We start from the raw sequence: 67,550 nt of genomic DNA, 5'->3' as shown, positions 1-67,550 counted from the left end.
ATTCATATTTGTATATATGCATGTTTTTTTAATAAGGAGGCTGAAATGTACTGATTTTTTTTGCTATCTGGCACAAACAAATTTAAGTATTAAAGGTGATTGAGCTATTTTGCAGTTTGACAGTACACCCACACAATTACAATACGCAAGACAGGTGTTTGTTGCATCAGGAATTGGTGGGGTTTTTTTTGCTTTATTTCATTCTTTCTCAGAAACAATTTTGCTAAAATGATTACCTAAAATGATACACTGAAAAATAGAATGCCTGCTTGGTTTATTTTGTGTTATGCACAAACATTGCTTCTTATTAAATGTCCTGAGAGGTATTTTAATGTAAGTTGTGGCGTGTATATGTTTATCAACATGTACATGTTATATTCACAAAAATGACATGGAAACCAGCATGTTTTGTCCTCTCTATACTTCTTAGGTTTATGTTTGCTTGTTTGTTTCTTTGTTTTTAAAATTAAAGCTCCGATAATTAATTATTTGCTCTCATTGGCTACCAGTGATCTGACGTGGATTCATTCATTGTGACATTTGTTAGAATAATTAAACACCAGCGAAGGTAAAATTAACCCAAAGCTCTTGTCAAGGAGAAATAAGCTCCTACTTTTGAAAAGATTCTATCAGGGCACATTAGTTCCAACACATAATGCAAGTTTCTTTCAGAGAGTGAAGCCACATAAAGTATGTCCATATAACATTATGATTATTTGCCATGGAGATCATGACATTTAAAAAAAAGGTTTATGTCACTGAATGATAAAAAGAAGTGAGAAGAACTGAACTTATTAGCAATAAGTAGTACTTTTTATGCAAGCAGTACTAAAATCATAATGACAAGAAACTATAGGTTATTATAATATATATTATTATCTATATCCTCTCTAGGTCATACATATGCTATCAGCAATCCTTTAAATTCTACGTGCACTTCATAATGGATGCTCAAAGAGCTTTGTAAAATGAGAACTGAAAGATTGGGATAATTTTGGATTTTTTTTAAAGTACTGATGTGCTGTAAAAGGAGATGCACAGTCTTCAAGATTTCTGACAGTGGAAAAGAATCATTTATCATCATGCTTGCAATGATCCAAAATGCTAGTAAAGTATACAGTGATGCATATCTGTCTCTGGAAAATGTATTTGGCTGATACCACATAATCACTGCAAGTATTAATGTTAAAAAAAATACATAAATATTGATGAATTTGAAAGCTTTTTCACTCTACTTCTATACATGTAGAAGAGTAGAAAATCAGTCAAAAATGTCAGCTAGTTTCTAATCATTCTAATAATTAAATAATAGCGTTGTCCCAGCTCTCTGATGCACCATCATAAGTGCATCATAAGTGCACAACATACTTCTGTTGAGAGAGATGATAGATCTGATAACTCATTTACATTTTAAAAGTATTTCCCAAGGGACAAAGCTCCTGGCAGAGACAGAGAAATGAGAATTTAGTACTTCAGATGAAAAAGTGGTAGAACAGGTAGAAGAAAAACAAATTTTTGAAACAACCTTTTGCAAATACCATGGTTAGATGGCATTTACACTTGCCTATAATGAAGAAAATGTGAAAGTTAATGCCAAGGAATAATCTGAAGTTATATAGACTAAACATCCAAGTTTTACATTTGAGGATTGCGTTGAACAGTACCATGAGGATAATCTGAGGACACACTGCCCTCAATCTGACATGAACATGAGTAGGAAGAAGTTCCATGACTGGTTTTATATCAACACAGGCCCCCATTCCTACAATAAGTCCACACAAAAAGATTCCCTGCATAGACAGCCTTAAATAATTTTCCAGTTCTTAGATAATTTTTCAGCTCTATGCTGACATCTTCTTGTGTACAGATCACTGCAGAACCAGGACTTATACATTTAAAAAATAACCAATCCACTAAAACAAAACAGAAAAACAGCTACAAAAAAAAAAAAAAAAACAGGAAAAAAACAGTTTGATCATATATTGTTGGCAATAGATACTCCTTTGCTCAAAACTGAGGTGGCAGCACTGTGAATGAGATAATGTTGTGCAGAGGCAATAATAATAACTGAATATCTGATTTTCTTTTCCAGTTACAGGGACTTCACCAATACTGGTCATTAGAAATCAGACAGGAAAAGTTGATTTTTTGTCTTTCTCCTGTAATTTTTTAGAGGGCTACACTTACATAAGACTTTCTGTCATGGCTTTTGACTACACCAAACACCACTCACAACATTCCCAGATTACAGTGAGAGAGACTTCTTCAAAAGCTAAATAGGAAATCTAGATTTTGATTACCGTCAAAAAAAATGCTGGAAGCTAGCATTTTTAATATTGTTTGAGCGAATAATTTTTCAGACTATAATAATGACTCTGTTTCTTAAAAGAGGTATAAGATACCCAGGAAATAAATCTACTTATTAAATGAAACAATATTCCACTTTTCCATGGTTTCATCATGTGCCTGCTTTGGGCGTGTGTTTGAACCAACAGTTTTCCCTGAGTTGGATTATTTCTTTGACTTTATGGTCACCTGCAAACTATTCTGAAACTAATTTCCTGATGTTGTTAACAAGCATTGTATAGGCAAGAAAAACATTTCAATTCACAGTGAACAATCTGTAAAATGAAACAACATGGCAAGCAGATCCCTGAGATAGGAGTATCCAGTTACACTCAGTTTACAGCTAGTGAAGTGTGATGTTCATGAATCCAGTATCCAAGTTAGTAAGCCTTAATTAACCTCCAAATAAGACAGACAATCCTGTATTCTCTTCAGAACGGGTCACCCAATGTCCCTACTTTCAGGTTGGGTAACACTGGATAGAGCTTGGATCTTCATAACCATAGATAACACTAATCTCTAAGTGATCATTGTTCCGTCCATCTAAGACTGCCCCAAATGGTCGTATTTCCCTTTACACCAAAAAGTACAGGAATTTTACTGTTTTCATAGCCATTGCCAAGTTAGTGCTTATTAATTAGATAACTGGCATATACAATGCCAGTTAGTATAAAGAATCACATTATAAGTTTAGAGATGATCTTTACAGACCAGATTTCAGGCATGTTGTCTGGGAAATGTGGGAAAGCCTGTATAGCTGCATTTTATACCATTGCTATCTTAAATAAGCAAGGCAGTCAGCAGAACTCCATTTGCAAGATATAATGCCTTCTGTTTCTCAGATACTTGGTCAAACACACTCCTGCTATAAGTATAATGAATTCCAACCAGCTTTAATAAAAACTATGCTTACTTGTTAATGTGAGTTTGATGGCTTGAGAAGTGGTCACAAAGGCTAGCATCAGGCTTGCCTCCCCACATCCACATCAACAGTGAAAGGGGAGATTTCACCAGAGTTCAAACCTATGCTCAACTGCTCACTGAAGGAATCTTCTCTTTGTTGACTGTAGAGAGAAACAAAGAAAATAAATTAAGCATGTCTAAAATATGAACAGACTAGCTTCTATCTTTCCTCAACCAGGCACATTTCTTAAAGGAGAACACTGCTTGTATCATCTGAAACTCCATTAAGTAGTTTTATTAAAGCATCCTTCATAGTTTAAGTTGGTTAATAAAAGATGTAGCAGTAGCCAGTAAATTCTAAGGAAGAGTACACTATTTTCATGATTAATTGCATGCACATCCCTAAATTAGTTCATCACCAGAATGGCAGTTCACACTTAATAAGCAAGGCATCTGTTAAAACCACGATTTACCTCTGAAAAATCCTTCTAAGTGCAACTGAAACTGATAAATTTGAAAAGGCAAAGCCAGGGTCACCATATTTAATCCAATGTCATATCTGGGGTTAAGTGCTATTAGCATAAAATGTGAGGTATTTGCAGATGTTGGTTTCTCATTTAGATGAATGGTTTTGAGGCCTGCATGGACATTTTCCTCTCTCAAATTACCCAGTGAGATCTTACTAACTTAATTCCAAACTTAATTTAACATGCATAGTTCCAATTATAGTTAAATGCCAATATCTATTATATAGAGGCTCTTTTAGTGCCTAGTCAGTGTTTGTGAACAAGGAAGTATCTTTATTAAAAGATTTGACTAACATGAATAAATTAAAATGTGCTATAATTTGCTAATGAAAAATGTATCTCTTGAAAGTATATTAATTATTTTCAAAAACATCAACAATCATAGTGTCAAAAAATATAACTGTAAATATATTTATACTGCACAGCAGAAAAAGGGTGCAACAGAAATCCAAGAAATAGCATAATTAATAAAGATGAGTCACATAAACATATTGACTTAAGGTGAATAAAATGCTCAACTCCAATCTGTTCTATGATTGATGTGCCAGCCTCTGAACAGTTCTGCTGCAGTAAAGTTCCTGAGGTATTATGAAACAGTCATAAGCCAGAGTGATATCAGTGATTCAGGGATCACACTGAAGAATGACTCTATAGCTTTTGAAATAAGCTATACTCAAAAATAGAGACAGTTAAAAGGGAGAACCCTCTCTCAAGGTAAAACTAACAAAAAAATCAAAGAAAAATCTGTTACCATGATTTTTGAATGAAAATGTACATAGAAAAAGAATTGCTTTCAGCTTGTTTGGTTGCTTTTATTTTCTTTCTTTATTTTCCCTTTTTCCCCATAACTTTTTAAGCTGAAAAAAAATACAGAATAAAATGTGTTTCTAAGTTTCAGTTAAAACTGTATTTTTTTTTTTTTTAATGAAAGGATCTGGATATTTTCAAACAGCTTCTAGCCATCTCTCTCCTATCATTGGGTATTCTGAGCAAAAATCATTCTGCATTTAAAATAAATAAGTGAGCAAAACTCAACAGTAAGCTCCTAGGTTTGAACTCTGTGATTTTCACGCAAATAACAATTATCCTACTTTGAATGAAACCAAATTTAAGTCTATTGCTTTGTCTGTTAAAAAGTAAACAAACAAACAAAATAAATAAAAACTTATCACAGTTCTCCATCTACACTATATACACACTGAAAACTGACTGTACTTTCTAAATATCCTACTGCCTATACTGTTTTTTTACTGAGTCTATATCTCCTGCGGAGTAATAGGAGAAAATGAACAGGGGACTTCATGAGGATTAATATCTTTTATGTCTGCTCATTGCTATTCTGGCCTCCATTCACATGTAATACATTTCCTTGAGGATGCAATGTAATCAAATACGACAAAATGAAAGACTTCACTGAATAGCTGACTTATTTGAAAGATGTCCATCATGCTATGTACATTTGTAATGAGTTCTGTGCGAACTCTTATTCAGTGCCATGCTAGCATTGTATCCTCAGGTACATCAAAGTGGTAACAAGAGAGAAAATAAGCAGAGGATTTTACTATGGAAACATGATAGCATTTGGAATTACGGGTTCTACCAGTGTTTTTGTAGTATTTTGCATTTGCTTATTTTTAAAAACAAATGACAATATGTTTAATGCAAAGTTTTAATCCAAGTTATTAGATTGTTTCCTCTAGGCTCTGTGATGGTCAAGTGGAAAACTGTTAGGAGAGGGGCAGAGAATAGGGAGCCTTTAGCAAAAGTCAATGCATTATAATCCCTTATCCTTTTTTAGGTCAAGACAAAACAGACCAACATTCAGAAGGGAACAGAGAACAAATTTAAACAAAACAGAGGACATTACCTCTTGAGATTTCCTTTCACTGGAACAAAGCAGAATGAACCAAGTTGAGAAATGTTAGTCAGAAACACCAGTAAGATCAGAACTGTAAAAACATTTAAAGATTCCTTTTGCAGTTAGAATTATTTGAATTTTGGTACCTCTTGTAACACTGGCTTGTCTAAATTTGAAATGAGCAAACCAGTACATCAGTGGCAGAAGAGTTAATATAAAGCAATAAATGGTAATAAAGATCATAGAAGGAAAATTATTTGTAAGGAGGAGCATGAAACAACTGCCGTGATTTTTCTTTCACTTGAGGGTCTTGAATATTTGATCTAATTCTTCTAGTATCCTCCAGATTCTGTTAAGAAGTTGTCATCTGTCCCAGTATTCTGTCCACATCTATTTATGTCCACATCTAAGTATGCCTGAGAGGCATTTGATATATGCTCATCCATACAGTTTTACCTGTGCCATTTACCCATAAACCATTTCAATGCCTTTGAGAAGGTCCTCTTATTATCACTGTAGCTCCTGTGATTTGTCTGCATTATGCACCCAGGGACTGGCAACTACAGTCCAAACTGGGGTGCTCCATACTGCCATTTCACATAGACTGTCTACAAGTATGTCCTGAAACTCAAAGATTTGTGCAGCCCTGGACCTTCATCCACACCGCAGAAATCAAGCCACACTTAAAATGCTCCAGACGTGATCCAAAGCTAAGGCACTACCAAAAAATTACAGAAATTTACCATTGGGGTTTTACAGGGTTACACCTGCATTAGTGTAAATTTAATCACTGAGGCACAAAAGACTATTTTTAAATCACATTACTTCCTCTCTGTAGAATACTACCGGATATTCTATACTTAATTTTCAGTATCCAACATACCCAGTAGATAGGTTGCTTATCACCTCCTTGCTGGAAGGATCAAAGTTTCAGACATCACATGCAAAGATAGACATTACTTCCATCAGTAGACGGACATGTCACACAAGACTAAAATCTTCTTTGGGAAGGAAAATAAATGGAGGAAAGATTAGAACTGCTGAATGAGTCACAGTCAAAGGTATTCTGCATAGGCAAGTGCGCCCAGAATCCCTTCAGAGTTCAATGTGAGTCAGAAAGGTGCCTTTAAAAGAAAAAAAAAGAAGCATCCTAAGAGATCTCATGTATTTTTTGAGAGTGTGTGGTGGAAAGAATGCACAGAATCTCTGAGCTGTGCTTATCACCAGCCTCAAGAGATACAACTGAAAGGTTTTCTTGAGGATATCAGTCTGATCACATGCCAGTGTACCAATCCAACCCCAGTAAGATTAAGTTACAATCTCAAAGTTTTAAATCCACGCACTGGCATTCCTGATAAATATGTTAAAAAATACACTAGCTTGAGAAGGCTAGAACTGCTATCATGAATAACTTGATAAATAAGACTACAGGAGTTGTTTTCCTCAGTGAGACAGCACACATTTTCTTTAGTACCTTGAGAAGAGCAACTATAAATACTAAAAAATATATTGTTTTGATCAAATCTGTTAAGCCTGAGCACACATTCCTAGGGGGTTATTGATTATCTCTTAGCCTATCTTTCAAAGCTAGTCATTACATTTGTTACTCTGGAAATCTAACCCACTTAACATGTTGGACTGATTCAGGTTTTTGAGCACCCTGTAGTCATTCAATTAGAACTGCTTAACATGAATTGGCTTTTAAGGAAAAAAGAAACCAAAAAAGAAAAAAAATTACGTGGTTCAAAATCTAATCCTATTGTTGAAGCTTCCTCATAGGAAAGATCTATTCTTACCATCTTAGCAAAATGCTATTGATAAAACTTTTTTTTTTTAAATAAAAGACATAAAAATAAATTGCTTTGCTGGCTCACTGAGGCTTAAAGTCTGAGGAATCAATATTCCTATATTTTATGTTCATTATAACCCAATAGTTGTTTTTCCTTTATGCTGCTGAAATCCATTTTGAGAGCTTTTTGAATTATTAACCCTGAGAAACAGGGTTTTGGCTTCTGATACCAGCCAAGGAACCTGGTTTCCTCCAGGTTTAATATAATATTTATTTACAAGACATTACAAAACAGACTCCAATTTAAAAAGTCATAAAATTTTCTAATATTCTACCTAGAATAACTTGTAAACTCATAATTAGAAAATGTCTTAAATGGAGTTTTATAAACAGTCAGATGAATTTGTCTTGGACTGAAAAAAACAGATGAGAGCATTTTGTTTCCATTTAGACAGCTTTGAAGCAACTTGTCATGACTGTGGCATCTACATAGGAACAGTGGCTCAGTTCCACATAAAATTCATTTTAAGTGTATGAATATGTCCCAGTGTTTTTTTACACTGTCCATACAAGAATCTTTCTCCCGTAAACCTCCAGTATGCTCAATTAGATCCTTAATTTTCTCATCTGCTGAGGTCTCCATCCAAGAATATTTTGCTAAGTCCGAGGCCATTGACTTCAATAACAGTATATATACAGAAACACAATATTCAAAAATCTACACAATATGCTGGCTGTAGCCTAAAAAAGTAGCAATGGAGAACTGTTAGTCACACCTGTTAGTGCATATTAGTTACCAGCCTTCATTACTGATCATATTAGGTATAAAAAATGCTTTTAAATCACAGAAAAAAATATATATATATTATTTAAAAACACAGTCCCTTGATTGAAAATCACTTTATTTCATTATCCAATCAGAAAGATTCTCATGAATTGCACAATATGTTTTTTATCCAACAAAGCTTATCCTCAGATGAGAAAGAACTGGGCACTTTTCAGTTCTAGAGTTTTCAGAGAGCCTGTTATCCCGGCATGAGATCTGTAGAGCACATAGAAAATAAAAGAATAAGAGCTTTTCAAAATTATACATTTCTACTTTGGAAAAATAGCAACATTGCAATTCTAGTCTTGAGTTCCATTTATCCAAAGGTTATATAAAGCACCAACTCATGGAGACTACACAAGCTTTAGATCTAGGCTTTATTATAACTTGTCTATAGGATTTGTCTGAACTTTTTTTTACTTACACAGCATGAGAAATTTTCAGGTTTGTTCAAAGGGGTTTTTCTTCTTCTTGGACACCACTGCAAGATAACAGAATCATAGAATGGGTTGGGTTGGAAAGGACCTTAAACATAATCTATTTCCAACATCCTTCCATGGGCAGAGTTACCATGCACTAGATCAGGTTGCCCAAGGCCCCATCCATTCCAGCCTTGAATACTTCCACTTCACATTTAAAAGTGAGTGTTTAATCTATCTATCAGAAACACCATAGTTTTAATTGTGAGACCTAGCCTAACACAACACTCAAAGAGTTACCTTGAGTTTTTATGTTGGCAGATTGTACCAGTTGAGCAGATATGGTATCATGATCACTGTTAAAATATCAGGCTTTATCTAGATAAGTCATTACACTTTCACTAAGGGAGATAACTGATCCCATAGCACATCTAGCTAGGAGGCAAGCTGGGTCACCTGGGCTCTCTCAACTCCTGAGACACAACTAGTAGCCTGCTTTCCTACATCACACTGGCCTGTCTCAACAAGACTTCCCCCATAACACTGCTCAGGCACAGCTGGGATACCATATGCTAAAGGCAGCCCCCAGAAATCACTATATAAAGGAAGGACCAAATTTGGGCTTCTCTCTGCAATAATCTTCTAACAATATTCCAGTAGGATTTAATACCTTAAACATTTCCATACGCCTGCATGCCACACCCCATGGCATATTTCACGCATTCTGAGTTTCACACAGTTCTCATGTTACTTCATGCTACTGACACTTTAAAATGACTCCCTCCACCCAAATGCACACATAATAATAATTTTGTCTTGGGCTGAGGCCAGGGAGAAATACAAGGAATATGTAACAGGGAATGATCTGTCTCTGTGTTATTAGAAGTACAAAAACAGGGCAGGATACAGGTATTAGGTAATTATTTGCTTAATTACAATATACAAAGTATAACTACAGAGTTATAATAACAGAATGATATGTGTAGATCAGCCAGACCATCTTTTGTATATATATGCACTTGGGATGTCAATCAGGGGTTAGAAAAGGGAATATACTAAATGGCTTTTGGAACAATTTTAAGAATTATTGAAAAATCTTTTCACGACTATTTAAAGAATAGTCCTCTGCCCCCTCTTTGATTTTTTTTTTTTTTTTTTGGCTGGCATAGATTAAACTTTATTATTAGAGACAGAAAATGATCTCTAAATATTGTTTTAAATCATTTTGTTGTGAAGTACAACATGTAGAGCATGGTATTCAGGAATGCCTTTGCCCTGACGGGATAGCACAGATGTAGGACTATGTACAGCTGTATGCTCTTTATGTTAAGGAATTTAAAACAGCTCAGCAAACTCTTGCTTCAGAATACACATAGTGGTATGCTGCAGAAAAACCGAGGCCTCACATACAGTTGTGGAAAAGAGATAAAATCCAAAGTATGGTGTTTGTATTGGTAAGCATCCCAGAACTGAATTATATTACAACATATGGCTTTCACTCAACAGCATGACAGCAGTAACATGTCATGACACCCTCCCTGTAAAGGTTTGGCCAGTGATAATGAACATATTCTATATCAGCTAACATTGTTTAAAGGACTATAACTCATTTAGCTACTAGACAAAAAACTCTGCTGACACCATATTTGACACCAATTCTTATAGTTGTTACAGATTTTAACTACGAAAGGCACATAATGAGTGAAGGCCCCAGCTGTGTATGCAAGCTGACAGACAGAATCTCTCTTTTCATGAGATTTGTTTGGAATATCTACTGGTTTTCACAGTGGTGCTTATATCATTTTTGTCAAGTAGAAATTCCTGGGGAAAACCAGAGAACAAGTGAGACCTGACTCTACAGTAACAGTTTGATTTGTCACTCTGACAAAGATGACAAATCTCAGCTTCTCATATACTAGGTCAGTACTTCATATTTTATACCCTTTCACAGTGTTCTCTCGATGCTTTCTCAAACCTCCTGTGATGATCTCTCTGTAAGCTTTGTTTGTAGCTACTATATAATTCTGTATGTAACATCAGGAGACGTTGTCTTCAGTTGGCGAAGCCCTAACAACTGAACTATACAGTCACTTTCTCTGTTCTTTCCTCTCAAAAAAATAAATTAAAAAAAAAAAAAAAAGACCAAGAACATCTCTGAAAGCTCACACATGTTTATGGAGTGGAAGCACTGTCACTTATGAAATCCACTTCTCATTTTTGGAGCCCGGGGCAGACCCTGTCACTTCCAGGAGGTTTAACTCAAAACCTCTGTCCTTCTACTCATGCTCATGTTCACAAAGCTCAGCTGTGGCATACCATGGATTTACACTGATTTTATTTGGAGTTCAGAATGTGGAGAAGCAGAACATTTGACACTTCGTAGTCCTGAGCATTTAGACAAATTATGGCATAGTAATACTTTGATAAAAACAAACAAACAAACTACAAACATCAAATCATCCTTCCTGAAGCAAACATTTTGAAACTGCAGCTTTCTCAGCCCAAACATCCTAAAAGCTATGCTATGAACAGGGAATATATATTTTGTGTTCTGTCCCTGGGTCTGTAGCATCCAAACACAAAGTGCTAAAGGAAGGGATAAGGGAAGTCTCAGATAAAATTAGTACACAATTTGGGGCATTCATTACCTTTTTTTTTCTTTTAGAGAGAGAAAAAAAAAAGCTTAAAAAAATCTACTGTTATTATTATTTATATGTAATTTATAATTTTAAAGAAAGATAAAACAGTTATCATTTTCTAGGCTGAACTAGATATTGCAAGAGAATTTTTATATCAAACTAGTAACATTCAATTAATTTAACTTGCATTTAAGAGAAAGACATTCAAATAGTTGAATGGATAAAGAACTAAGCAATCTGCCATCCACATTCCACTGAAGTTAATAAACTCAACTACGCCATTGATAAAAACCTGTACTTTTTACAATCCTTATCACACAGTACCAAATTTCCAACAGACTAAAACCAAGCCAAAATAAACATTATTTTCAGAGCAACTGACTGTTAAATTCAAGTGTACCATATCAAGCAAAAATAAATTTCATAAGCTAATGTTGTCTTTAAATTTGACAATGTTTCTTAAATACAAAATAAACCAATTGATACCATTTGTTTGTTCATTTTTTTAATAATGAAACAATTAGAATAGAAATTTAAACCCTGAGCAAGTTTTGAATGGCTCTCTACCTGGTAAAAAAATGTAATTAATTAATATACAGTGATATTACCTGACCCTATTGCAAGGATAGCTGAATAATCCATTTCACAAGCCAAGGTGACTTTGCTAACAGCTTCTCTATGGAGACAGGTGGTACCTATTTGCTCCCAAGGCCTGCCTCTCTCCTCAGCATTTTGTGTCCGCAAGCTTTTTGGACTCCTCTCTAACTCCAGTTTTTATGCTAACAAGATTACACTAAAAACTCTCTGCTACTTTCACACACATCACATTTTTTAATGATGTCCCCAGCACTCTGTCGATGAGTGATACTGGAATCTCTCAAAGCACTTATCCAGGGGCTGACTGGGGTGAACGTGCGTGCCTAGCCTATACAATCTATATATTATTGAATCACATTATCTGGAGTACTGAGATGCTCCTGTAGCCACATTATCACAAGATTAGCTACAACAGTATGATTAGAAGTATATCAGAAGTAATTTGTCATGTTTTAACCTGTCATGAGACCACTTAGCAGGAAACTGAATAGCCCACAAATCTTAGTGCCCTTTCATACAAGTCAGCTGCTCGTGGCCACAGCAATATATCCTTTTGTCTGAGACAGTACCTTCTAGGCACTCCTCCTGCTCACCCTTTAATATGGTTTCAAATTCACTTTGATATATTTTCTACGCATGCCATATGCCCCAAGCCATAAAAGGACATGAACGTTATTTTCTAAAATGAAAATGGAAAAAAGTTTTGCAATTGCTTTAATTTACTTTGTTTGAGATCAAACAGTTGGACATGCAAAACAAAAAATGCAAGTGGTGGAAATGTCATCATGTCTTCCTATCTACAAGCACTAAAAATTCATCATTAAATAAAGAAGAAAGTTTATCAGCAATCAGTTTTTTTGTTCTCACTCTCTGACTGGATGAATATGAACCTAGCTACAATGAAAGAATTGTGTTGTTCTGCTGTTTCTTTGCATTCTTAATTACAAGTAGTGCTTCTCTGAAGTGTTCAAGATCTTTGCAGACTGACAGCTTCCATTTAAACCTAGGAAAATTGCATTTTCTTTCCTCAGCTTTTCTGTTAGGGCTGTCAGTGAAAAATCCAGTGTACTTTCTTATTACAAACACTTTGAGTAACCCAGTCACTTCATGTAGAATGTTCCTGTGCTATCTTTAAAACATTGCAATCAGAAAACAGGAAAAGATTAGTAGCTTCCTCCCAGGTAAAACTTGCAAAATACTGATGATATTGAACCTCAGAAAAAAATGACAGGACTAAAGCTTGTCGAACAGAAGTTAGATTGTAGTGGTAAATTGAATACAACCAGGGTATGTGCTCAGATGCTGAAAGGTCATTGCTTACATGATTGGATTTTTGGAAAAGCCTTTGGCATGTTTATAACTCACAACTGTAGTCTCCCAAACAATTCCCAGGTGGCATTTTTCAGATAACGTTTCAAAAAAGCAATAGAGATGAAACCATACAATTTTGACAGACATCTTCTGGCACAGTCCATGGGCATTATGCCAACAAGGTCACACCTGCACACTCATGTCTATGCTCACACAGTGTAGGAGGCATGGCACTGTGATATCTAAAAACATCTTCTTTCTGAGATCACTTATTTTTCAACACAGCTGCACTCAGAGAATGAGAACCAAGATGTCTTACACAGGAAAGAGGTGTGTTCAGTACCACCAAAATGATCTAGGCAAGATGAGAGAAGGATCTGACTGACTGAATCATCCTACTGAGAAGTGTGAGAATCCCTGCTGGTAGTGAAGACTGAGGCAAAGAACTCATTGACTACCTCAGCCGCCTTCTTATCTGTTGTAGCCAGTTCTCCTTTCTCATTTATAAGAGGAGGTACTTAGCTGAGCAGATATGTGATTGATCACTGGCCCACTCTTGCCAGGTACAGTTAGCGGGGTAAGAGGATACATACTTGGTCCATATCCTTAATTTTAAATGTATATGCATATTTATACATTTTTAATTTTTTCATATTTTATATAACTTTTATATAAACAAAGCTTGCAAAAGTCACTAAAACTATTGACCAGAGAGAATTGTTTAAAGGTCTGTGTCAGAATGGCAACTATAAGAAATGCAGATGTGCAAAGCTTTGGTTTTACGCATTTGTGTGTCTGGCAATTATTTTGTAAAATTGGATCTCACTAGAGACTGGAGGGAGAAAATGGAGACATGTCACTGAGAAGCATAATAGAGTACATAAAAAAGAGACAAAAAAAGAGTTGTGGCAGACTGCTAAAAGTCAGTGAGAGTTTAAAGTTCTGGAGGGAAGAGAAGGGGCCGTAGATATCTGCTAGAAGCAGATTAGCTGTGTGCAACACAGACAGGGAAATTAGAGACAGACAACCCATGAAGCTCTTAGGCAGACTGATTTTCAAATCGGTCACTGTGAAAGTGACAATGGCTGAAGAGAATCAGGTTCTATTTTGTGGCAATTCCTAGCCCATGAGTCATCACTTCTGTAAATGAAGACTACTCGTTACTGTACTGTCTGCTTATTGCCCTCAGAGATGTCCCAACGTAATTCTACTTTCTGTAAACTTGTCAGCTCCAGACCTGTTGCCTACTCAGCTGTAACAGTCCACAAAAGCAAGGTTACAGAGGTGGAAATCATCTTCTCTGTGGTGATGGCCTTGTAGAATATGATACTTTGGTGTTGGGTGTCTGGTGCCTGCTCATGTGGAAAGAGACTTTGAGCTCCGTGAAGAGGTTTCACAATGACTGTATATCACATTACAACCTCTCTCTCAAGCTTCTTACCAGGACCAATATTTATTATCTGCATCCTGCCAATGACTTGAGCTGAAAAGTCTGCAGGCCACCAAGACTTTCTCTATATAGCTCACTACCAGAACCAGGTATGTGACCTACAGTATGACCTGATCTACATATGAAGACTAACAGCTCTTCTAGCTTCAGTCTGAAAGAAAATTGTCCCCACCATGGTCCTGAGAAGATATCAAAATTCCCAGATATGAGAAGCAGGGTTTCAGGTGCTTAGGCATCCTGAAGTTCATTGGTAGCTGCTGCAAACACTATATAAAGACAATTTCTTATACAGAGACTGTCAATCTAAGAGCACTGGGAAGAGGGTTTTTTCATATATTCCTAAAGGCACAGCAGTACTTTATTCTTTAAGCAGACAATTCTGCCTCAAGAAGAGAAGGCTCCGGAGAGACCTGATAATGTCCTTTCAATACCTAAAGTGGGGCTATAAGAAAGAAAGGGACACACTCTTTAGCAGGGTCTGCTGTGACAAGACAAGGGGAAATGGCTTCACACTAAAAGAGAGTAGTTTTAGATCGTCTGTAAGGAAGAGGTCTTTTAAGATAAGGAGGCCCTAGAACAGGTTGCCTGGAGAGATGGTGAATGTCCCATTCCTGGAGACATTCGAGGCCAGACTAGAAGGGGCTCTGAGCAACCTGATCTAGCTGAGAATGTCCTTGTTCACTGCAGGGGAGTGGAACTAGATGACCTTAAGGGATCCCTTCCAATTCAAATGATTCTATGATTCTATAAAAGATAAAAGGCATGTATGACAGCCAAAAGTATAGATGAGTAGGCACAAAAACATACTCCCTTCCATGACCTTTGCTAGAAATCTTCTGTTAGTACAAGGACACACTTGAAAATTTACTAGTGTAGATGTGGTCAGACCCATACCATTTGCCTTCTGCAACACAGTGCACACTCTGGCATGTTCAGTTTACAAGTACAATCATAGCCAGAGGGTCCAACTGTCTATTTCACCTTTTCAGAATAAATTCAGTGAAAAACAGAAAGGTATAGTGGTATAGAAAGAATGATGGACTTGAGAAACCATCCCAATACAAACAATGGACTGAATCAGGGAAGTCTTTCTAATCCATTAGTCTTTTTAGTGCCTTTTAGAGTGCATGGTCTGTTAAAGTTGTGAGCAAAATTGCAATTTCTGTACACTTTCAAGTACAGGAGCCCTTATTTTGAGGGACAATATGGCCAGTCTTCTGATAGACTTCACAGAATGACAGAAAGGAAGAAAGAGAAACATCTTAAGTGCATTGTGTGTTACGGAAGAAAGCAGGCATTAACATCACAAGCCTAAAGGAAGAATTGAGTGGAGCAGTCTCACAGTGAAACTGAGCTGTCTACTCCATTGAGGGAGTGGCCTCCCTACATCCACAATCCTTGATTACATACAGAGGGTCTGAGCTACCCCATAAACACAGTGAACATATTTACAAAATGCAACACACACAGAGAACTAATTAACTAACTAAAAAAAGGTATAATAAAAACATATTTTCCAGCTTCTGAGTTCTACAGTAATATTATCAGTCTCTCTTTTGATCATACTTTCTCTCTTGCCTTTTCTCAGCAATGGTTAATAACTACAAAGGAATGCGATTGCCTTACAATCGCATTTCGAAGTAGATCTCAGAGGGGTCAAATTCTTTTAGTTGTGTGTTTTGTTGACTGCAGCAGCCGTCTTTATTTTTGTTATGCCACAGGGCAGATGGCCTTTTTCCAAATCACCCCATATGTACTGGAAAAAGCATGGAGACATTCCTCACATGCCAGGTAAAGTAAGGATTAGCATGCAGAGTACAACTTTGCATCTTATTTTCCACAGTGAAGGGATTTACCCCTTCTTTATCGATTATCATCAGTTTTTTATAATGAGAAATTTATGCTGCTATACACATATGGTTTTTAATCTAGGACAAAAATTTTACTGGAGTGCTACATATGTATCAGCAGTGTTATTTATATAATGGCCCACTCTTGTCCAGGGCAAAAGAGGAACAGCAAGCGAGGATGGAAAATCAGTCTAGAAAATATTCATCAACAGAAAGTAATCTATGGCCTTACAGAGGATAAAGCTGGGATAGAAGGTCAATGAAGTGCTAATTTATACCAATGAAAGAGAAACCCCACTGAGTCTGTAAAGATATTGTTTCTGCAAATCATATCTGAGATTTACAAGTATGTTAAATGTTTTTCCTTGTATAAAAAAAAAATAGTTCTATCACCTTCTGTATCAGTACATAGTCTAGTTATTTCCAGTAATAGTAATTGAGGTACCTATGGTAAATGTTGAATAAGACGTTAATATCTTGCTGTGATTCTTAGCTTGCATGGAAGATGAATGGCAGATTTCCATACAGCACACTAGATTTTAGACTGTAAGACTGCTATGTGTTCTCCAGAGCAGATTCAGAATTGACTCGAAAGGAATTTTTTGGATACTTAAAAGCATGAAGTCATATGGTATATGGCATTCCAGGTTAATGATCTTTATAATGATCCACCCTCTGGTCTTTACTTCCTGAACTGAGCTTCAGAGAAGGAAGAAGGGCACATTAGCGGGGGTCAAATTGCTTATCCAAATAAAAAAAAATGGAGCCGGATGCCGACAAAAATATTAACAAAATCATCTTGGATTCACTGATTTGCTAACTAAACAGTTTCTAAATGAATCTTTCTAAACCGTTTTTATTGAAATGTGTTTTAACAAAACCAGCAAAATTACAGGGAACTAAAACATTTTAAAAAATGGATTTCTATTCTAAGCAGAGTAGAAAATGTTTTCTGGAACTATTTTCTTCAGTTCATCTTCTGTTGGACACTGACTGATCAAAATTGCATGATGCAATGGCTGCTCCCCCCACTACCTAAACCAACAAAAACAAACAAACAAACAAAAAAGATACTAACAATAGTTAGCATTTATTCTTTACAATTAAAATTATTAGAAAAGTTTTTAACCTTTTTCTGTTTAAAGATCCAGTATACATTATTCCTTAGTAACCTTTTACAGACCTCTTCTTCAGAGGCATCTACCGACCAAAGGCAGGAAACCAAGGCATTAGAAAAGAGGAAAAATCATGTAAAAGCAATACCAAAATTAAAGACATCATCTAGTTCAAAAAGCAGAGCTTCAATGTGAAGAGCTCAAAGCACTGAGGTAAAATAGGAATAAGCTTTCAAATTCTGATCAGACTGTCAATATGTTCTTATAAATGCATAAGAGATATGTGAGTAGCTGAATTGAGGACTTAATGTGCTATTAAAGAAATGGTGTATCAGAATGTAGGTTTAGTCAACAGTATTTAGGAAACGTGTCTATGGAAAATTGGCCATTTTCAATAAAGCAAGTATAAAAACCAACAGCTGTTTAATTAGTTCTACATCAAGTCTACTATACCATATAAAGTACAAGTGAGTTTAAATTAATAAATAATAAATGTTGAAGTGATAGCCCTTAATCAGGCATTTGCCCTGCTCTGCATCTTACTTGCAGTAAATACGGGGATTTGTTTGGATAGCTTTTCAGATGTTGAATGGGACCTATTTAACCCCCGAATTACCCTTGTGCACTGCTGTGCTAGTCACTGAACAGCAGAATCACATTCCTTGATCTCATCAGGAAGGCAAACGGATTCTCCGAATTCAAAAGTCATATGATTAACACCACTATGACTGGTTGTATCTATTTACTTTCCAAAATACACTTCCAAAGCAGAAAATTTCTGCATAGGCAAAAAAGTTTGATGAAGTCTGATAAAATCTGAGCATGTTACAAGTGACCAGGATGGTATGAAGAATGCCAACAATGATTTCGCCTCAGAAGTCGCCTGTGAAGCCAAAGAAAAAGAAAAAAATCTGATGGAAAATATCTATACCATCAAACTTATACCTTAGTGCACTGCAGAGGATCCTTTTTTTTTGGATCCTCTGCAGATTTTTAAGTGCACCTTCAGACCAGAAGATTAAAGGCCTACAGTTAAATAGCATGAATTTTCTTCCTCCTCACCTATTACAGAATACATTAATTCATTATTTACCAGACAGGACAATCTAACATTTACCAAATGGTAAAGACTATAATAGTACAGAGCATATATTTTTACATTTCATAACTTACAATGCTTATACACCATGTAACACATATAATCATATAATCATAGAATGGCCTGGGTTGAAATGGGGCAACTTGGACCTCAACAGCAAGACTCCATGGATGAGTTCAGAGTTCAAGGGTTCATTCTGTCAGATGGCAGCTCCAGATATATAACCATATTAATACATATCCTAACATATACTCTTTCTCTGGGGCTGTATTAGCTCAGGAGAAGCTCCACGGGAACACAGCCTGCTGATCAAAGCTTGACTTTGTCCAGCCCAGTTTCAAGTCCACTAAAAGAAAATCAAGACTATTCATACATGCCCATGTACACATTTTCTCAAGCCATCATTATAAAATACATTTTAATAGCTAATAAAGTCACTGATTTCTAATCACTGGCATTTCTCATATATGTAAAACATTACTCAAGGGAAATAACCCAGGTAGTATTTTTATACAAGCCTCTCTGAGGAAATGGTATTTTATAGTTTTTTGCATATATTTTTTACTCCAGAAACATTGCTAGTTTTAATTAATAATAATGAAAAATGATAAAATTATTGCCCAAAGGAGAAAGTAATTTACAGTTAACGGTCTATAAAAAAGTACTGGTGATTTCCTTACAAGTCCCAGAGGTAATATATTTCAACAATGTTTGTGGTGGATCTATTTATTTTTTATCAGTATATTGTTTGTGATTCTTCGGAGCATTGAAATCATTTAACAATTGCTTGTGTATCCCACATGTGCTGTGATTATATATATGGAATTTTCCATGTGTGTGTGGTTAAATTTCTTACAACTTTACAGAACTGTTGTCAGGTTTTTAGAGTTAAATTTTCAGGTATAAGTGGAGATCACGGATAAGACAACTAATGACAGTTACTGGCTACTGAGGGATATCTTCCTCAAATATAATTAAAATTACTGATGACATACTAATTTAACATATTTCCATATCTTCCAGCATTTCCTCTATTCCACATCCTCACTGGTGTTGCTGCTCATTTATCCTGATATTGTTCATGGATTATGACACTTTTAAAAGCTTCATGGACAAAGTGGGGCTAAAGTGCATGTGACTAAATGAGAACATATGATGTTGTATGACACATAGCTTTATGTCATATGTTATACATACATGTATATAACTTTTTGGCGAGGTACTCGGCTCTGGAGCAGACACATTCCGTGCCAAAGCAGGGAATTGCCTGGGTTGGTTGAGGGGTAGCCCTTTCAGGGAGCAGCTCCTGGGAGCCACTGTCCTCAGCATAGCAACGGCATTCTGATGTCACAGGGGCAGAGCCAGGATCCCCCCCTGTGTGTATAAAGCCTTCCAGTAGGGAGTGAAGAGACCCAGGAGCAGCTAGGCCCTTCTGTTGGCAAACAGAAGGGTGTGCTGTGGCACGGCAGTTTGCATGGGCAGTTTGCGCAGGTCAGGTAAGCAGGGAGAGCAAGGAGGGTGGAGTATTTCTGTTCACTCAGGAGACAGCCGATAGGCAACTCAGAGTGCCTGCCTAAATATGTGGCAGTTCGAGTCTCAGGCTGCAACGAGGCCGGCAGGGATTCCACCTGCATGAGGTATGAGCAGTTGGATGATCTGCTCAGTATGGTGGTGAAGCTCAAGGAGGAGGTGAAGAGGTTAAGGAGTATCAGAAAGCATGAGCAGGAGATAGACTGGTGGAGTAACTCACTGTTGAACTTGAAAGAAAGGCACTGGAGTATGGAGAAAGTGCACCCCTCAAACAGTGGTGGACTGCCTCCCCTCCCAGCGCTGAGGGGAGCATTGTGTCCTGTTGAGGGACACAGTTTAAGGGAAGAGGAGAAGCAGAAACAGGTCCCAGCTTGGTGTCACAGGCAACCTCCATTCTGACCTACCTCAGTTCCCCAAATGCCCCTGAATAATAGGTTCGAGGCTCTGGAAGTTGAGGTAGAGGGAAGTGAGGATGTGGTGGGAGGTCCACCCTTGATGTTGTCTAGGGTGGGGCGTTAAACTCCACACCTTAAGACTGCCTCTGCCAAGGGCAGAAGGGTAACTGTCATAGGCGACTCCCTTCTGAGAGGAACAGAGGGCCCTGTATGTCGGCCTGACCCTACCCACAGGGAAGCAAGCTGCCTCCTGGGGCCTGGGTGAGGGGTATTTCTAGGAAACTTCCTAGTCCAATTTGTCCTTCTGATGATTATCCTTTATTGATAATTCAGGCCAGCAGCAATAAATTTGCCGAGAGAAGCCTGAGGATTATCAAAAAGGACTTCAGGGGACTGGGACGGTTAGCGGATGAAGTGGGTGTACAGGTTGTATTTTCCTCTATCCCTTCAGTGGCAGGGAAGGATACTGAAAGGAGCAGGAAAACACATCTCATAAATACATGGCTGAGAGGCTGGTGCAAATGCAAGAATTTATGTTTGTTGGTTTTTTTTACTTTTGGGCAGTTTACTCAGCACTTGGCCTGATGGCTGCAGATGGGTCTCACATGTTACAAAGGGGGAAACATCCTAGCCCAGGAGCTGGCAGGGCTTGTTGAGAGGGCTTTAAACAAAATACGAAGGGGGAAGGGGATAAAACCAGGCCCACTAGAGATAAGTCTAGGGGAATGACGATGGGACTGGGGGTGAGGCAAGGGGCTCAGCTGTAGTGCATCTACACCAATGTACACAGCATGGGCAACAAACAGGAGGAGCTGGAAGCCATTGTGCAGCAGACAAACTATGACTTAGTTGCCATTATGGAAACATGGTGGGAACACTCCCATGACCGAGCGTTGCATGGCTATAAGCTCTTCAGAAGGGACAGGCAAGGAAGGAGGGGTGGTGGCATGGCTCCCTATGCTGGGGAGTGCTTTGATGTTGTTGAACTTGAGGCTGAGAATGGTAAGGCTGAGTCTCTATGGGTAAGGATCAGGGGGAAGGCCAACAAGGTACACATTATGGTGGGGGTCTGTTATAGACTGCCTAACCAGGATGAAGATAGATGAGGTGTTCTATGAACAGCTGGCAGAAGTTGCATGATCACCAGCCCTTGTTCTCATAGGGGACTTCCATAATATATGTTGGGAATACAATGCAGCACAGAAGAAACAGTCTAGGAGGCTTCTAGAGTGTAAGGAAGATAACTTTCTGATGCAGCTGGTAAGAAAGCCTACCAGGGGAGGTGCCCCTCTAGACCTGCTGTTCACAAACAGAGAAAGACTGGTGAGAGATGTGAAGTTCTGGAGCTCACTTCAACAGAGTGACCACAAAATGGTAGAGTTCTCAATTCTTGGTGAAGTCAGGAGGGGGACAGCAAAACTGCTACTTTGGACTTCCAGAGGGCAGACTTTGAACTGTTCAATTTGCTGGTAGGGAGGGTCCCTTGAGATTCAGTCCTGAAGGGTAAAGGGGTCCAGGAAGGCTGGTCACTCTTCAAGAAGGAAGTCCTACAGATGCAGGAGCAGGCTATCTCCCCGTGCCACGGGATGAGCTGGCAGGGAAAAAAGGCCAGCATGGATGAACAGGGAGCTTTTCCTGAGGCTTCAGGAGAAAAAGAGAATCTTCCCCTGTGGAAGAAGGGACGGGCAACTTGAGGAGAGCATGAAGAAGTTGTTATAAAGAGCAGGGAGAAAATTAGTAAGGCAAAAGCCTATCTTGAACTCAACTTGGCTGTTGGGGTAAAAGAAAACAAAAAACTTTTTTATAAACATTAACAGTAAGAGGAGGGCTAAGGAGAATCTCCATCCTTTACTGGATGTGGTGCGGAATGTGACTACTGAGGATAAAGAAAATGCTGAGGTTCTCAGTGGCTTCCTTTTGGTTTTTAAAAGTCAGACCAGTTATCCTCAGGGTACTCTACCCCTTGAGCTGGAAGTCTTGGATGAGGAGCAAAATAATCTCCCCGTGATTCAGGTAGAAACTGTTAGAGACCTAGTAGTCCACCTGGACTGCCACAAGACACAAGTGTGCCCAGGTGGCCAAGAAGGCCAGTGGCATCCTGGCTTGTATCAGGAATGGTGTGGTGAGCAGGACTAGGGAAGTCATCCTCCCCCTCTACTTGGCACTGGTGAGGCCCCACCTTGAGTACCGTGTTCAGTTTTGGGCACCTCAATACAGAAAGGACACTGAGGTGCTGGAGCAGATCCAAAGAAGGGCAACAAGGCTGGTGAAGGACTGGTGAAGAACAATAGAAGAAAAAACCCTCAAAAACACTGTGATTGTAATTTAAACTATTTCAGATCCATTCCAGGATCTCCAAAGTAAATTCTGGCTTTACAGATAGGGTAAAATAGACTCTAATTCTCAGATATTTTATGGACTACTAAATCAAGACAGTCACTAGATGGAAATATAATCTTGAAGCATTTCATTGCAACATTCAATGCAAGATTGCTATAAAGATGCTGATTAATGCAAGACTTAAACTCACTTCAGAGAGCAATCAGGCCCTTCTGCTTTTCCAGCCTTTGCCTCCATTCCTGTGCTGTTTCTGCAGTACTTTGTGACAGCCATTTTATTTTCCTGCTTTTAAAGAATTTGTAATCTTAATGAAATGCACACACTCCTTCTGTTTTTTTCACTTGTTTTTATCATAATGATGGGAGATGAGCGATTTCCACTTCAAATCTTAAGTCAGTAATTAATGAACAGGACCAATTCCACAGCTTGAGACTAGGAAGAAATCAGTGATTTGAGACCTCCAGGAAGCATATCAGCATGATTTGTTTACTGGATCCTAGCAGTACCTAAAATCAAAAAACGATGTCAGCAGGGATCCTATATTAATGTTCTGTGTGCACGTATATATGTGTATACATATCCACGCATAAAAATGCACAAGACAAAAGTGAAAGTCTTTACTTTCAGTGCATCAGAACATTATTATTCTAGTATGCTGAATAATTTGGGTTAATTTGCTCGTTAGTTTTGCTTAGGGATTTAAAGGTAGGTGAGATATCAATACTTTGTGTAGCTAAAGTTTAACATTGATTAAATAGGACAATTCACCTCTTTCCCTGTATCCTTTTCCCTCAGCAGTTGGAAACTACCAAGTCTCTGTTGCTTCTACACAGGTTGTAGACAGAGCAAGCCATTAAAGGGACTTGTTACAGTATGTAGATCATCTTCATGCAATGAAAGCATGAAATTTCTTAATGTAGGGATTTCAAACAGAAGAAATAAACTGTGCTGTAAATTCTGCAGATTTCTGCTAAAATTGCCCTAGAGGGAACCCTTGTTATAGTACATCTGACAAAGGCGTGAGAGGCTTCTATCAAAGTCATATTTTGGCTGTATTTCTAAGCATACATTGGTAGGACAGCTTTTGCTATTCACCAGTAAGTTAAAGCAAATAGATTTCTTACTAGATATCTGCTGTGAAATGCATTTGAAACTGCATACACTGTTGAGCCAATAGCTAACCACCTTTAGTTAACATGATACTGGTGGACAAGATTATTTCAAGGTAAAAAAAATTAATTTGTATTTAATATTTACAATCCAATATTCTGAAAATACTGTTTTCTAGTCCAATAAGCAAAATAAATGCCTACCTTAATTTTCAAGAGATTCTTAACTATTTGCATTGGAAGACATATGCTGCTTGCAAAACACTCAAGAAAAAGGAATTCAGATACTAATATATTCTCCACAGCAGCAGTGACCTGATATTGACCTTGTAGAAAGGTAAGTTCTCTTTCACAAAAGTAACGCATCACAGAATATACAAGACTAGAAGTGTGCAAATGTGAAGAGTCCAGTAACTTTGAATCCATGTCTTCTGAAAATGTGTTACCACCTTGCCAAAAGACTCTTGCATAAACATTTTCTAGAAAAATGAAATTATATTCCTTTCCTCTCTAGAAAATAAATAAGCTCAAAATTTCTACAGTGCTACATCACATTGGAAAAAATATATATTTTCAAATATTCCTCTTTTGACATGAAAACAATAGCCTGTGTCAGTAATGGAATTTGAATATTCATTTTGTTTCCATATCTAGACTGCGGAATTTCTGGGAAATACTGATTTCTGATAGAACACTTGTTAGCTGAGTTAAGCTTTCTGCAGAGAAAATCAGTAGAAGCAATATTCAAGTTTAGTTTTTTCAGTTTAGTACACATTCTTCAATTGTCCTTCTGAGTATCTCTCTGAGGTCACATTATTATGAATTTATCTTTTCTATGGCATTTGTCTTTTTTTTTTCTGCCTGCTACTGTTTCAGGCCTAATCACTGAGCAGTGAAGACAATTTATAGCCAATAAAATCTCAATTATTTCTGAAATATATATATACTAGTTAGATTTCATTTTCTACAGATCATATTTGCCTAACATTTCCTTTCTCTTGTTTGTTCCCTGGGGCATCTTCAAATTAGTATGGTTCTGTATGGCTCTTCTCTTTGTAGTAGTAATATAACAATATTAATTTGTACTCTTCCTTTTGCTAATAATAAATTTTCAAAATCAGCATAGCCATGATTTTTGCTTTTGAGGCTTGTATTTCTCTAATTCCACATACTGCTTTTTTTTTTTTTTTTTGTATTAGATTGTGTTTGTTTAGTTCATATATTATGATATTATGCTATTTTATAACTAGGCATGACTACAAAGGAATTGGATTTTTCTGACAAAATAATTTATCTTCTCATTTATCGTTACTACATTTCTTGTTATTTTTTCTTTAAAGTTTCTTTTATTTTTGTTAAAAATCAGTTTGTACTCCCTTGCTGTTTGCTGCAAACTGAAAACAATGGTAATATAAAATATGTAAGTAGGCCTAAAAGTAAGGTCTTTCTTTTCAGGATTAAAAACGTGTGCGGGGAGACTTGGCAGCAAAGAGCTCAACAGACTCTGGTGGATCTTGTCTCTGTGAGGCCTCCGGAGTCAGGAGACAGGGCTAGGGTGTAAACAGAATGCTCTTTAGTGTGCACAGCTGGTGTGGTCACTTCTGGGACAGTTGGGCAACCCTTTGTTTGTTGTCTGCGTTGTTGTGAAGAACCTAGGGACAATTAACCGTGAGTGGATTTACTGCTTACGAGTGAAGGATATATGGGGTGTGTGTGGAACACAATGATGAGAACTTGCTATTCTGAACTTGCTATTCTGAAGACTGGCTATTCTGATGCTACACTGACTGGGGGAATTCTGTAATGGGACCAAGCGCCGACAAAAACGGTAAAAAGCTAGGGATGTGAGGAGTTGTGGTATTATCTAACCATATACTTCCTCCCTTTGCTGGAATGGCTGTGAGACCATTGAATCATGATTTGTACTACAGTGGTGAAAAAAAAAATGATACAGCAATGATTTAACTTTTTACTAGACTTATTCATCTCCCAGGGTCATAACTAGTAGAAGCTTATTGACCTGTCTTCTAGTCTGTGCTTCCTTGGATGACAAATCTTGATGCTGCAAAGGAAACTGAATCCCTTATTTTCAAAATAGTTTTCATCGATGTCTGTTTGTTGGTTCACCTGTAAAACTTTTCTCTTTAGTCCTCATGACAGCATCTGGCTCCAAAAGTTTTATTTGCTTCACCAAAAAAAAGAGTGATGTTTGGAAGACATTCAGCATTGCAACTGTACAGTAAGGAAACACAAAATCACTTCTAGTAAATGTGATTTAAGATATCCCCCCAAAAACATAAGGGTGTATCACTAAGGCTTGGAGAGAGTGAATAAAGATTGTTGAGGATGAAGAGTTAGGCAAAGACTAAACGATGTAAATGTTACAGCTTGTGCTTGATAACAAACAGTGGAGATTTCTGGCATATTCAAACCTTTCCAAGGTTGCTAGAAATGTTTGCTTTGCAGGAACATTTTCTACAGTCTTAACTCCTTTAAAGACAGTATTTTTTTCCCAGGATATTCTAAAAATGTTGTTGTTGATGTTCCTAACTAAGGGGCAGTAGAAGAACATAAGGGTCTAATAATGATGAGAATTGCTATCTGCATCATCGGAATTTGGTGTCAGATTCACTTAGGATCATCACATCTTTTCTATTTTCCCCAGAAGCCTAATGCATGGATAAGAATTTAAATGAGTTTTCAGATATCAGCAGGTCTCATCATGATAATCCCGTCACCTTGGCCAATGAGAAAGAAGCAAGGACATTTTCAGAGCTGTTTTTTTTGACTAGGCATTTCAAAGTTGCATTACAGAAGAAAAGCTACATCAAGGTGACTGAATAAATACATGAAAATATTAATAATCAACAGACTCTTATCTAAATTTGCAGATGGCCTAAGCAGGAAAATCAGGCAAAGCCAGACAGTAAGGGAGATTCTAGAATTGGAATTATCTGCTTCTTAACAAACTTATCGAAAGCTCATTTTTTAGTCATTTATTAATTAAATTGTTACTGGATACATATATCTGCACGGTACTTCTTTCAAAAAGAGCTGGAGAAGCTGTTAGGCTACCTCTTATCTTTCAAATAACGGTAGGCTTCTCATGTTTCTTTGTCCTGTTTATTTTCATTGGAATTATTACTTAATTCTACATACTGTGCAAAAACAGTAGAAGAAACATTTCCATGCTGCCCTGTGCAAATCTGAGACTGTTGTTTCCTGTCAGAAAGCAGAGAAATCCCAGCCTTGAGTAGGTGATTATTATCACTTGGCGAAGGACTTCATATAAAATGAAGTCATTTTGCACAATGCTGGATTCGAGCCAAGAGTTTAATAGTAGAGCTTCTAACTCTCTTGCCTTTCTCATTGGTGCTGGACTGTTCTCAGGCATATCTTTCTTGGATTTGACAAGAAATTATATCTTTAATCTGAGACATTCCTGGCAGTCACAGAAACCAGCACTTTTACATGGAAATTCAAGTTACAATTGGAACTGGTTTTTTGGCAAAACTATTCATGATACAATGTGATCAGCATAGCACCAGATGCAAGAACATAACATATCTCATTTCACAGAAGCTATTAGTTCTTTCCTTTATCTTTTATCCCCATAGCACAGCACATCTTCCATCTGCTCCGGCCGCTAGTGCAAAAACAGCACCAACACATCTTATTAGTTTGTCTTCTCCAGCCTTTTGAAATAAGCTGTAATCACCTATAAAATGTGAAAAGTCCAGACCTCACCCTGACTTCTCTTACAGACATCTGATTACAGCATTAAGCAGGACACAGTTCAGCAGTGATCAGAAATGCATTTCTCCCTTGATCCTTCTTTCAAGCATTACTTTCATGTTTGACATCAGATTCCCCACCCTGCATCTGGTATCTACAGCTCACTGCAACACTCAGACAATCTTCCTCCTAGCACAGCTGCTTCCCCCTGATCCACTTCCCCCTTCACTTTTTCATCTACCCTCAGCTCTGACTGGCATCTCTATGGCACTACACCTACCATCAGGCTTCCCCCACCTTTGCTATTTCTTGTGCCAAGCAGACAGGAATCAGGATGCTTTTGGATGCTCTGACAACTCTTTTTCTTATGTCTGGCTTTTATACAACAATATTTCTCTCCACCTTTTTTTCCCAAGTGTATTTATCTTATCTGATATTTCTTAGTCAAAGGAGTGACTGGACTGCATAAGAGCAGCACACGATTGATGCTTGGCTAACTCCTAACTACTAATACTCTAAAGTAATACAACCTTATTCAACAGTGCAATTAATTTATGGTTTTTGAGAGTTCTACATTGTTTTTGCATATTAGTTGTAGTCATAGGCAAAGTAAAAAGATCTTGGAAATTCCTGGTAATTTTTGTAATGTCATACATACTCTGAATATATAGAATATTCAGATAGCCTGTTTGAATTCAGGTTGTTAAAAATCTCTTATTCAAATAAAGTTGTATAGAAAAGCCAGTAAATGTTTTGACATTCATCAAGGATCTAAGGACAGTCATTTAATTCACAAAGATCCCTACAAAAGAAAAACATTTATAATTTACTTTACAGACAGAAGCTACATCAGAATTTAAAAGCTAAAGTTAAACATACAGAGAAGAAACAGGTATTATTTCCAGAGTACGCATGTTAAGAAAGAATGAATTTTCTCCAAGGACTTCATTCTAAGCCAGTCTCAGAAGAAAAGCCAGTACATCTCAAGTCAATGAACTGTATTTACTATAATTTTCTCATGAGGTGAGAAAGAATACAATTTCAAAACTGTTTATAACTGAATAGTCTTACCTGAAGAATAAAGAGAAGAGGATTTTTGTTGTGTTGGGTTTTTTGGTGCTTTTTTTTTTGATCAATTTTTTTTCAGTTGGTTGCGTTTAAAAGTACTCATTATTGCTTTGGGTTTTATTTTCAGATCTTTTGGTGTGTGAAGATGAATATGATTTCTTTTTTTTAAAAGCATACCTACTACCATTCTTATCCAGAATCATTGAATGGTTTTGGTTGGAAGAAACCTTTAAAGATCACCTAGCTCAGCCCATCTGCCATGGCCAGGAACATTATTCACTACATCAGGTTACTCAGAGCCCCCTCCAAACTGGCCCTGAACACTTCCAGAGACAGGACATCCTTAGCTCTGGGCAATCTGTTCCAGTGTCTAACCATGATCGCAGTAAATCATTTATTTCTTATATTTAATCGAAATACACTTTCTTTTAGTATTCATATTGCATTATGACAATATCCTTCTTTTCTACCTTAGATCTTTCAGCTTTTCTTTTTCACCTCTCAGATTCTTCAAATACCCACACATACACTTTCACTGAATACCTGTCAGGAATTTGCACTAATCGTCTATTCTGGGGACACAACCCCAAAACTCCACTGGCTTGCATTTTGACTGTCAGTGATGACAGTTTTCACTACTTACTTATTTGTTTCCTCCAGAATTATCTCCAGTCCTGAACACAATCTATACACACACACACACAAAAAAACAAATTTTCAATTCAAGCCTATGAAGTCTCAAACTCCTCTAAAGTCTTTGCTACTATGCTTTCCTCAGATGTCAGAAAAAAAATTGTAGATATTAGCTCATCTGCTTAATGATTATGAGACAAAAAAAAGAACCTACTCTGTTGCTTTGAATGCTAAAATAAATGCTTCAAATAATCTGTGATGTGTTGCTGAATAGTTAGATTCTGAAACTGATACTGTCTTATGACATCATGCCTACTATTCAGCGCACCTGAAGTCTTTGCTGTTAAAATGGAACTCTCATTTCATTTTATAACTGCAGCTCCTTCTTTCATTGGTTCTCTTTAGATCAGCGTGACAAAACTGATCACCCAGCAAATGTTCTCAGTTCTTTCCAAGATTACAAGTGAGATTTTAAAATCCATAAATCTATAATCAAACTGATAGGAAAATCACAGAATCTCAGATTATTCAAGAACTAAGGCATACTGTGATATAATGTTTACTGGCGGTGTCACAAAAACTCTATTTTTTTCTGTGTGCTCTTCTTTATATCTATTCTCCCACAGCCGCATATAATCAGACTCTCAATTAGAATCCAGTAGCCCTGGTAAAGGGATGCTACCTGAAGATCTGGCCACACATATTTTGAAATACCACAAATATCACACAAGTTCAGGAAATCTATAAGTTATGCATTCTTGTTTGAATTCTTCTTTTGATGTCATTTCTCCTCAATCCTGGAGCACTTTGACATAATGTTTTGCAGCACACTTTAAACATAATAATTAAACATTTCAGCATATATTCTGGGTGCAACACAGGGGAATTTGTGCTTCATTAGCTACAATATCACCTTAAAGATTGGTTGGATAAAGAGAAAACTATGCCCAGTGTGGTCAATTGAATGTTAAGTACTAGGGAGTAAAATATTCTGATTATAAGAAACTGTTCCCATTTTGAAAAGAACTATTGCTGTAAAGTTTTTAGGGGCTTGGGGGGTGTTTGCTTCAGAAAATTGTAATGCAATTTGAAGAAATCGAATGAGTTAAAATGTTAGATATGTTTTTGCCCTCAGCAGTTTCTTACCACTTTAACAATCTACGTCCTACACAAAGAAAAGCCACAGTATTTCAAAGACTTGGGAACTGCTGCAATGGTTATACAAGGCACTTCATTACAGAGCTCCTGAACATTATATAAACCAAGATGAAGTTCTCTGCCTGAGGTTACAGCGAATTCCTTGCTGTTTTCAGAAAGTCAACAGATATGCTTGACGTACAACTTGTATCTATATTAGAAAGGAAAAAAACCATGAAGATTTGTCCTGAGCCAAGCTATCATTCTGATAATCCTCTTCCCTCTGGTATGTAGACTTACATTCTTATAATATTCAATTTATTCTTATGTTCTGATGAGAGATTCAGTTTAGAAAGCTGAAGAAATTAAATGTACCTGGTTTTCTGTTTTTCTGAATATGTAACATTTTTCTAGCTAAAACGTTGCCCAGGTATAGTCTGAGGTTTGGAGCTATTTGGCAGAGATTTCCAAATATCATCTCAGCTACAAAAAGGACATCAGCCCTGGAGGAGAGACTTTAAAGAAAAACAGTTAGCTTTGCAGAAGAGAACAGTACTGTTTTGCTGTGAATCACACTGGATTCTAGGTCAAGATTTTAAACAGCATCTAATTCAGAGGTAGGAGGAAAAAGGTTTCTTTTTAGGAAGTTATGTAGAACAAAAAACATCCAGAAATAAAGATAGGCCTAAGCTAGCAGCAGTTTCAAGGTGATAGGGTTAGTGAGTTCGGGCTACCCTTGCCAAAACTCAGCAAAAACAGCCATTCACTTACTGTGCTCAAAGAGCAGAGAGGAAAATATTCTGAGCACACTGAACTTACTGAAAATCCACAGTACCTCCAGACTTTCCTGAAGTCTACCACTGACTCACTGTTTAGTAGATCTGCAGGCAGCAGCTCTCCAGAGATCACAGCTGAATGGTAAAGATCCACACAGGCAAAGTTCTCAGGAACTTAAAGGGGATATACCTTTTAGATATTTCCCCTCTCTAGAGATATATTCTGTAGTGATATTGTCTCTGGATAGGATTATAGATTCCATGATGGCAGACTACAAAATTATTAAATTTCACCTTGACTGTGAAAATCAGACAGTGCTTCTTGTTTACTGTGTCATTTTGGAGAACATTTGCCCTGCTGACCATACAGCATCAATGGTATAGCAATGACCAAACAAAACTAAGCAAAGTTTACACTCTTGTGATTTAGTCAATGTACTGTTCAGCTATACCTCACTGCTGAGACTGGATTCATTTTACCTAATTTTTCAATTAACATTTCATACTGTAAAGCACACTTATTCCTAACAGGAAGAGAATTCACTTCTTTGACAGCAGTGTAGTGTTGTGGACTCTTTCTAAACAGCAAACAAATTCATACAAATGTCGGTATCGTAAGCATGAAATTGTAATGAGCCAAATATAGATAAGGCAGATGGTGTTAGTCAAATAACTTTGGACATGAATTATGGCATAAACTTAACAGCAACATGATAGTTCTTATTATCTTTTTCTTTCCCAGATTACTGTTGCAACTTCCAGACTGTTTTGGAGAATTGTAACTGTCATATGCCTTTCCCCTCCAACTGGATGCTGTTTGAGAGAGCACAAAAAAACATCAGGGAACATGCTCCTCATTAAACAGTATGAACAATTTGGTTGCAGAGCAAGTCCACAGAGTAAGTACTTTGGCTTGTTCAGTATAGCAGCAAAGGTAGTCTTTCAATGCTAAATTAGGTGTTGAAGTGCTTAACATTAATTACCTAGTCTATGCTCCTCCTATTAACTATCCTCCATATTTATCCTCCATTTGGTCTGTCTTTCTGTCCAGTTAATGGAGATTAAATTAATTGTTCAGTATATACTTTTTCTCCCTAAACCTACAAATGTGCAAAAAGCTAAATATTGTGTTATTTTACAATGAAACAGATTTTCAAAGAAAACATCAAAAATAATACAACTTATTTTTTGTAATCACATAGAAGAAAATACCTGCCCTGATTAATTTTAATATAACATTAAATAAAAGTAGTTAATAAAAAGCCTTTTCATCAGTAGAATTTCATCAAATTGTCTTTCAAAGGAGGTTAAGATCACTACATGCCATGTTAAGAGACGTCAAGAAGCTCGCCTTAATTCATCTAGTAGCTAGTGTGCAATATAAGGACAGAGTTCACCTCCTTGACGAAGCAGACCAAAAGCCTGATCATTAAGTAATACTGCTTCTGTTTTGCACCAACAAATTATGACTTGTTACAACCACAGTCACAACAAATTTTCTTCTCCTATCACTATCTACCCCCGAAAAAAGTTTCACTCCTAGTTATAAGCTCCCCTCAAGTACTGGAATGCCACAATGAAGTCTCCCCGCAGCCTTCTCTTCTCCAATCTGAACAAGCCCAGCTCTGAGCCTTTCTTCATAGGAGAGGTGCTCCAACCCCCTGATCATCTTGATGTCTTGATGCCCCTCCTCTGGACTTGGACTCTATTTGGTCTTGGCAATATACATTGTGAACTCTGTTTAATATTTCCTGAAAAGTTATAGAACTGAAACCTTCTGGGTGAGGGAGGGAAATGCCACAAGGCAAAGATATAATTCTTGTAAATGGTTAAAATGATAATGTTGGCTTACAAACCTTAAGATTGAAAGTAAACAAAATATTCTAAGGAGGTTAAATAACCAAAAAAGCTTCTCCGACTATTCCTATAATGTGCAGAGCACTGTTTTCATTACCTCCAACTTGGCCAACAATAGCATTCTTTGTCTGTTAAGGCAGCATCATAAAGAAATGCAAATTTGAGGACACAGGATGCTACTGTCCAGGCCTGAAGGACACCCACAGAGGAAGATCAGGAAACATAGCTAGGATACTAATGTAAAGAAGAACATGCCAGAGATTTAAAATAAATAAATAAATCAATATAGAAGAAGAAATAAAACATCCCTTGAAAGAAAACATAAGGGTATCAGATTTAGTGAACAACTGCACCAGTCAGAAAACAATTGGAGGAAAGCATGGCTCAAACTGTATTTCCTATTATACAAGAACAGGTGCAATTATAAATAAACAGAACTTTTCCCCATAGTGCTTAAAACATCTGTGGGGTTTTTTTTTGTCACAAACCCAAAGAAAGTAAATAGACCCATTTTAAATTCAATACATAGATCTTACTTTACAGCACTAAAAACATGCAGTTTCTTTCAAAATCATGAGTGTAAGACATCACAGATACAAATTTCACTATGCTTTCTCAAAAATAGATTAGACCACAAGTAGTGAGGTTAAAAAAAGCATTTTTTCCACAGCTTTTAATGGTACACAGTTTTCGTAATAATAAACTATACTTGTGAATAATTGCTCCATCATTCTTGGTTTTTTTTGTTGTTGTTGATTTTTTTGCTTGTTTGTTTTTCAGGAGTTCAAATTCTCCCCCTCTAAAGAACCTCCAACTCAGATTGAAATAGATCAAGAAATGTGAATGCTTTTGCAGGTAGAACATGAAGATATTTGTACAGATTGGTGATGAAACAACCCAAAGTGTCTCAAAGTACATATGTAGGAAAGCTGCTCTTAGACACAGAGCATACATACTGAACAGGCGCTTAACAAAAAAGGGAAATTATGTCCAGATGGAAACTTTATATAATTTTTGAATTGTTCTGTTCCATCCTGCAAAATATTACGAGGCAGTCTACTACTGGACAAACCAAACAAAGCTATCTTTAATTTACTCCTGGATCAGAAAGCTACTACAAAGCAGAAGATACATAGTTTCTGTAGTAGCTTAACACCAATGACTTTTTTGGTGCTTAGCTCTTCATCCAGCCTAGAGGCAAGAAAATCTCCTTGATTTCTCTGGTCCATCCATTGATAGCTGATTATCATAGAATCATTTGAATGGAAGGGAACTTTAAAGGTCATCTAGTCTAACTCCCCTGCAATGAACAGGGGCTTCTGAAGCTAGATCAGATGCTCAGAGCCCCATCCAGCCTGGCCTTGAACATCTCCACGGATGGGCATCCATTACCCTCTGAGCAACCTGTTCCAGTGCTTCACCACTCTCATCATAAAAAGTTTTCTCATATACCCAATCTAGATCTCCTCTCTTTTAGTTTGAAACCATTTCCCCTTGTCCTATCACTACAGACCCTGTTAAAAAGTCTGTCCTTTTTGTTGCCCACTTTAGATACAGAAATTCTGCTATCAGGTCACTCTGGAGCCTTCTCTTCTGCAGGCCAAACAGCCTCAGCTCTCTCAGCCTGTTCTCGTACCTCATAGAAGAGGTATTCCATCCCTTGGATCTCCATTTTTGTGGCTGTCCTCTGAATGTGCCATCGAAGGTCTGTGTCTCTCCTGTACTGGGGACTCCACATCTGGACACTATACTCCAGGGGAGGTCTCACCAGCACAGAGCAGAGGGACATGATCACCATTCTCACCCTGCTGGCCATGCTTCTTTTGATACAACCCAGGATACAGTTTGCTTTCAGTTAGCTGTTATCTATGTTATTCTTCACCTTAAGTTCATACCTGCTATTTTACTGCTCAGGTCTCTATAATTCCTATTTGAAAGTCTCATTGTGCACTGCAAGAGATGACAGGACACTTAACTAGCAGAGCTGAGGATTCTGCTAAGCATTTGCACTTGAGAGATGGAGGCTGTCTTTTCTGAGTTCTTATACATTTGTGAAGTCTACACCAAAACAGTTGTGTTGATTTTTACAGATATCAGGATGCTGGTGATAAGACCCTGGTATGCTCAATTTCATATTCCCATATTATCAAGCTACATATATACTGAGATACTGAGATGTAGTGACTTCAGATTGACTGGAGAGACAGTCCAGAGAAAAGCTAACCAGCAATACTTTGTCTCTCTGTATATCCATGCTGGTACTAATTATTAACAAATCTCTATTTGTTGCAGCCCTAATTATACTCATACGTTTACTTGCCATTGGCAACTTAAGCAGACCTGATATAAACAACTGGAAAAGAATTCTACAACAACCCCAGGATACAGCATTCATTATCAAGTGTTAATGCAGTGGTGTTCTTGCAGTGCATACTCTTACAATCAATATTATGCAATTATTCTGACTTGTTTTTCTCCATTAAAACTCAATCTGATGTGGATGTTTCAAGTATTCTGGCAGTAGATTTAGTAGATGGTCTCAATTTTTCCTCTCTTTTTTTTTCTTTTTGATAAAGGCATTACGCAGATTTCTCAGTGGATGTCTTTGGTCCCTTTCATCCTTTTGTACTTTTAAGTTGCTTGAGTTAGTGACTATGAGCTTAAGCATGTAGGCTCTTGTAGCAGCGTAATCTTCACAGACGTCTACTATGATCTAAACAGTAACTAACAGGAAAATAGCATTGAACTGAAACATTCTGCTGTTTTTCAGCAGAAGTGGGAGGACTGAGTAATAAACTGATTTACAAGAAGAAAGTATCAGAAAACAGTGACAGTGAAGCAAATATAAAGGCCTTCAAAAGAAATGAACAAGTTATCTCGAAAACCTAAGAGATGCTCAGCTGTTGGTTGTCATACAAGATTTAAGTAGAGTTATGATAGTTTTACATATTTTTTAAGGATAACACAAGCAGTATGCCACAAGCTCAGGAAAAGCTGTTATTTCTTTTCTTGATATTGCTAAAAATAAGTATAATGAACTCTTTGCATTATAAAACTCTTAGAATACAAAGTAATGTGTGTATAGAAATCACAACCTACCTACAGAACGGTTAAAAAATAATTAAATTCTCACCATATTAAGGCAAAAATATCTTCATGTAGACATTGAGGAAAGATACATTTGGAGAAGACATTTGTAATTATTTCATTATAATCTTTGCTTTTTATTGCATTCTGTTACTGTTCAGTGAGAGATCTAACTTTTCACAGCCTCCTAATTCCTGTGTTACACTTTGCCATTCTTAGTAATCCAAACACAGACATTCATGTTTGTATTGTTAATACACAGGAGTATAGAAATACTGAAGAGTCTTGCTAGACTCCACAGCGTGGTAACAAGACACTACAAGACAGTAGAACAATTTTACTGACTTGGTAATAAAATTGTAACGTCTCCTTAGAGCCTGAAGGTGAGATTGACATCTACAGCCTTGATCTCTTCCCTCTAAACTGCTGTCCAATTTCTGAAGTCAGTATATAAGGTAGAGGGCTTGAGTGATGGTCAAACACACAAATTTTTAAAAAGAAATAAAGGTCATGAGCACCCAAATGTTCAGCTTATGCAATAACAATTTTGAGCACATGTAAATAGTTAGGTAAACCAAATTACAACCACGTGTTTTCAGGGTCCTGTGCAATTGAGTATGAAGGCTTATGAATATTGTTATTTGATTAGAAATATAGGTAATTACTGAACATAAAGTAAGAAATTGAAATGGACTGTTGAACACCTGCTCTTTTTTGCCCAGTGCTGCAGGGCTGACGTGGGATGTATAAAATGGTTTTGCTGTTTTCAACAAGTACATGGCATCAAGTCAGATAGAAACAAAAAAAAGAGACAAATATTGACCGTTTCACTTGTAGTGCTTGAGTTCTCTTCAGTGTACAATTCTATCAGTTTTCCTTTTATTTTCAACAATAATGCAATGGAATAAAGCAACAAAGGAACTGGGAAGAATAAATTAACATGCATAAAAAAACAGAATCCTGACCAAATAACAGGAACTGATGCTCCTGATTTTAACGTGATCCTCCATTTCAATATGTAACCCATAGTTTCATTATGAAAACAAAGAACACCAAACAAACTCAGACTCTTCTCCCTCCAATAGATCACTAGGCTCACCTGCTTAAATCCGTTTAAAGAACAAGACATTGCCCTATATCTTAGTGGCTTATTTTGATTGGAATTGTTCAAAAGTATGAGGATATGAAAAAGAATTTTGGAAAGAAACCAGGGCTAAGATCTTTTTATTCAAGTAAATATTGAACGCATTCCTAAGAATAGGCCTTTAGATCTGGAATACATTCAAGAACAGTTACTTAACAGTCTGAAGAACAAATACTCTAAATTTTGATTTTGTAAGAAAAATCATATCATATGATAACGAATTCTTTTGGACTTTTTGGTTTAAGGGTTTTCTCATGAAGAGAAAAATCTAGGTAGTGAAGAAGAAGTCTAGAGTTATAAATACTGCTACTGACTGAAAGATCTGAGCATCCAACTGAATACATTCCCACCCTGTCCTTAACACAAATGAAGGAAACCAAATATAAAAACATGTCAGTGTACAACTGTATGTTCTTTCTAGAAAACAATGTATATTTTAAAAAAAAAAAGAAAAAAAGAAAAAATCTTTAGCATGCTTTATATCTCTCTGTTCCCCAAATACCCATCTGTATCTTCTCCATCCTGCCCTTTGATGTTCAAAACTGTTGAGTCTAAATTGTATCTACTGAATACAGTGTATATGTTTGTACAATTCAACGTACAAAGTCTATACAAGTCTAATAAGATCTCACCCAACAGGCATGTCTGTAAGATGAAGACTCCTTCCAACCAAAGAGCTGAGACAGATAGTACTAAGATCACTCATCCTGCATGTGGGAGACCTGAATTCCAGCCACAGGTAAGCTGAAATACTGGAAGCAAAAATGCAAAAAAGATTCCCTTCCTCTTAAGTCAGCATAATATCTACTCAACTGTTCCAAACTCTTGGATTTACTTCTCCAATAGTCTCTTGTGAACTCAAGTTTCAAGTGTCTAATTCAGAGGATACGAGTTCTGCAAAACAACGGGTCTCCTCAGACACAGGCTGTGGCAAGTGCAAGTACCCTAGTCCTCTTGAAAAAAAAAAAAAAAAAACACCTGAGGTAGAGGCTGGCCTGTCACCACTGTCATTAGGCTCTGCTAGAGTGGGGTAAGAGGTACACAAATCAAGTGACTATACAGTTAGCTGGAATGCTCGCCCTAAGGACTAGCAGCTGGTGCTCCACACATGGTTTTTCTAATAGCGACAAAGTACATACATCTCTAAAGGGATACTTCTAATAACAACATGTCAGTATCAGAAGCTAGAGTGAAACCTAGGGAGCTCACAAGGTATTTTAAGTACACTATATGTCAAAATTAAGCATATCTATTTGTAGTTAACTTGACTGAAAAATGCAGCATTGAAAAAACACTGCTATGTGTTTTTATATGATTTTTAAATAAAACTGATTCATTAGTGCTGTTTTAAATTGAAGACGGGAAAGTTGGCAGACAAACACACACAAGACTTATCAAGCGAGGTATAATCTAGATCAAGTAAGAAAACCTCTGCCACTCAGTGCTTGCAGAATGACAAGGCATGAAGAGGTTCAGTTTTAATCACAGCAAGTCCTAAACCAAATACTTTCTTTTCTTTCCTCAGATCCACAGCAGAGCAAACAAACAACGTATTTCATGCAAAGATTTCATTCCAAATTTTACATGAGATCTGGGATCCTTGGAGTGTTTTATTGCAAATATATGTCTGTAGACAATGGATGCATTCAAGAAAGTCATGATCATGTACTCTCTTCTTATTTGTTAATATGCTTTAAAAAAGTACAGGAGATTGTTCGTGCAGTAGCCCCTGGGCCAGAACAGGAAGGACAAGATGTAAAAAATGTGCTTTACACCACAGCCAGGGAGAATGGCCCCACCTGGAGCCTCTGGTAGAAAGCCACAGGGGAGACTTGAGGTTGAGCCCTAGGGTTTTGGAGTTGGAGATACAGAGGATTCAAGGCCCAATGCGCTCCAACAGAAAAAAGACACCAGCAGCATATAAAGTTGTCCAAGCTGCTTTGAAAGTGGTCCATACTGAAGTACAGCTTCACTTTACCGTGACTTGTTTTTGAAGAATTTTTTGTAAAAGCATAATGCTTAAAACTTAAATGATGAAATTGAATGTGATTCTGGTGCAAATGGTCATGGAACATCTGCTGAAATTATTTCCAAAGCCACACAGATATTTACATCCACTCACACATTTTCATAGTCTTAGTCTCTTGACTGGCTAAGTCGTTCTCTTAAATTAACAGCAGCCTTCCCATTGAATCCAGAGGGCTTCACACAACACAGAGCACAACTAATGCAATCCATGTAGACATGCATTACAGGTCAGAGCACAGTAAGAGAAGATGAACTAACAAGAACAACAATAAAAACATCTGAAAATTGTGTGAAAAGCTAGAGATCACAGCAGCACAATCTACTGCAAAATGGCAGTTGCACTGCACAAAATGGCTTAAAGAACATGGTTTGGAATCCCTCTGCAATGAAATAAAAGCACTTACTTTCTTACAGCATCACACCTTACTTTAACATATTGTTTCTTTTTCTAAATAGATTATCTGCAGCCATATTTCCTTCCACTATTCTGAATGGCTGGATCTTCATGTGGTTTAATTACTATACTGATGCAGATGTCAATAGAATTAAGCGAACTGAGGACCTGCCATTCAACTACATATAATATATATACAGATCTGTATGCGTGGAGAGAGAGATTATATAAATCAGCCAAGTTCTATTAAAAGAAATTATGTTCAAAAAACCAGGCACAACTTTAGTAAATGGGGGAAACTGAGAAAATGATCAATCTCTTTTCTTGTTTGCATTAGACTGAATAAGTTTTATTTAGGTGACCACAAGCTAATTCATGGGTCTGCCTCATTCATTGTGCAGGTGAACTGTGTTTAGTTGAGCACTATCTCATATTCTGTTTACATGTTGTGCAAACTTAATTTATAGCCAACAATTCAAACACTCATTGAAGCTGAAGTTAATAATTTTTGTGCAAAGTTTTTGCTTTTAAAATATGATTACATCAGAAGGAAGGTAAAGAGACATTATGCCCATAAACATAATAATAACAACAAAAAATGTTATTATTGGCAACTGAGTGCAAATCCACTAGTACTTAACATAATTCAAGAACCCCACTTTGACAGTTCTGATTTTTCAGAGAATATATTTTGTGATCTCTGTAATCAAAATTCTGAAAATTAACAAAGTTAACGTTCAAAGTCTCTGCTTCAAAGCAAAGAAGCATAACTCTTCAACCAATGATTTATTTCAAGGAAAATTAGCCAAAAGTCTGTTTGCAACTCGAAGTTAATGAATAACATTTTTTTTCTCCCTGAATTTATAGTGCAGGAAAGCACATTTTATACCTCAAATTTGCCAATGTTTTAATTGAATAAAAAAGCTTTTTGCAGTGGAAAATGCAAAAAAAAAAAAAAATGTTTTGAATGTGGGAACCACACTACTCTAAATATGGGCATCTGTGCTGTTTATAATGATCCAAGTGTTCTTTGGATTAACCATTAGAGCAGTTTAGACTACATTTATGATAATCCACTGAGAACGTCTGGGTTTCCCACTGGCACAAGAAATAAATGCAGACCACGGGCTTGAGGAACAAAGCATCAGTTTGTATTATATGTAGGTGAAAGGCATCCCTGGAAATGGTCATAGACACAAGAAGCAAGTGTGTAGAAATAAATGGCTGTAGGCTTTTTAAAATGCTTTCTTCCCTAGTCAGAGGAAAGTGAAGTAATATTTCTGAAGTAGAAAAAAAATTAGTATTTGCACTGCTGATGTATAAAAGGAAATGCTGGCAAGATACAGGTCCTTTCTGGGAGTAAACGCTATTTAAGTTTTGCATCAGAATACTGCTCTGAGCACCATATTCCAGGCAGCTGTTTCACCTATAAATTAATCTACAAATACTAGTATTTCTGCTATTCCTTTTCAAAATTCACCCCCACTCTTTCATGCTGTCAGGGGCATAGCTCCCTACATGAACAAACAAAGGTAACTTCACTTTTTTAAAAATTACTTTCAAGTCAAGAAAAGACAATTTGATAAGATGAATAAGGAAATACAAGATGATATAGATGGATATTTCCTTTGAAAACAAAGAGGCCAAGCCAAGGTCCTAATTCAAGGTTAATATATTTTCTGAAGGATGTAAAACTCCCTATTAGCACAACCTCGTCATATTGTCTTGCTGACACAATTCACATCAAAATTGCTTTATTTTTCTAATTCCAATCCTAACCTGCTCTTTTTTTTTCTAAGATGGGATAGACTTGCTTTCCTCCCCTGCAAAGACCCTTTCCTTCATATTCTCTAAAGTTTCTATGCAAACAGTTCTTCAGATTTTGCAATTAAATTAAAAAATGCTACAGCATTTCAAATTTTGCACCGTTGCTTTTGAAAACTCATAATACTGCTTTTCCAATTGATCCAGTGTTATTTCATCATTTCTACATTCCTGCAGAAGTTCATTTTAACATTGCTAACATGACACAGTATACAAGACCTCTGCATACTCATTCACTGTTTTAGTAAATATGTTTTTTTTATAGTATCACATTCTAGAAAATTTAATTAAACCATTCATGTCTAGAATATAAATACTCTCCCTTAGGTAAACTCTTCCTAAGTTAAAGAAGTGATTTGAAAGCCTTTTTTTTTTTTTTTTTTTTTTGCTTTGATCCTTTAAAACAAAGACAGATAGCTGGAGAGAGTTGTTTATAAATTCATGCTCTGCAATCATGCTGAGCTGAATTTCAAGCATCTCACCTATCACTTAAGAGACATTATGGATAGCACTACCTCTAACCTGCACATAATAAATGTTATCAATTTCATGCATGTAAGAATAGTGAAATTAAGAAAAATGAACTTCTGGGGGAAGCTAGTTCAGATATAATTAAAGAATTGGTTTTGTCTGCAGTCTTCATAGCTTTAGCAGTCTAATGGCTTTCTACTAGCTTCAGTCAAGAAATGTTCAATATTGGGCAGGTAGATATTTATTGATCACTTCAGCTTGACTAGCTAACTGGATAACTTAGGGTGTTTGCTAGCTTCTCCCAAGGAACAACATAAAAATAAAGTTCTTCAAGTTCTTCATTAGACTGCATTACCTGTTTCTAGCAAACCACTAAGGCAGAATTATTTGTCTGATGCAGACTACGTTCATTCTTTTAGAGGCTCTCAAATCTTTTTAACATCAATTGTTTTTCCATATAGCAATCGCATAGGTTGAAGTCTATTCCAAGAGTGCCAGACTCCTTCAAATTCCTTGATTCAATACACTATGACTATTACATGTATCCAGTGTGCAGAACCAACTCACTTTATGCAGCAGAGTACAGCAAAGAAAGGAGATAAGTTTGAATCCCAAGAGAATGAAGTGGTTGGTTGCTATTTGTCATACTTGGCTTGGCTGCAAAGAATGTTATTTCTAGTATATGAAGGTAATAGATGCATATTTGACATTGTGAGATGTGATAACACTGGACTAGTGAAAGAAATAGTAAAACAAACAGCAAAACAAGACAGAAAGTCAGACAGACAGAATGATGAAGACAGGCAGAAAGACAGTTGTTTGGGGGGCACACAAACACAGTAAAAAAAAAGCTAAATCTCAAATCCATCTTTACATAGATAAGAATATAAAAAGATATCAAGATGGGAAAAAGAAGTTCAGATGAAGAAAAAACACTTTGCCTTTTGCTTTCTCTACAATATGTAATTCTACAGAAGATTAGCAGAAATGAATGGGAAGCTAGGAGTCGCTTGTAAGCATTGGAGCATAGTAAACCACAGGAGCAGTCAACAAAAAGAAATACTTACTTACATTTCATGTTCTCCATCTCAGAATTAAATTCTAGCTAGGTGTATAGGTAGGAGATGTGTGTTTTGTTCCTATTAGTACAGGGTGAAATAGGGGTCTGTGCTGTTGTATTTGGGACTCTGAGCAACAATTCGATGTTAATCAGAACAGACCCAGCTTGTCATACAGACCACACAGTTTGTACTTTGAGATATTAAATTTCCTTACAAACCTACTTCAGCTATGTTCTTTTACTCCTTTCCTTTGTAACTATTTTTTTATAATTGTCACAGGGCGCCACTGTTTTCTGTCACTTGAAGAAAAATAATTATATATGCATCTTTTTCTACACATATGAGAGAAAAAACCTCATGGCGACAGAGTTGATGTGGAAGTTAGTTGAATAACTACCTTTGGGATGCCTTGGAGTAAATGCCCCAACAGTGTAAAGCTTGATTCCAAAAGAGAGCTGTGAAGCCATGATAAGGGCAAGGTATTCACATGGATTCCTGTCAAAATGTCTAGGACTACTTATTATTAAAACACAATGTTGCTGCTTCTTGACAGATAGCAAGGACTGTGGAGAACCGGTTTTATGCCTGTCACTTTGTGCTGTACTCTTCTTTTAGCAGGGTTGCATTGAATACTTGGCAAATTCAGTCTGAAACAGAGGAACAAGTTCCTGTGCTGAGTCATTGGAGTGTAAGGAAGAAAAAGAGAGGATTCAGGAGGTGATTTCTCATTTTTCTGTTTCAAGAAAGGTTAAAACATTGTGAATATCTGAGGCTATGTCTTTCACTCAGAGTATCACAACAATGGTCTGCCTCAGATTTCAATGATCCCAGCTTGAATTTTACACAATAAGCTTCATGAAGTTCCATTCACAGCAGAACATGAGGGTTTTTTAAACTGTTTAAGTTGTCTTGGAAAGCCAAAAGCTGGCAAACGGGCACAACAATAGTAAAATAAAATAATAAAAAAATTAAACTCTGAGAGACAACATTTTCCAAAATGTACATTTGTAAAAACAATGTAAATTTTCTACTTGTTCGACCACCTCCTGATGAAACACTGGGCCCTTCTATCCATCCTATGTTTCCTTCCTTCAGTAAGCTGAAGCTTTATCTGTGAAAATATTTCTATGTATTAAAATATTTCTCTATAATCACAGCTAAAAAAATCCATTTACAAAAAAAAAAAAGTAAAATATCAGCTATAGGTCACAGTAACATTGGATAAGAATTGGCAGTCTAAAATAATATACAGTGAAGCTGAATAGCCATTTTCTAGTGAATGTTGTTAAAGTTTACTATTATTTCACCTTATTGTGCAAAGGAAACTGTTTTAATGCCCCAAGCATTTCAGTTTTCAAATTAGATTAAGAAGATAGATGATCAGAGGAAGAAAACTTTTCCTTGACAGTTAACCAAGAGGATGCAAAAATAAATAAATAAATAAATAAAAGTAGTAGAGGTCGCATTTTTTCTTGCAAATGACACACTTACTAAAGTAGCATATATAAAAACAAATGAAGTATCTACTTTCTTCACAAAATCATTTTTAGTTATATGTTTTCTCATGCAAAATAAAAAACACAACTCACAGGGGCTTTGTTGCCATCTCCAAATAAACCTGTAAGCTACGTTACTGAGACTGCCACATGTGGCCTTTGAACTTTGAGAGTAAATGTTAGGCCATACCCACAGGAAAATATAAAACAACGTGTATCCAAAAAAACCAAATATGTCTTCAGTGTAGTGTGCCTCAAGAACAGGAGATAGAGATGTTCAGGAAATTGCAAGAGGGAGCATGTAAATAAAAAGGAAATGTAGGATAATGTGGCCTGAAAGAGATGCCAAATATGATAGAAAAAAAAAATGGAGAGAAACATAATAAGAAGAACAATACAATAAAACAATAACAATAATACAAAACAATAAAAATAAAAAAATACAAAAACAATAAGAAGACAACAAAATTCATAGTAAACAGTGGTGGAAGAAAGTTAAAGAGAGAGAGATTCTCCTCCTCTGTTGGAGAAATAATGGTAGAATGGTCATTCTCCTGAATCCTTTCATGAAATAAATAGAATTTTTCAAGGTAGCATATAAGGAAATTTAAATCTAAATAATTATATTCAAACCTGAGACATGAAACAAAAGGAATTGACACAGAAATTAGACAAATAAATTGAGTTGGGAAAAGGTAATTTATTATTTATTATTTCTACATTTCCCCTTTATATGCCATGACTTTGGAGAATATTTCATAGCTGTTGTTTCTGAAGGAGGGAAATGGCCATCTAAGAAGTAGATGTTTTCTTTGGAACATATTTAATCAGTCCACCCACCTGCACAGAGATAGCGCCTAACACCTAAATATTTAAAAGCTAAGTACACAAAAGATAAAATCTTAACCATTGCATTGCATAACCTGATGAAACAAGGATCATAACCATCTGGGTGAGGTGATTATGGAATGAATCAGACAGCTGAACCAGAGACCAAGCTTTCCAGTTACAGGATTCCAAAGCTGGGATTCGCTATAATGAGATCTGAATCAACTTTGATTGTATTCAGAACTGAAATCAGGTCTTAGATCTTCAAGAGAGCTTTTCTCATACTCACACATAACACAGCAAAAAGAGTAAAACATACATCCTATCTCCAAGTTCCAACCATAACCCAAAGGAAAAGACATCATGAGCTTACTGTTTGGAATCATGTTTACTTTACAAAGCTTTAAAGGTTTAAAAACCAGTTCTCTATTCTAAACCACAGTAGTATAGACAACAGAGACTGGCAAAAACAGGATCAACATGACTGGATGCACCACCTTTCTGTGCCCTAATTCTTGATTTGGATAGAGTCTGTATCTGTGTTGTCACACTTTGTATGTTGTGTTTCCACAGGGTATATACTCAACTGTGGGCAATGAAAGGGAGAGATAACATGCTCTGACCAGATCACCTATTTAGACAAAGAGTAGATTAGGAGCCCAAGCCCCTTTAGAGCAATATCGGTCTTTGTTTAGACTTTGCAACAACTGACTCCAGTTGGTAATTTAGACCTCTTAAGACAAAGCACTCTGCAGGTTTCTCCAACAATGACAAAGTTAGTTTTCGCGACTAACTTGATCAAATTTCTAATATTTTGCTGTGTAAAATTTGATAGAGTTTATCTAGTTTTAAGAAGAGACAGACTAAATAAGAGTTTAAATTAGTATCTGTAGTTCTAGTAGTTGTTTGATCTCTAGATGTCTATAATACATAGATGGGCAACATCCCGCAAAAGTCTATGGACAGAAACAAATTCCTGACTTCACTATATCTATTTGGATCTGTCAGCACTGAGAATTCATTTGTTTTCTACCTTTATATAGAATACCACTCAAGGAACAGGGTACATCCACTACAGATAGGAATAATGTTTCTGTTACAGTGTTACAGACCAAGCATGTTATATTCTTAACACATGCAAGTTGTTATTCACTGTGCCTAATTTCACAGACTCTCAAAAAATAGATTATTAAATACTTTCTGATTCCTAGAAAGACAGACATTGAAAATGCTTTTGCTAGACTGGAGTTTGGACTAATACTGCTTAGAAATGAACCATAACATAAACAAACAAGAAATTGGAAAAATATCAAAGCCTTTTTCTCTTTTAGTAGCCTTTTGCAGTAGGTGATTTTTTTTTCACCAAGACACTATAATTGTGTAGCAATCTTCATGGGCTTCTTTACCACAACAATAACAACAGTTAATGCACGGTGTGATAAATAATAAGTCACACTGTATGGCCAGTAACTGTATTAAAGACTAGTCAAAATTTATAATTTTTCCTGATTATGTGGGTAATCTACTACATACTAATGTAGGAATGCATGTTTGCTTATACTTTGCTTTCTCTTTCAACTACACAAACCACTGCAAAGATTAACCGTGAAGTTATTCCAGTGCTAGAGAACGGATAGATTGAAGTATCTTGTTTAAGAGATAAGCTAAAACAAACATAAGATGCTTCATTTTCACTGTAAAAACTCTCTGTTGGTCCAACTTGCTTTACATTGAATGAGATGCAAACATTTAAAAGATTAGAAATCTTTAAAGGAGATTCAAAGAGAATAAAACAAGTTGTTATAATATTCTCCATAACATTTTCTCAGGTACATTGACAAAACAGACATTAAAGAATGTTTGAACATCATTGAGGAAACCTGAGAACATAAAACTTAGTCTAATAAATACCTATCCTCTGCTAACAAAGAGATCAAAAGGAACAGAAAGACAGAAACAAAATTTTATGTAAATCTCTTTCTACATCAGAATGTTCAATCTTTTGTTGCAAGAGTAAGGGCTCTTCTACTGTTTCCTATCCACTAAGTCATTACTAACAATTTCTCTGTAAGCCAAAGACTTACAAAGAATTACTATATTGGAATGTTAAGAGAATTTCTGGTGTTGATTTTCAAGTTCTTCTACTGATCTCAGTAGAACCAGTTTTGTTTTTGATGGACAAGTAGACTCACTATATGTGCATTGGTGCATATCTATTATTTCTACATATGTGCCTGTTACTACTCTGTTGTTAACTGCTAGCAAAATATGTACATAGGTTGCTCAAAAGTAATGCCTCCTGTTTATTTCCATGGAAATCACAACAGATAGAAAGAGTACAATATCACAATTTGATAGAGCACATTTTCAGCTACAAAATGCTATTTTTCAACATAGTCACTATCATTAACCATACATTTTCACCAGTGATGAACCAGAGCTTGCATGCCATGCTCATAAAAATGTGAACCAGCAGAGATGACTCACTGCCACCACTGCTGAAATGCACCACCCATCGCCTCACCATGCTCACATTCACTGTTTGGTCTCCATAAACTTTCAGCAAGTGTCAATGAATATCAGTGGGTGCCATTTTTTTCCTCATGGAGGAATTCAATTCCGCACTTTTGTTTCATACACACTTCCATGTCAGATTCTGTTCTGTCAGACTACTCCTCTGCTGCTGTCTGTCACATGGCAATAGAGTGTAATGGAATATTGGTGGGAAGGTTCAATCTGTACTGTCATACAAGCAACATTCACCTCTGACACTGTGGGCCAACAGAATAAATTAGGAGGCATTACTTTCAGAGGAGCCCTTGTGTTTGTACATGTGAGTGTGTATTTATGTATATATTTCAGTGAATTAATCTGTGACTAAATATGATCACAACAAAACATCTTTAGGAAAAGTAGCAAATATGTCAAATAAATTTGAACAGCCAAGAATCATAATTTTAAAGAAAGCAACATGCAAAGTGCAGTACTTCACCAACTCTCGCAAATGGTACATCCCCCTCTTCATCATGCATGATGAAACTAGTTTAGACATCAGAAAATGTAGTAGCATGTTACACGGAAATAAATTAGTATACTCATTCGTGATGTGTGGAGCCATATGATGCAGGATCAAGGACATTAAAATGAATGAGGAAAGTAAACAGCCTTATCACCCAATGATCCATGGTACAAATAAATTGCTCATCCAGTGCTGACTGCCTCTGCAGAACAGAAAGCAAGCAGTGTATCCTCTGTCTAAATACGTGAGTTCATTTTCCACTCTGTCAAGCCACTCTCACTTTAGGCTATTCAGAAGGGAAAGTCTTTTAGAGTAAATTCAAATCTTGTCCTCTGTCATGAGTTAGTTAAAAGAAATACAGTATAATAATCATAAATCATAGAATGATTTGGGTTGGAAGGGTCCTTGAAATCACCTAGTTGTAACCCTCCTGCCATTGGCAGGGATGGCACCCACTAGATGAAGCTACCAAATACCCTATCCAACCTGGCCTTGAACACTTCCAGGGTTGGGGCATCAACAACCTGGGCAGCTTGTTCCAGTTCCACCTGTATGGTAAAGAATTTCTAATTCTAAGTCTATATTTATCCTCATTTAGTTTTAAGCCATTACTACTTGTCCTATCACTACATTCTCTGATAAAGACTCCATCTCCAACTTTTCTTTATCACTCCTTTAGGGACTGGAAGGTTTTTGTAAAGTTTCCACAGAACTTGAAGAGGAGTTCTCCTTCCTATTTTCCGTCACCTCTCCCCTCCTTTCCATGACTGAGGTTCCTTGCTAGGAATACCAGCATACTTCAGGCCACAACCACCAGACAGGGAAAATGAAGAATAAATTCATGATGTTGCAGGTCTGTATAGAGGTTGCTGAAGACAATAATGTTTAACAAATGTGTCTTAAGAAAAGCTGTGTAGTTATCTAAACTTAAATGGAATGTGTAGTTACTTAGTACTCTGCTGCAATGTCGCCTATATTTTTGAGGTCTATATAGTGCATCTTCCCAGAGATTCTATGATACATGACTCCCAAAGACATTACTGTTAGAAGAATACAGCTGTTTGTAAACCCCAGATCAGAATGCAACTTACAGAAGCTGTTCAAAATCCAGTGGCAGAGAGCCATTTTGTTAAAGACTAACAACCAGGTGGATAGCACTTTGGGAGCTAGGCAAAAAATTGTACAGTAAGAGAATTCCAGGCTTCCTAGAATACTTATAACTACTGAATGAGCTCTCATTTGCTGTTTAGGCTTTTTCAAGAAGGAGCTGATAATGGGCATTTTCTTGCAGCAAATAACTATCATTATCAGAAACCAATGCTGTTAAACACAGATGCTTTTGTATCCCATCATCTGTGGATGCTGGTAGCTTAAAAGATGAGATATTTTGAAGATGACACAGTGAATTTTTACCCCATTAAGGCTGCACTGTAGTGCAAAAGAAGAAAAATAATTGTGTTCTTATGTACAACCTTGCCATAATATTTGGTATCCACCCTATGCAGGTTCTTAGGATTTCCAAGGTGCAGTATAGTAATAAATCAGACCTTATGTAGTCTAATATCTAAAGGAGATACTGAAATACTACTTTAAGCTTCTGACATTGACAAAAGTTCAAGGTATTTAATGGACTCCATCCCATAACACCAACATTCAGATTCCATTTAACGCAGGCTTCTTAATTATATTAGTTTAATGAGATCAGTAAAAAGAAGATTTGATATAGCTGATAACAGAGGTACAACATATTTGATCAGAAGGAATATTTAATAGAGAATATGACAGAGGGCAACAGAAATTCAACTCTTCAACTCTTAAACATAATGAGAATAAAATAAAGGTCTTACAAGGAAACAGAAGTGAAATAGCAGACTGCTTGCAATTTTCTTTAAGGCAAGAAATAGATAGGAGAACACAAGCTACCTCTGAGCTACATTTAACAAAACACAAACTATTTTGTGTTCTTACAGCAAGGAGAGGAAGAAAGAAAAATAATGACATAAACTTATATTTTAGCCAAACATTTTTCTGGAAAGGCGAAAACTGACAACTTTGCTAGCAGCTCCCTCTCACTGTGAAAATTAAGAGGAAAAAAAAGAACAAAGTTTATTTACTTTCAAACCCCATTTCTCCATGTCTGTACTTTTATTAGGCAGACCTAGTACTTAACCTTCATAAGTGGTGTGAACTTGTTACTTGTTAAGTGAGAGAGCTGAATTGTAGAAAATCTCTTTCATCTTACTGCCTAGAGTTCTCAGTCAATCTGTTAAGCATGTATACGTGGAGAAAAAGAAAGAATGATTATTTTCAAGAGATGACTCTAAGTAGAAGTACTGTGAATATCTTGGAAAACAGGCAAGTCACATTACAGAACATTGCTGAGGAGTGAGGGATGGAAAAGTTCCTAAACATAAACCTTCAGAAAATATTTCTAATAGTTTAAGTTGATGGGCTTTGTTTTTTTAAACCAGCAGGACTTTGTGCTTTCTCACATACTTAAGCCACCAAAATGTTTGCTCTGGAGAGGCTCAGGTATTTTTGAAAAATAAGAAAGAGGGTGGCTTTGGATTATTTTGGTTTTGTTTATTTTTCCCTTTATGTAGGTACAAATTAATGTTCTTTCAGAAGACAGCACTGACTTTTTTTCTTCTTTCTCTTACATGCTTTTCAACTTCACAAAGAAAATGTTTTTGTCAAAAAAATTAAATGAATGAATAACAGGTGAGGAAAGAAGTAGATATTTGCCACCGACAATACATTTCTATAAGACATGTACTTCACCTACTTTATATTTTTAAACATTAAAATATTCTAGCAGGATTTGAATAATGAAAGAGTCAGTGTAGTGGAATTAAATGTACTTGAAAATTTCCATTACTTTGTTTTTATGTCAGGGTGACTGGACCTTAGTATTTTTCAGCTTGGTAAGTCAATACAAAGTATTACATATATTTTTTTCTATTGTTTAGCAATACACTCAATAATAAGACAACATCTCAGGTATTTTTATGCATATTAGGTCAAGGAAATTCCCACAGAACAGTACCAATGTCACTGTTGTGATGTGCTAAAGAGAGCTCTGTGATGATAAAAATTTGGCAGTAAACTGCAGAGAAAAGTCCAGTTTTTTTTAATAGAATTCAACCTCCTGGCTATAGCTGAAACAGCTCAGACTTCATCAAGTAATCCCTGGGTAGGTGAACAAATATAATTTTAGTATTTTTGAAGTGATGTTTTGCTTTCTGAAAAAGAGCACAAGCATCTCAAATCTCTGAAGTATTTTACCAAGAAGAGATTGTCAGAGATTCTATATATTTTCTCACACAATACTCTTCTAAGCACTATTTTTTCCCTGTGTTTTTCTGTAGATACTTTTCAGAAACCTATTGTAGTGTTTCCAGCAAATGTGAACCTTACTTTTGATTGCCCTAAAGGGAAGGTCATTTGCTTGGATACAGTTACGAGTGAGTATTGTATACACAGAAACCTACTCCCTCGGTTCCTCTATCTCAGGCTACATTCTTAAATTAAAACTTCTGCAAAAGAAATACATATATTAATAAAAGGAGCTGCAATAAAACAAAATCCAAATCTTCTACCTCTTCCTCTCCCTCCTCTCCCAGTATATTAAAACAAGTGTTCAGCTGATTTAAAATACTATTCTTTATTGTTTGACTTTCTTTTCTCTACTCAGAGAAATACTAGAATGGTGATCAACTTAACTTAGAATAGTAATCAACACCTAACTTCACCCACCCAAAATGCATGTAATATGCATGTAGTGTAAACCAATCAATGAATCTCCTCCCGTAATAAATAAGAGAAGGAAAAATATTATCTTCAGGGATTGTGCAAATATCTCTGTCTCCTTAGGTGTTTCTGTATAAAATCCCAGCTCTTCCCATCACCTAAATATGACTCAGATTGCTAACCTAACTGTGAATGCTCTTCCATGCACAAATCAGATGCAATTTGGATCACTTTGCATATTGCCTTGTTTACCAGCTTCCCCATAAGGCTCCTTATGACTTTTTTCATTGTGAGTTTCGTCTCGTTTCTTTGAAGCCCTTCTTCCACTTACAGTAACAACTTCCTCTTGGGTGGGAAGACTCCCTGCTTGTACATAACAATATTGCTACAGGTTCTGACCTATCTGAACTATAATATTCTCAGCAGATCGCATTCATTTTGAAGAATAGACTCTCATGACAAGGAACCTAATGACTCACCAGCAGAAATATTCCCTGTGTTTCCTCTTGCTTTCGTTATTGTAATAAGCCAAAACAGGAAAATAACATGGGATCCGCTCTAGGGAACAGAATTTCAATATTCTCTGTCAGGGCTCTGATAGATGACTCAAACAAAAACAAACAAACAAACAAAAAAAAACTAAGACAAAAATGAATTATTTACATAAAAGGATCAACATCCTATCATCGCTCTCACCATTCTTATGGGTTTGAATTACTGGAATGCAAAAGAACGTGTTCTCTATAACCAAAGAACAAAGTGTTTACTACTGAAGTATGAAACAAGAGGCAACAGAAACATAAGACAATCTTTGGCGCTATTCTTTGTCCAAAAATAATATAACTTCTGTCCATATTCTGACAACGTAATAAGAAACAACATTTTAAAAATAGACCACAAAAACAGTCTTGCGGAATTACAGGTGCTAATTCTTGACATAAGCAAGAAAAAAATAGTAAAAGAAGAAGCAGAAATATAGTAAAAATTATGTTGCACCCCAAATGAAAATTAATTCAACCTCCTGTTCAGGAACATTGAAAGGTGTTCAGGAACACTGAGGTTTCAGTCTTTGGTGATGGCTCAGAAATTCTGTTATTTTCATTCAGGAGACAATATACTGAGAAAAGAATATAGCCTTTGAATAGCACATTTGCAAATAAATTGATAGAAAATAACATATACTTCATATAGATAATCTGCACTCTTTTTCTGGTAAGTCATCTAAACTGGTATATCCTACCACATTAGAGAAAAAATGTAAAATTTTCCAAGAGATTAACACCAAGATATTCTGTGTAGGTGTTTATTTCTGCTTGTAGCATATATGTGGTAGCAGTGAGAGAGAATGAGGCTGGTCTAGATCCAGATTTTCCTGCAACAATCTTCATGTTTTGTTGTAAACAGTTCAAAAGTTAGTTTCCGTAATCATAAGACTGATAGCTACCTGCCCTCTTGTCTTTTGCAGTTTAAGACATGCCACATGATATTCCACTTTAAATAAAGAAAAGTTGCATATCTAATATTAACCCTGGATATTTTCCTTATTGTTTTTCCACTTTCTGTAACTGTTCTAACCCAGCATTTATTAGTTTGATAATGCTAAAAGGCACTACTTACAGTATGACATCTTGTGAATCACTCACTACTACCATAGCAGTACATTACTCATTCAGTCCAAGGCTTTTGTGTTCGTTGCAAGTAAATAACATTTATCACTGAAAATCTGCAAACTCCAAGCCAAGTATGCCATGTTATTGTATATTTTGTTATAATTTGTGATATTAGACTATGCTCAGCATGTTTATCTGCACTCTGGATTTCTTGAGGAAGAAAAGGGAGAATTTCATCACTTTGCCAAAATGAACTGTAAGAGACAGTCATTACAGTTAAGTTCATAACAAAAGATTTTGCTGTACCACTCTCAATTGAAGTAATTTCTTAAATTTCACTCCACTCAGTTTATAGCCTTAATATTGAAATGAGTTACTTTTCAGTCACTGGCAGGTTAGTTTCCAGACTATTTTTAAGAGACCTGGCAAAAATAATCACAGAATCCTAGAATCACCAAGGTTGGAAAATATGTTATTACCCTTGCTCTGTGCAATCAAAACCAAATTTTTTAAGAGAAACACTCTTTGAACACCAGTCTTAGTATAGAAAATCAATGAGTTTGTTTTCTGTAAAGAGTTGTCTCAGGCTGGTTTCTCTAAACAATACTTAATGCTACAGAAATTACGATTGCCTGCTTCTGCTGGACTCCTCCTAAATAAAACAAACTAAGCAGGTTTAGGGATAACTGTTGAAGACAAATGGCAAATGAGTTTTCAGTCTCTGATATGCTTTGCACCTAGTAAAAACATGTTTGCTATAAAATTCATATACTCGCTTGCTAAGTGAAGGTGCCCTCTCAGAGCTAAATACATAAGGAGCAAATGACAGAGCCACACCAAGAATGAAGATGTCTTTTAACATGAACTCCATGGCTAGTAAACAAGATCTCCTCATGTTATTGAATTTCCACTTTTGTGGTAGTTTCTTTCACATTTAAGTCATACAAACCTCTACATGTGAGCTTATCTTCCTGAGATTTGTCTATAAATAATCAAGGATTAAAAAAAAGAGTAGATATATAGCCTGAGGAGTCTAACCAGCTTTAGATGCCTTTTCTAGGATAAGATGAACCACAAACTGAAGGTGTCTATTTCTCTCTTAACTGTAAGAAGAGACCAGGTGGTGTAGCAGGATGCAGGATTCTACATTCAGTCTGGTGACTAAATTCAGTCACTTGAACTGACGATGAGAACTGTTATTCATAGAGGTGCTCATGGAAATTAAGTGAGAAATGATCTTTTCTAATCATTTTAACCATCAACACAGTCAAAATTTCAATTTACTGAATATACTGATCATGTCAAAAATAGGTAGAAAAAAAGGGAAAGCTAAATCATAAAATCAATTATGAAAATAGGAAATAATACCTTGCACATAGAAGTTGATGATTCTTATTAATAAAAACTGATTCTTTTGGCTGCTTGCTGATGATATGGCAGGAGTTGAAGCTATTGATTTATACTAATACTAAGGGCTGCCAGTACCACGTCAAGCCATCCCACTGTAATAGGGCCACGTCTGCATGCATGTGCATTCATGTGCATCTGTGTGTTGGCAACAGCAGGTGTATGTCTGTTTATCAGCTTTCTTCTACATCATTTGAAACTACTTATATACAAGGACATTTCCTTCTTCATTTGGGTTATACAACTGTTAGATTAATTTACTGTTTAACCTAACAGGTTCTATTTCTGACACGGAGATGTATGAAAGCTCAAAGTGAAAGACTCCTTTCAGTCTTTTTTACTTTGCAAAATGGAGGAGGGAACTTAAAAAGAGTTTGATTATTTCTTCTTGATTGGTCTGTTTTGTTCCGTGGAAACTGTCCTCACCATGTGGACAGGTGAGAAATAGAAATAGTAACAGAAATCACCATTGACCAATTTCTTCAACCTTTTTTGAGGCTTGATTTGGGATTCCTTTTTGTCGTAATTGGTATGGTGATTGGTCCAACTTCTCTGTCAACTGTACTAGTAACGACAATTAACACAGCAGGAAATATAAATATTTCTACCATACAAGTGATCATTTCAAGGCAACAACACTATGTTGATTAGAGGGAATAATGACTCCCAGTAACTGTGCAAGTTTCTAAAATCTGGCACTGAAAAGGAAAATGGGAGAAGCATATTTCTAGTATTTTCTCAAAGAGTAAATGCTAAATGAAAACAAAAATCCAAAACCAGTATTTGTCAGAATGTGAAAATACTTGTGAGATGGAAAGTCTATTACCGTCTGTTTAGTGCCTTCCTCACACTGAGGAATTTTACAAGCAGCAGCTATGGAGAGATCAATGTTTACCTCAATTGATGCTTTGTATTCATAGGAATGGCATTTTTTATTGATTTATTATCTCATGTGGAAACATGAGATCATGAGATAAAAACATTTTTAGAAGAAAAAAAAGCTTAATGAGAGATAAACTCTATATGAGAGAAGACTGTGAGACTAACACCACAACATCAAAGTTATCCCTAACAGCTCCTCTGATCTTTCTCTATTAAACAGTTTTCTGTACATGAACAAAGACAATGGAAAGAGACTGGATTATTCCTTAAATATGAGTAAGGTGAAATAATCACACCAAGACTATCAGAGAGATGCTTGACAGAAATAATACCAGAGGCCCACTTGTTCAACTTCAATTTACAAACTAAATATTCCTATTCTCATTTATTTGTGCTTATAAAAACATATGTCTACTTGCGCTGATGCAAAGCTAATTGTATAGTCTTCTACACAGCACTACTGGAGCAATGCAAGAGTACATAGCAGCTGCACCTAATACTATCTTCAGAATATGATGCCCCAAGAAAGTAAATGCTTTTCACAAATATTGAAACACATATGGAATGTCCCTTTCTGCTTCACCATCAAATTTCATAAACCTTACTTTACACTTATAAAGCACATAGCCTTAAATACTTGTCTCAGCAAATGTTAAACAGAGAACCAACACCTAAAGGAAGCAGAAGGGGACCTGGAGCATGCACAGAGGCATAGATGAATGGAGCTTGAAAGTGATATGAGACATAAACTAAGCTGCTCAGTGCCGTTCTCCAGGTAAAAAAGTTAGATAAATGTTCATGGTGAGTAATCTTCTGATGTGCATTTTTTCTCCAATTGGCACTGTACATCTCTTATCTGTATCACAGGTCTCTGCATTATAGCCTGATTATGTCTACAACACAGAAATCCTACTGAGATCGATTAAATTTCTATGCATAGAAAGGGTATGGAATGAGCAAAAGGAATTCTCAGGGTAAACAACAGTATTAAAAAATCAGGTTCAAGGAAGATGAATTTGCCCTGTGCAACTGAGCAGAAGATTTCCTTCAGGCATTGTACAACTCACTGAAAGACAAGGACTGCTCTGGGCTTTTATTTCTTGTTGTTGCCTTTTAAAGAAACACTGAATCAATTGTATTTAGAGCTAGATCACACAGCTTGGTACACTGCCCAGCAAAGAGCAAGCACAGACTGGGTCCATGTACAGATGCACCAACGTGTAAAAACTGCAAGTTGAGTGGGAGTCTCAAACCTAATGTATAGCTGTGCACTTAGTCTGAAGTGCTCTTGGCAGAAAAGAATCAGGACGCAATGCTTATGTAACACCAGAGTACTTGCTCTTGTGTTTTGTCTCTTGGTGGTGATGAAGCAGCGTAATCAAGCTTGCTGTAGTGCAAAGTATATTCATCCACTCAGGATTGCTCCCATCTGACTTACTTAGGAGTTTTCATTTGTGCGCTTTCAAGGATTAAGTGTATTCGCCCAACATATGACAGAAATTTTGTGGAAATTGAACCCTCCTGATGGTTATATAGGTTATCACCACTGAGCCCACCCTAGTGTTTCATATAGACCTCCCTTGTTCATATCTGCTGCATAACATAGTAGTCTGAAAAACACTAAGGTGTGAAAACAATACCAGAGCACAGATTAGAAAGATTGCTTTAAAGAGCATCTGTTTATGCAGTTCACTTTGTCTCAAAGCTTCACAGTTAGGTAAGTGCTTCTCTCTTCATCTGTGTTAGTACATTCATAGAATTACCAAGGTTGGAAAAGACTTCTAAGATCATCCAGTCCAACCATTCACCTATCACCAATATTTCCCACTAAACCATGTCCCTCAATATAACATGGAAACTCTCTTTGCAGTTCATTAAGCAAAATATAGAGGTTTCAGTTCCCCATGAATTTCACAGAGAGAACAGGAGTCTTTGAAAGGCCGAGTCAACTCATTGAGAGGAATGTTGACTGTAAAAAGTATCAAGCACTTCTATTCATCCCATCCTCCTCCTCAGGAAACTGATAATTTTTTTTGTCATTCAGGGAAAATGAAAGATGCTAATAACTAATGCTCAGAAAATATTACTCTGAATACTACTGACTAAATTCAGACTTAACCTATGGTGAAGGTCTGACAGAGAAAAGAAAACATGCCTGTGATGGTCCCAAATGTGAAAAGTTCTGTATCATTAGTCATAGGGCAAGAAAGGGACAAATGGAGTCATTATTTACCACTTCACTACCAACCATGGAACTGTTCCAGGCCATGTCTCCAGTAATGAAAACACCCTGAAGTTCTCATACAATTTCCACCCTACATAATCACCTAGATGACAGCTGGGATTTTAAAAGTGTTCTGCCCTACTAACAGACATATGTAGCTCATAACCAAGGATGATTAAACAGGTAATGGAACAAGGCATAGTGTGACATCGTACTGAAAGACGAGATGGTAAACACAAGTATTCAAACATTACTCCCAGCTTGTGATAAATTAATCAAGCACCACTATGTAGAATAGCATTCATGTTACTTTAAATATTCTGCATATCTCCCATAAATCTTTTGTGCAAAATCCTTCTATGCATATATAGAAATGAATCATATCACATTGTTGCTGGCTATGCATTATTTGCTGAGCACACTATGTTTTAAATTGCAAAATCCATCTTCTTTTTCTTTTGTCACCTCCCCAGTGGAAGGATGGTTTCCTGGAGCTTATTCTGTTGCATGTCTGACAATATCAAGCCTACCATCAATAAATTAGTATAAAAATTGAGTATAAATGATTACAATTACATTAGGTCAGTGAACAAGAACAGGATACAGAAAGCCTAGTCGCCATGTGTATTTTGCTATAAACCTGTCAAAGGTTTCTTGTTAAGACAATACACACATAAAGTAAGAAGGGGGAAATAACTCAATTTTTAGTACTCACATAATTTTCAAGTAAGTTTATGAATATTTGGTTAAACAATCTTGATATGAATATGTCCTGAGTTGTCTGCCTTCTCACAACACAGCTACATACTGCATAGTGTTAACCATTCTTTCTCCTGCTGGAAGTCAGGCACTTGGAGATTAGGTATTAATGGGTTTTATCTCTGAGGCACTCTCTTCTTTAGTTCTGAATTACCATGTCATTCTAATCAATGTATACATTTGACATTAAAGCATTAAAAGTGATCAGTATAAGCACAGCATAATGCCTCATGTCACTTATGTGCTTGATAAAAAGTAGAAAAGAAGGGAATTCTCATAAAACCTGTATAAAGTAGAAAGGATGAGAATCATTTGCAGGACTAAAGCATTCTTCAGGATGCTAACAGAAAATCTGTAAATATTTAAAATTCCTGCAAAGAAAAGGGATTAACAGAGTACCACTCTCTGGTTTTTACTTGCAGAATCTTGTATTATTTTCAGTAAGTATGAAAGGCAAAATGTTACTTTTTTATTGGGGTATCCTACACATTATTGAAGCTTAACATGAGAGCACATGAAATTCTCTCTTGATCAGGAATAAAACACTGACCTGATTTTAGCCCAATCAATTGCTTCTTGTACTGCAGTAGATCTTGATGGTTCCCAGCCTCATCTCTCTGGGAGATTTCCAAACCACAGACAAATCCACCCTCTGACCTGAAGAGATAAAATTGTTAGAAAATTTAAAATGAAATCAAATATAGTGCAACTGAACAAATGATGTATAAACAGTGAGAATTTAGGAAGCAGAAAGCACTTGGTTTCATAGACTAATGAGATATTCAATTAATACATAGTTCTGAATAAGCTGCATTTTTGTTTTATTTTTCTAGCTTATAAAAATAATAAGAAATAAATCTGGTGATTTTCTTCTGAATTTCATTTTACGTAGTACCTTGAATGCTCAAATGGAATCACAAGAGGGAACACAGAGGCCAGCCAGACTTTAGTGCTTGTTGTGACAAACCAAGAACCATCCTATCAGATTGATGTCCAGTCTGCCTCAGACAATGTTCTGTGTTAGATACACAAAAGTTTAGGAAAGTAAATTATAGACATTTGTGAAATAAATGGTTTGCACAAAAGCACCAGTTGCCTTGTCATCCCTCAAGACATATTGCAGGATATTCACTTGTTAATTTTATTGGACTATGTATGATATTGCTTAGCACTAATCAAGAAAAATCAGCCTGTAAATCTAATTCTGCTTTTTTAAATTTTACATTCTTCCAGCAGTAGCCCTGAAACATGCTTTGAACTGGTATGGTTCTCACCTTTCATGTAAAGCCATGTTGCACATTTGATGGCAGAGGGAAAACACAAACAAGGGATTTAACATTAAAATCATTCCTACTGCTAAGACCTTTTGAAAATAAATTGTTGCTTTCAACCATCCTCTAGGTTATCTCCTAGTCTCTGCCCTTTCTACTGTAACTTTTGTAACATTTATTGTGTTTACATGACAGCTTGGTTGAGATAATACACAACATACAAAAATATAATACAAGAACATTACTATAAAGCCCAGCAACATGTATCTGCACGTACGGAATGCAAACAGATTTAGAGTCAAGGCAGATCTCTCTTTCTCTCAATGTTGACAATTGTGCTCACTCAATACAGAAGAGATGTGAGGGACTTCTAGTGCAAGCAAGCCCAGAGGCTTCCAGACCCATAACTTCCCTGGGCTGGGCTCATTTCATGCAGTTCATAATCTATGTTTGACAGGACTGAATAGTGCTGAATTTAAACTTACGCTGCTTATTTAGAACTAGGCAATCTGACTAAAATGTAATAACTCTTTATCAGAAATGAACTCTCTCAATTTTCCCATCACAGCTGCAATTTCTACCGTTCTACACACCTCCAGGGATGGTGACTCCACCATTTCCCTGGCCAATGTGTTCCAATCCCTAATCTCTCTTTCAGAGAATGAATTTTTCATAATATCCAACCTGAACCTCTCCTGGCGCAACCTGAAGCCTTTCCCTCTCATTCTATCACTGTTACCTGGGAGAAGAGGCCAGCCCCACCTTGCTACAACGTCCTTTCAGGTAGCTGTAGAGAGCTACGAGGTCTCCCCTGAGCCTCCTCTTCTCCAGACTAAACAATCCCAGTTGCCTCAGCTGCTCCTCATAAAACTTGTGCTCCTCACCAATTTTGTTCCCCTTCTCTGGACACACACCAGGACCTCAATGTCTTGTAGTGAGGGGCCCAAAAGTGAAAAGAGTACTCAAGGTGTGGCTTCACCAGAGCTGAGTACAGTTGGATGATCATCTCCTTGCTCCTGTTGGCTACACTACTTCTGGTGCAAGCCAAGCTGCCATTGGCCTTCTTGGCCACCTGATTACACTGCTGGCTCATGTTCAGCCAAGTATCAACAAACACATCAAGATCCTTCTCCTCCACTCTGCTTTCCAGATGCTCTGTCCCTGAAGTAATGCAAGGGGCTGTTGTGGCCAAAATGCAGGAGCTGGCACTTTGTCTCATTGAACTTCATCCCATTGTCCACAGCCCATTGATCCAATCTCTCCAGGTCCCTCTATAGGGCTTTCCTACCCTCAAACAGACTAACATTTATGGCCAACTCGGTGTCATCTGTAAACTTACTGAGGGTGCACTCAATACCCTCATCCAGGTCCTCAATAAAGACATTGAACAGGATGGGCTCCAATACTGACAGCTGGGGAACACCACTTGTGATCGGTCACCAGCTGAATTTAATTCCATTCACCATTACTCTCTGGCCCGGTTATCCAGCCAGTTCTTTACCCAGCAAAGAGTGTGTCTGTCCAAGCTATGGGCTGCCAGCTTTTCCAGAAGAATACTTTGGGAGAATGTGTCAAAATTTTTGCTGAATTCTAGGTAGACTGCATCATCAGCCTTTCCCTCATCCACAAAGGGCAGGTCACTCGATCATAGAAGGAGATCAGGTTGGTCAAACAGGACCTGCCTTTCATGAACCCATACTGGGTGGGCCCAGATGTCCCACAGCAGCCATGTGATCGCACTCAAGATAATCCGTTCCATAACCTTCTCTGGCACTGACATCAGGCTGACAGACCTGTAGTTACCCAGATTCTCCTTACGACCCTTCTTGTAGATGAATATCACATTAGCTAGTCTCCAGCCATCCGGGACCTCTCCAGTTGACCAGGAATGCTGATAGACGGTGGGAAGTGGCTAATCTGTAGAATGTATGTTGGATTGTGACAAGCAAAGAGGAAATATTTTTTTTAAATTCAAATTATAACCTTGATTAAATTCTGCACATCTGGAATTTCTCCGATATTCTTACTAGAGAAAGTAAAGATTTAAGGATATTTTAAAAGGTAATTCCAAATTCTAATGTGCAGTAAGTTACAATATGGGTCCCATTTTTGATATTACTATATGTTATTTGCTATTAACAGCAAAATAACAAATAGTATGCCTGATCAATTAATGTCTTAGTGATGTCTGAGCTATATTTGATAATGCCCAAACTTTATACAGTATTGATTAAAATAATTTGCATCCCAGTAATGAAGTGCAATTTATAATCTTATTAATGAACAAAAAAGTTCTGTTTCATATTTTATTTGATATGTTCTGACTAAGCGTCAGTTAACATTTACTGCATCTAGAGCCAGGTCGTAGAGATAACATTATGTTATCTCTCTTGAGCAGACAGAACATCAAGTGATACCCTGTCTAAATTATTCTTAAAACTGTAGAAAACACTATGCAATATGCAAAGTAAACACTTTATAAATAATTCACCACCTTTGGCCTCATGAGGTTTAATAACCTTCAAGGACCCAGTGTGGAAGAATAAAAGAACAACGGTATCTCAAGAGCACCACCTCACTGAATCACAATCAGGCCTAGGCCCACCATGGCCCTAGTTTGCAGGCTGATGTTCCAGCCTGGCCTCAGCTATCCCCATCCCCAGGGAGGTGCCCACTGTCCAGGGCTGATGCTGCCACACTGTCCTTAGCCTGCTGGTGGGATGGAGCCTGGTTGTGAGGCCCTACCCTAGCAGTCTTGGGGAACCCCCCATGCCCCAGCTCACACTGAACTTTGACACCAAGTCTTTGGAAAGCTTCACTGAGCTAGGGTCTCTTTCCCTCCACCCTGCCTAGCTCACTCAGGAGACACCTCCTAATCTTTCATCACATACTTAAGTTAGTATGCACATATGGCAAAGTTAAGTTACTTAAGTCAATTTTATTTACTTCATAGTGCTTACCAATACTGCACATCCAAAGATGCACTGTAGCAAATTGTGGGAATATTTAGTTTCAACTGAACATCTGTATAGAATCAAATGAAAGGTGAGGTTACAAGCTTGTGGAGGTAGAGCTCCATGGGATGATCATAAAGGGAGTCCCCAGAGGAATAAAGAAGATACCGATGCATGTTTCATACCAGATACCAGCTGGTGGAGAGCAGCATAAAGTTTGAACCAAGGAGAAAGGAATAGAAAACCTGTATGCATTAAATTATAATTAAATTCTTTGCCCTTTTCTCCACTGGTGGGATTAATTCACCTCAAACATAAATCTTTTCCAGCCAAGCAGAGGCTGGAAGCTTCATGGGAAGCCCCTGGACAACTGAGCCTCAGATGTGGAATGACAGCTCACAGAAATAACTCTGTTTTCTGAGGTTATTTTTAGTCTTGCAATCCAAAAGAGAAAATGTTTATAATTTGTAACAGCTGATATTCCTGCTGTGTTTGCACTCAATATCACATCTAGCTTCATCACTATTAAAACAGGTAATATGTCTCCAGGTGAAGTCCAGTATGTAGAACTACTTTTAGAAAAGAAAAGCAGTTCCAAGATCATCCTTTGTAAGAATGGTCTCTTATAATCACATTCTTTCAAGTAAATGTACTACTTCATATTCATTCAAGTTTGAAAACTTCTGAATAAAAATCAAAGTCCAAAAGCTTGCTCCATAACAAGATTTATTCACAGATCTTGCTTTAAATAAGTAATTATCCAAAACATCATCTGATAGTTACAACATTTTAATTTTTCTATTCAGTCTTCTAAATACGACTCTGAGCAAAGAAAGTATAATAAAGATGCATTTAAGTTTTACCACATCTTAAGAACAGTGTAAACCTTCTTGCTACAGCAATAATATAGCTTTATTCATTTGAAAAGAAACTGCTCACTCTACCTTACAAGAACCATACATATGAATGATGCCTGAGCTGTACATATCTCTTCAGGAGAGAACCATTTAGAAATAAATTTGGACCTTTGGAACCCAGACAAAAAGAGTTAAGAATGAATCACCTGGAAACCAGATCAGAATGTATACATGGCAGATTCAAACAATGGCAGCACTGACTTTTTGACCAGTTAGCAACTGCAGTGCCATAAGGGATTAAGAAAATTTGCCATGTGGAAGTAACAAAAGCGTTTCAAAGTCTTAGAAAACTGACAATGGCTGTTTTCAGTAGTGCAACTGCTCAGCTTTTATATGTCTCTGAAGTATGTGGAAAGTATCAAGGCTTAACTAGACAGCTACACTGAAGATTTGGTTACAGTTCACGGCAGCAATAATTGAAGTCATTAAAAAATCAACTTTGGTGTGGAAGAGCTTTTGTAATAGGCAAGCATTAACTATGATATAGAATATAAAATATAACAAACAATCCAGCTGCCGAGAGTCCTAAAGACATATTCATCAATATCATCAAGAGAATGTAGGAATTCTTACCATTCTATCTACTTTTCCACTAAAAGAAAACTGAAGTCATGAAATCTTCTCATCATTATTTCAGATTCATTCAGAGGCTATAGAGACATTGGACAAATTCTACCTCATATATGTCACCTCCTCAGCAAGAATTGTGTAGCTGTTTGTGAGAGTAAAAATGAGTTTATTTACATAAAATTTGAGAAATTACTTATTACTAATCCAATTTTTCTGTGACTTTACAGTACTGACAGACAGATACTTAACTGTTATATAAGTTATCAGTTAGTTCTTGGAAAGACAGCATCTAGTATTTCACTGACTAATCAGGAGCTACCTACAAGTACAGCATTGGGAAGAGGTTAGCCAGGATCATCCTGAAGGTGATTTGTTTCAGATTCAGAGAGGGAGGAAGGAGCAGCAAAAGCAGGGTCTTGCTGAAACCTATGAAGAGGAAAAAGCTACATGTAGGAAAATGAATGAAAGGAATGGCTCTGTTCCATCACTAAAATAGAGGCTGCAAGTTCAAACAGAGCACGGTCAGAGTCTGGATAATCTCAGCAGTAGAAAACATGTAAAGGAATTTGAAGCTGAGTGTAGATACTGTAAGAACTGAAAGAGCTTTGCTATCTGCTATTACTGTACACTCAGCAATGATGAGTCAGGGGGGAATTTACTTCAATTTATTATTAGACTGAAATTAAATGCAAAGAATCATTGCTATCTATTCAATGCAAAGTGTAATCCAAAATATTCTGGGATGTTCGTACCACCAGAAGTTCTTCAAAACATTTCTCCTTTCCTAGTTACTAAGGCTAATATTATCTTCATAGGAATATCAAAGCCCCAAATCCAATCTCTCCTATAAGTGGCTCTGTTAAAGGCAGTTGTTTCAAATACCAACATACCAACCCACATCTCCTCTACTGGGTGGGAAACAGAAAGGAACTATGAGAGGAGATAAGTTATAAACTCCAAATATAAATTGGATATCCTCTCTTCATTCTCACATAACATTATCATTCATCTAAATAGCTTTCTTTTTAATTCAACCCTCTGTATCCTCTCCGTGATTATTTTAAGAAGACTTGCAAATAAAACTGCTTAGAATTGCACTTGCCCACTCAAATTCAGTGTATAAAAGCTCGATAAAACAATAAATTAGAAAGGTTTAGTCCAACATATTGTTTCTGAAATTTCACTTTGATTTTAACCTGTTCTTTAACATAATGTGATAAATTGTTTTTAATAACTCTAAACCTTTTCCTAACAAGAAATGAACTTTCTGTTCCTAGGCAAAACAATAACAAAAAACCAACAATTTACAGAATTCTAACCAATAAATAAACCACATATTTTTTCAGTGTGAGTACATTTATGTTAATTTGGCACTATTTAGATCACATTACATGAATCAGATCCTACTGGACTTCAAAATGCTCAGATACTACAGAATGATGCAGTCTGGAAGCAAATGAAAATTGTCAGAGGTACAAATAGTGCCAGGTGTTTTGGCTATACCTCCTATGCCACCATTAGTCTGTTTGCCAAGTATGTCAGGGGAGAATGGAGCATTATGAGAGCTAGGGAGCAATGCATGTGAGCATTGCAATTTACAGCAGCCCAGAAACTGCCTTAGGGTAGGGCATGGACCACCGCTGAAAACCAAATATGCAAAATGGGACTTATAGCAGGAGTCCAGGCAGTCTTTTTTGTTTCTTTTAATCAGTGCAACCCCAGTGCAAGACCTAATACACTTCTCAGAGCACCTGTAAAATCTTGATCACAGGGATAGTACAAGACAGAAGAACTGCTAAAATATAGAAGATAAAGCTAAAAAGAAATATAAGATTCCCTATGGAAAAGTAAAACTAAGAAAACTTGGCTATTTTGTTTTTGTTTTGTTTAAATTATCCTATATATCTTTTTGAAGAAGAACCAGTCCACTACAGATCCATGAATTTGAGAGTCACTAAAAATGCTTGATCTGGACTTCTTTTCAGTAATCCTTTGGCTTTCACATCTTTGCCTTACATCTGCAATTTCCAAATCGTTATTCTATTGCCAAGCTATTGTATGCATTTAAGGATGCCAGCCAAATTCTAATAATGGCATCATTAAGAGAGAGCTCTTGCAATGGTAAATTCTGTATTACTCTCCTCATTTTGCCAATCAGTGATGTCAGTAATATCCTGTTCTTTAGGAACCCTAATTAAATTCTTTCATTGAAATAATCAACATTTGTGTTTCCAACCACTTTACAAGTACAGTAATTCTTTGTCTGCCAGCTGTGAGAATTTCCTATCCTACCCTCTCACATTAGCAAACTGAAAGGGGAAAAGTTCATTCCACACTTACATAATGAATTCATAATTGAAGAAGGTAACAGACACATTTTTGCTTATAATACTAAAGACTAAGCCACAAGCTAAGACAGCTTGGAATTAACCCAACTCAAAAAAATAATTTAATAAATACATTCTTTATAATGTATCTTCAGGAGCCACAGTACTTTAAGTAATAGATTAAACAGCTAATCCACTCACTGACACAGGAAGAACAT

At 36.7% G+C, this 67,550-nt stretch overlaps 2 long non-coding RNA genes across 5 annotated transcripts; one reads left to right on the top strand and one right to left on the bottom strand.

The window, feature by feature from the left end:
- On the bottom strand, positions 8,313-20,051 carry LOC110394619. The gene is made up of 3 exons (XR_002435750.1): positions 19,927-20,051; positions 8,674-8,730; positions 8,313-8,465 (listed from the first exon to the last, which is right to left on the bottom strand). It is a non-coding gene; the product is annotated as an uncharacterized LOC110394619 (long non-coding RNA).
- Positions 20,089-50,313, top strand: LOC110394621. 4 transcript variants are annotated; one of them, XR_002435754.1, is made up of 8 exons: positions 20,137-20,225; positions 30,853-30,962; positions 31,091-31,293; positions 32,195-32,351; positions 34,090-34,164; positions 38,180-38,279; positions 43,934-44,035; positions 49,341-50,313. It is a non-coding gene; the product is annotated as an uncharacterized LOC110394621 (long non-coding RNA). The 4 variants fall into 4 exon arrangements; XR_002435751.1 differs by lacking the exons at positions 43,934-44,035; positions 49,341-50,313 and adding an exon at positions 39,066-39,974; XR_002435753.1 differs by lacking the exons at positions 31,091-31,293; positions 43,934-44,035; positions 49,341-50,313 and adding an exon at positions 39,066-39,974 and having other exon boundaries at positions 20,089-20,225.

This window comes from Numida meleagris, chromosome 2 (assembly GCF_002078875.1).
Source record: "Numida meleagris isolate 19003 breed g44 Domestic line chromosome 2, NumMel1.0, whole genome shotgun sequence".
Classification (NCBI taxonomy): domain Eukaryota; kingdom Metazoa; phylum Chordata; class Aves; order Galliformes; family Numididae; genus Numida; species Numida meleagris.
This window is presented reverse-complemented; position numbering and strand designations above follow the sequence as displayed.